The 56,229-nt window shown below is 36.2% G+C and overlaps 4 protein-coding genes and 1 pseudogene across 4 annotated transcripts; 3 read left to right on the top strand and 2 right to left on the bottom strand.

The window, feature by feature from the left end:
* The first annotated feature begins 4,185 nt into the window (after window positions 1-4,185).
* On the top strand, window positions 4,186-6,628 carry LOC117626137 (annotated as a pseudogene).
* A 13,485-nt stretch (window positions 6,629-20,113) lies between these two features.
* Window positions 20,114-22,166, top strand: LOC117625878 (isoeugenol synthase 1-like). The gene is made up of 5 exons (XM_034357467.1): window positions 20,114-20,542; window positions 20,633-20,767; window positions 20,971-21,199; window positions 21,508-21,711; window positions 21,877-22,166. The coding sequence occupies exons 1-5, from the start codon at window positions 20,351-20,353 to the stop codon at window positions 22,065-22,067; spliced, it is 951 nt and encodes a 316-aa protein (XP_034213358.1). The 5' UTR covers window positions 20,114-20,350; the 3' UTR covers window positions 22,068-22,166.
* A 7,237-nt stretch (window positions 22,167-29,403) lies between these two features.
* Window positions 29,404-30,031, bottom strand: LOC117626460. Its single transcript, XM_034358170.1, has 3 exons — window positions 29,953-30,031; window positions 29,648-29,749; window positions 29,404-29,564 (listed from the first exon to the last, which is right to left on the bottom strand). Exons 2-3 carry the CDS (start codon window positions 29,739-29,741, stop codon window positions 29,422-29,424), a joined length of 237 nt encoding a protein of 78 aa, XP_034214061.1. The 5' UTR covers window positions 29,742-29,749; window positions 29,953-30,031; the 3' UTR covers window positions 29,404-29,421.
* Window positions 30,032-31,535: 1,504 nt separating this feature from the next.
* Window positions 31,536-34,769, bottom strand: LOC117625958 (kinectin). The gene is made up of 5 exons (XM_034357563.1): window positions 34,150-34,769; window positions 33,288-33,584; window positions 32,827-33,006; window positions 32,395-32,613; window positions 31,536-32,112 (listed from the first exon to the last, which is right to left on the bottom strand). Exons 1-5 carry the CDS (start codon window positions 34,615-34,617, stop codon window positions 31,732-31,734), a joined length of 1,545 nt encoding a protein of 514 aa, XP_034213454.1. The 5' UTR covers window positions 34,618-34,769; the 3' UTR covers window positions 31,536-31,731.
* A 4,461-nt stretch (window positions 34,770-39,230) lies between these two features.
* On the top strand, window positions 39,231-43,223 carry LOC117625531 (receptor-like serine/threonine-protein kinase SD1-8). The gene is made up of 7 exons (XM_034357075.1): window positions 39,231-40,599; window positions 41,042-41,197; window positions 41,485-41,681; window positions 41,769-41,979; window positions 42,069-42,306; window positions 42,509-42,659; window positions 42,903-43,223. Exons 1-7 carry the CDS (start codon window positions 39,231-39,233, stop codon window positions 43,221-43,223), a joined length of 2,643 nt encoding a protein of 880 aa, XP_034212966.1.
* The last annotated feature ends 13,006 nt before the right edge of the window (window positions 43,224-56,229 follow it).

Here is a 56,229-nt window from a genome sequence, read left to right as displayed (position 1 = left end):
GGCAACATATGATCCACATCAAGACTGCTTATCCAAAATTTAGAAAGAGAACAAAGTGGCTGCAGGATAAGCACAATAGCACTTTCATTCAATGGCTAAGCTTCAAGGTATATGTTGTTGAATAACATATTTCTCTTTTAATTTTCTTCTTATTTCTATGTTAGATTGAATTAAGATTTGATTAATTTGCAGGTTCAAAGTGAACTTGAGGAAGACAATCATGGCATATCAGAAAATTTAAGGTGGCTAGCAGCTGGTCCAAACATGGCAGTGCCATTATATAGGAGCTATCTTATTAAAGGTATTAAATTCAATATCAAGGCACAAGATGATATGCGGACAACTCAAAATAGTGGAGTTTATTTACTTGCACATACCATGCAAGTTGCTAGTTCCAAGGATAAAAACTCAATTCTCTCAAATATGGGTTTCTATGGTGTCATTCAAGAAATTTGGGACCTTGACTACCAAAAGTTTACAATCCAAGTCTTTAGGTGTGATTGGATAGATAGTTCTGGTCTTGTAGTCGACGAACTTGGATTTACCCTTGTAGATTTGAGTAAAATTGGACATAGGAATGACCAATTTGTTTTGGCTTCTCAAGTCAAACAAATATTTTTTTGTTGACGACCCGATGCATCGTGGTTGGTCGGTAGTGTTATCAATGCCTAATAGAGAATATAATGATGTTATTGGTGATGAAGTCTTAGGTGATGTGATAATTGAGTGTGAGCCATTTACTAGAGGGATGCCAAATGTTGACACATTTGATGAACTGGTGGGTGAGTTAGGTGGTCAAAATATTTGAGGTGGGTGTGAAGATATATGGATTGAATGATGCTTATGTAATTGGCAGTGTATGACATTAATTTTGTAATATATTGTAATGTGATTTCTTCACTTTCATTATACAGGTTTTGGCCACAAAACAATCAGTGCAGAAAATACTGGTTCAGATTACATCATTATATTCTGCATAAAAAACGACGTCTGTTCAAATAAAACACGACGTTGTTGTGAACCAGTTATTCAGCATATTTACCGACGTCTTAAAGCAACGTAACAATGAAGAACCACGGCGCTATTGTGAAGCAATTATTCAGGATATCACGTCGGGGAAGGATTAAGAACCGCCATGTAATTCAAAATAACACGACTCCAATCCCATAATACCGACGTCTAAAAAACGAGATAAATAATCTGAACGTTAAAAAATACGGCGTCATCATACATTTTCCACGTCGCAAGTTCTTTTATAAACGAAGAGGAACGAAATGAATTCCGACGGTAATTCATTATAACGGCCGTCTAATATCAATTAAACGACGTTATTTGTAATACGGCTCTCATCATAATCAGCGCCGTCTATATGTTCTGTAATACGGCTCTCATTTATTTGGAACCGACGTTGTTTAGAAGTTCAACGTCGTCTACATTAATAAGTACGGCGTGAGTAATGAATACATATAAATACAACGTCGACTATATAAATGCCACCGACGTTGTTTCGCATTTCAGCGTCAACTATATAAATACATACGTCGTAAATAATGACACTGACAACTATTTCCACGTCATCTTTTTTAGAAAAATCGAAGTGGAAAATTTATTTCACGACGGTTGTTTGTAAATAAGAGGCGTAGTAGATTTCAATAACGTCGTCTTCTCATGTATTTAAAGACGTCATATTTTTTCTTGTCGTGAAAATTATATTTAACGGCGTAGTGTTTTAGTTGTCGCCGTTGTATGTCTATCTTGCGGCCTTGTTCTTTTAATATGTGTCATATTTTTCCTTTTTAACGACGGTTATTTGTTTGAGTTGGTCGTCTATTCTCATCCTCAACTATTTTTTAAAACTTTAGCAGACTAAACACGTCTGTTTTTATTTGTTTTCGACGTTGTTTTATTTAACAGCGTCTAATATTTATCGTCGTTGTTTGTTTCTGAAAATAGGACGTATAAATTTTGTAATACGACTCTCATATATTTGTAACCGACGTTGTTTCGTTGTTCAACGTCTACTCTATAAATACATGCGTCGTAAATAATGACACTGACAACTATTTCCACGTCATCTTTTATAGAAAAATCGAAGTGGAAAATTTATTTTACGACGGCTGTTTTTATATAGGCGACGTACTAGGCATCAATAACGTCGTCTTCTAATGTATTTAAAGACGTCATATTTTTTATTGTCGTGAAAATGATATTTAACGGTGTCTTATTTTAATTTTCGTCGTTGTATATCTATCTTGCGGCCTTGTTCTGTTAATATGTGTCATATTTTTCCTTTTTAACGACGGTTTTTTTAGAGAGTTGGTCATCTATTCTCATCCTCGACTGCTTTTTTAGATCTTTTTGCAGTACAAAGACGTCGTTTTGTATTTGTTGATGGCGTTGTATATTTTAACAACGACGGTGATTTAGCGTCGTGGTTTATGAGGGAAAAGATGACGGTGGATTCCACGACCATTGAAAAACCGAATACACGACGGTGATTTACCGTCGTCTTTTTGCTTTTTTGTAGTAGTGTTGGGTGTCTAAAACCCAGCCCAGCCTATAGGCCCCGCCCGATTAAGCCCAAGAAAGCCTGACCCAACCCTGCCCGTTAGGCCCACATACATATATAATTATGTATAAATAAGGGTTTAGTATTAGGATTATATCACTTGAATCACAAACCCCCCCTTTTTCATTTTTGTGTGTGTGTTACTTGTTTGAAATGTTGTGTTTTACATTTGGTCCGGGTTGTGTTCTTCATTTTTCTGTGATGAATTCAACCATATGAAGAACACAAAATTTGCATAAACGGTTGAAAATTTATAGGTAAAAAACTGGACAGATGTCGAAACTAGAAAACAGAGGAAGTTCATAATTCGTCTCTGCCTAAAACGTGACAAACTGGTGCTACCATGGTGATACAGTGGCGATTCAGTGGTGTTAAAGGGGTTATAGAAATTGTTGTTTGTGTTTATTTTGGGTTTCTTGTTTTGTTTCATTTCATTTACTTTTCTTTACTGAATTTCTAGTTTATAATTGGATGATTAGCACATTAATTTGTGTCAATTATTAATACAACAATTATATAAATCAAGAATAAGACGAACAACATATCATATCACCAAACATAATCATACCGACAAATATAATCATGCTTTTTTTGAACCCATCACCAAGCATTTGCATATTTATTCATACCAATCTTTTTCTAAAATATTTTTTTGATACTTATTATTTTTTAAAATTATTTCTTAAAACGTGTTACATCTAATTGTGATGTAGCTGAGTGCCTCTTTTTGAATGGCACATTGTCTCTTTCTCCTCTTCTTCTTCTTCTTCTTTTCGAATGAAGTAGGCCCATTTCGGCCCAGCCTGACCAAATGGGCTTTCTCAAGCCCAACCCATGAGTTGTTCCTAGGCTTTGATTTTTCTAAAAAAACCCAGCCCGGCCCGCACCATTATTTTCTCTCCCCTCTTTAAAGCCCGGCCAGGCCCTGCCCAAACGCACTAAATTTGGCCCGAGCTAGCCCGGCCGGCCCATTGACAAGCCTTACTACTAAGTGGTTGACGCGTTTAAAAAAGCATCAAAGTTTCATAAAATAATTGATGATTTTGGAAAAAAGTGTCAACTAAGGCCTATTTTCTTGTAGTCATTTTGAGTTTCTATATTTAGCATCAGTTCATTTATACACATTTAGAAAAGGCATGACAATAGTCAATATAGCAATTTTCTCTGAATTTCGAAAAGTGCGTTCTTGATAAGTTGAGAAAACGAATGTAGTCTTGAGTTGTAAATATCAATTAAGATATTTGTTACCTACAAGGTACTTGTAGATCAAATGGTAAAAAGCATTTAGTCCCGCACCTAAAGTCTTAGGTTTGATTCTCTATACCTCCAATATCACTTGTATTAAAATATATATATATATATATATATATATAGAAAAATATATATGTTGTACAAAGAGGGGCAAAGATTCTAAGGACTCCTAACCTTTGGGTAATTTTGGCCAAATTTTGAAAAGTAGGGACTAATACGTGATTGACCCCAAACTCCTGGGGTTCAAACTGTAATTAACTTACCAATTATATTATACCTTTGGGTTCAGCATGTGCACTCGTTTTCCTATTTAAGGATGTGAGAATTAGCTTGTCATCACAATCAGTATTCATCAATATCTCAGAAGTAGTCGTCTGGGATATGATGGCTTGTGAAAAGAGCAAGATACTCATAATCGGAGCTACAGGTTACCTTGGCAAATACATGTTGAAGGCAAGCGTCTCTTTGGGACATCCAACCTATGCCTATGTGCGACCAATCAAACCCAAAACCGATTCTTCCAAGCTTCTTCTGCACAAAGAATTTGAAGCCATGGGAGCCACCATCTTCCAAGTAAATTAAAATTCCTTCATTTCTTAGCCAAACTGCAGTCAATTTTTGTTCATATTTAATGTATGACTATACAAATATACATATGTATGTATTTATACTGCAAATTCCTCATAGTTCATCAAGATATGAAAACTTCATGATGTAACAGGGTGAACTGGACGATCATGAAAAGCTAGTCAAAGCAGTCGAGCAAGTTGACGTTGTAATATCCACGGTGGCTGTCCCTCAACATCTTGAACAGCAGAAACTAATCAAGGCCATTAAAGATGCTGGAAATATAAAGGTCAATCTTCCCTTCTTGGTTTTTACCGAGAACTTCACGAACACCCTTATGGGGTCCATCCAAAATCACTGAAATTCGAAATCATTTAACCACTTAATTAAATGGTTGTCATTTTGGCGTTTTTTTTAATGCTGTGTTCTTCGACTTATTCATCACAACTACTACTTTGTCTAATGTTTCACGATCTTTGAATGAAGACTTAAAACATTGATGATTTTGATCATTCAAGTAGAATTTGCAGTAGATCTCACGAGGTATCCCTAAATAGTTGGGACCTTTCTACAGCTATATATGTATACATACATGTCTATCTAACCGATGTAATTGTAAAATCAGAGATTTATTCCGTCAGAATTTGGAAATGAAGTTGACAGAGTAAGTGGGCTGCCGCCTTTCGAGGCTGTACTTGATAACAAAAGGAAGATCAGAAGGGCGATCGAAGCAGCAGGAAATCCATATACTTATGTGTCTGCAAACTCATTTGGTGCATATTTTGTTGATTATTTGCTTCATCCTGGTGAAAAAACAAACCACCAAGTCACTTTTATGGCACCGGTGAAGCCAAAGGTGAGTTGAGTTTGCTCATAATTTTGTTATTTTTTTAATATTTAAGACAGTAGACATATTCGTTTCGATTCTCGTATAGTTAAAATTAAATAAATAAATGTGTTGACAAATAAATAAATAAATGCACCAACAAACCCTTAACAATGGAATCGAAACTTGGTAGCTAAAAGTCGGCTAAATTTATTAGGAAATCTCAACTTGTTATTAGAAAAATTGTTCTGAAAAATTGCACTCAACTTGTTTTTTTGTTTTTTTTTTTTTGGTTTTGTTGTTGATGAAAATGTAATTTATATTCATATAACTAAAATATTAAAAAAAACATGTTTATTAGTTTTTATTTTATTCAAAGTGAGATGGAATGTAACTGAATACAGCAAAAGGCAGAAAATGGTGAAACTTCAAAATACTGAAAAATGTCCTTGGTTAATTCGAATATTAGAATTGAAATTATTAATTAAATGAGGATAATATGTTACATTTACATTTTTTCATATTAAAAAATTAAAATTAAAAACAGAATTAGATAATAGGTCATACTTTTATAGAATATAATTACTCATATTATCTTTTCTTAATTCTAAAAATAAAATAAAAAATAAAGAAGAAAATCAATTGCCACATGCGTGAGCATGTGCCAAGTGGCTAGTTTACTAATTATGTTTGAACTAATTCTGGTGTCTAGCCGTGTTGAACTATGAGGAAGATGTTGCTACCTACACAATAAAAGCAGCAACAGATCCAAGGGTTGCCAACCGTGTCATCGTTTACAGGCCACAAGGAAACATTGTGTCCCAGTTGGATTTGATTTCTTCTTGGGAGAAGAAGACAGGATGCACTCTTACAAGGAGCTATGTCCCAGAAGAAGAAATACTCAAGCTCTCTGAGAGTAAGCAATTAATCTTTTCTTTTCTTTTTCGTGTTCAGAAGTTATATCCAACGAAAGTATTTGATACCAAACAATTCTCTCTCATTGTCTCTTTGGACATGGAAATGGAAGCAAGCAATATGATAATGTGGTAGTGATATTTTTTTTTGTGTGCCCTTCTTTCTTGCAGCCCTCCCGTCTCCGGACAACATAGCGATGTCAATTCTGCACAACATATTCATTAAAGGGGATCAAATGAGTTTTGAACTAACAGAAAATGACCTAGAGGCCTCCGAGTTATATCCTGATTACAAGTACACTTCAATTGATAGCTTCCTCGACATTTGCCTGGTGGATCCTCCCAAGCCAAAATTAGCAGCATTTGAATGACCGGTTTATTTTTGGATAAAATGGAAAACTACTATCCTTATTACTATTTTATGCTTTCTTGTTTGTATTTGTGAATGTTGGCCACTATCTCCGTTCAATATGATAATGTGGTAGATGATGTTGGTCATTAGATAATGTTGCTTCAGAATTCATATGTTACTATCCGCAATGCAATCACAATATAAATTTTTTAAAAAAAACTATAAAAATAAAAAAATAAAAACTACAAATGGAAGGGGGTTTCATACACAAACAATATAAAGGTGTCATTGTGGTTTGAACCTAAGATCATTGGTCTGCAAGTTAAGGCCTTATTTCAGTGGAATAGATGGTAGACCGACCCCATTGGGTATGATGAAGTCTCTAACCAAAGTAAATATTTATAATTTATTTAAAACTCAAGAAATTCAAAAAGTAGTTTACCTTGTTTAATGAATTGTTTTTCTCCATAAAAACAATTAAATAATAAAATCTGCTAAGTAATGACAGGACCCGACCCAATTTCCACTTTGGAATTCGAGCCAAGTCCTGTGCGTGTCCGACACCTGGCAATGTCGGGCACAAATGACCTTTTTACCCTTCTTGTCTCAAATTCTTTTTAACTTCCCTTAGACTTCTGCCGAAATTTCGGCAGAGTCTCCCCTGTATTTTGACTAATCCCAAAAATTTCCACCTGTTAAACAACCCATAAATTCACACCAACTGCCAGAATATTCCAAATAACAGATCTCCACTCCAGTTTCCCAACTTCAACTATATATATCAGAGCATTTTCTAAGTTTCAGGGTTCCAACTACAAAACTTTACCTTACGTGGTGAGGCGGAAGCTTTGAATGGCCCGGTGGTGGATCCCGCGTATTTCTATGGCCTGGGGGCGAAAAAAACAGGTTGAAAATGTGAGTGGACCAAACATAAGATTTATGAAAACAGTTAAAAATCATAATAACCCCCATAGTAAAAATAACTTGATAAGTAAGGCTAAAGTTCACCTGTGTTTAATGTAAGGTATTCATCCGAATATATATATAATCGTATGTATGTAGCTTCGTAAAACTGAACAATTATATGAAGATATAAAATGCGTAAATATCAAAGAAACTGGTTTGAAATAGCTGAAAACCATAAGCAGGTAAAAGCTACTGAAGAATATACTCGTATAACCGAACAAATATATAGAATATAATGCACGAATATCAAAGAAACCGATATAAAATAACTGAAAGTTGGACTTGAATAAAAGAAATTCAAAATCCTTTGAAAATACCACCTATTTGTACCCCTGTCATATCCGTCAATTCCCCTGGCAGGTCTCGGGTGCCACACAGTCTACCCGAGCCGCAAACTGGCGGAATCAGGGGACTATGATCAGCCTGTCCCGCCGGCAGATTCCTCGATGACACCAAGTCAGCTCGAGTCGCTCTGGCAGGATGAAGGGGACCGTAGTCAGCCTGATCCGCAATCCTGGCAGGTCTCGGGGACACCAAGTCAGCCGAGCCGCAATCCTGGCAGGTCTCGGGACACCAAGTCTGCCGAGCCGCAAATCCTGGCACTCACGGTCCGAGCGTCCCCGAAATTCGTGAGGCAAAGTCAAGTGCACTGACTGAACTATAATCAGACTGGATGTCCGTAGACATCGGTCCGACTCTGGGTAATCACCATAAAGAAACGGGTACATGGTGGTCTAATAAAAAAAATCTGATAAGTCTGAACTAACTTCTACCTTTGTATTAAAATCTTCAAGTCTGCTGCTCAACCAATATTATAAAATAAAGATGTTTCACAATGCTAATCACGCTTCGAAAATATGCAATATCACTTATTCAAGATCAAATACTGAAATTATTCAAATAAACTTATTTATGAAAACTTATTTATATAAATCAATATAAATCACTTATGAAATCTTATTTATAGAAATTATCTATACAACTGATTTAAATAAAGCCTTTATGAAAGAAAGTCCACTCACAGATGGTCCGAGCTAATTTGACCCTTCGAAGGTTCCTCCTGCAGGTCGACTGGACTTCTGATGCCTGATTATCCATGAATAATAAATCAATAAACTGCTGAATAAAAGAATTAAATTAAACACCCTGCCCCGGCTCCTAGAAATACGTGCACTCAAAACCAAGTTACTCCTGAGCCCACATTAGCTTTTTAGATAGTTAGAACGGTCTTAAGAGACCCGAAGCCTTACTAAGCGATAACTGCCAGATCGGGCGATCCGGGACCTCGTGGGTCCACGATCTCCGATGGCCAATCTAGGCTCCCCTGAAGGTTCCTTACAGAGGAGGAACCATGTTCTACGAGTTTGGTCCGAAACGGACGGTCGGATTAGCCAAAATTGCGTTATGGCTTAAAATCCAAACCCTAGCCCCAGGGTTATCGATTTCGGAGTATCCGGGACTCCGATTCGCGATCCGTCGAATCCTGCGTGATCCTGAAATCACGTAGACCGACATATCCAAAATTCAGCGCGATCCAACGATTAAATGACACTGCACCCACGGATCGCGCGATATGGAAAATCCGTTCGGGGCCCAAACAGACTCCGAATTGAGATCCGCGAAATTCTAAGTACTCATGACGACACGAGGGTCACAAAACTGCACAGAATTTCATCACTACCGTCTCCCATGCGCTCCAGCTCGCGCGGGCAGCTTTGGGTGTCCAAAGCGATTTCGGGTGGTCGAAAAATCTCGGAACCAAGACTCCAAACTCCTACCCTAGGTAAAACACCCCATTTGGAGTCACTTTTATTCTTGAACCAACCCCAAAAAGTGACCAGAAATAGTAGTTTCGAAGGGCCGAAGTTTCGGCCAAATTTCAAGTCGAAAATCGAACCCCTTAACGCTAAAATCGATCGAAGCCCATATATCCATCAGCTAGAACACGAAAAATAGTTGAGAAACCATACCTTACTCGATCGATTTGGTGGAGAAACGAAGGAGAATTTCGAGCTGGAAGTTCGGGTGGCTTCGAAGGAACCTCCGCCGGAAAACATGGTTTTCCGGCCAGCTCAGGGCGGCCCCGGGGTTGAGGTCGGTCAGGTTGTGACGGCGACACGGAGGCGGACCCGTAGGTACCCACGGCGGAGATCGGCTCGGCCTGTGGTGGCCGGGCCGTCGCTTGGAAGGCGAACGGTCGCAAGGCAGGGGTGCGACGCGAGGAGAGAGAGAGAGGAGAGAGAAAGTGACGGGGAGAAGAGAGAGAGGGGGTATAAAATCTGACTTTTTGGCCAAATTACCATTTTGCCCTTTGCGGTTTTTAGACCATAACTTCTTCGTTACGGCTCCGATTCGGATCTACTCCGCGTCTACGAACTCCTTTCGTCGCGCTCTACGCAATGGCGTAAGCGAAATTCCCTAATTGTTTCTTGATCAAAAAGTCAAAATTTCCCCCATTAAATAATGCGAGGGCAAAATTGTCTTTTTGCAAGAAGATATTTTCCTTACTTTTTAGATATTTTGTTCTTTTTTTTAGATATTTTGTTTTGGGTTCTTACAATCTACTCCCCTTATAAAAATTTCGTCCTCGAAATTTGCATCTCTGTCCTTCCAGGAGGGGAGAAGAACTGCTCCTGCATTGGCTACTCGGGTTACTACACTGCGCATATCACTGAAAGCTAATTATTTTCTCTTTAAAAATCCGAACTGCTTGTTTTCTACACATTTTGTAATCTCATTGGGTGCAATCCGGCTAGGATTTGGCTCCCTGGCTTCCTTAAATCTCATTTCACCTTCCTCAGGCGATAACTATCGAGAATACTTATCTGAAGATTCTTCTTCTAGTATCTGCATAACTTCTTGCCAATCCTGGATTACTTAGAGTCTTTTTCTGCTTAATTCAATCAGATTCTTTATTTCCTACAATACTTCCAGATTTCATAAACCTTGCTTAACATTCTTTCTTCGTACTTGGGTGATCCATACTATATCTCGAGTAAGGCATCTATTGAAAACATCTAATCCAAAGAAATCCAACAACTGTCACTTAAGGCATACTCTCAAACTAGCATCTTTTTACTCAAATCATTCTGAAACTGTAGTATATTATGTCCCAATAACTTTCCTACAATTTGCATAATTTTCTTAAACTGGTCGTCTGTCTAGAGTGGATTGCGGTACTAAGCTGAAATCAAGACCCAAAAGCTTCTTTTACCTAAGTCCAGCTGAAACCTAACCTGGATTTCTTAATTCTAAATTGTAGAGGCTGGTATTCCGCTAGCAGGGTCCAGAAGGGTACCTACCACATCTGGCATACTAGGGCAACTTCTCCTGTTAGAGCCTATCAACACCTGTCCTCTCCATACTTCTGGCTACACCAGCATTAAAACAATTTGCAATATTACCATCCTAGCTGGTTCCTCTACTGACACTAGCTCCAGTTCGATGGCCTCCAAGCCTGCGGCTGTCCGATGATGGGAAACTGTAATCACCACTGTAGTATCTCTCTTAAACTCTTCCTGATTATTGTTACCTATCTCCAAATACTGTGCACAAAGTGCACCCCATAGTCGGCCCCTTATCTGACTGGGACAGACATCACCACAGCATCCACATTGGCCAACTACTAACTAATCACAATACCTTGGATGGAGGCTTTTTAACCTTAATGCAACCAGGCGCTATTTCTTACTTTCCGATCTCTATTAGTAAAACACAGTACGTGAAACCTTTTTCTCGTATTCGGTTTCAACCATGATCCTCTATCCTGCTGCAAAAACTCCTGCATTCACATCACCTCCCACCAATACTCTACTCTTCTGTAAAACAACCATGACATTCATAATCTACTCTATTCCTTTCAATCTAATCGTCCTTTACTACTAAGGACAACGATTACCAGAATTTATAGCTCTCAATCCTTTTTACTGTATCCACCTATCTCACGGATGGATCTCTGGCTGACGAAAGCCTGGGCTAACACCTCCAGGGTCTACTGAATGTTTGGATCTCCCTGTTTACTAAGTACGGTAGGTACGGCTCCTGACGAGCCTCTAACAACCGATTACTCTACCGGTTCAGACATCCGTGCCGTTCCTGTCCAACTTGAGAATCTCATCCCCCTTACGTCGGGATAGCTGTCTAATTTTCCTATGGATACCACCACCCTTTGGGCCCAATTTGAAAGAACACGAGGATGCACCGAGTGCAAAGTCTATAGGAAGTAAAACCTATGCTCTGATACCAAATTGACAAGACCCGACCCAATTTCCACTTTGGAATTCGAGCCAAGTCCTGTGCGTGTCCGACACCTGGCAATGTCGGGCACAAATGACCTTTTTACCCTTCTTGTCTCAAATTCTTTTTAACTTCCCTTAGACTTCTGCCGAAATTTCGGCAGAGTCTCCCCTGCATTTTGACTAATCCCAAAAATTTCCACCTGTTAAACAACCCATAAATTCACACCAACTGCCAAAATATTCCAAATAACAGATCTCCGCTCCAGTTTTCCAACTGCAACTATATATATCAGGGCATTTTCTAAGTTTCAGGGTTCCAACTACAAAACTTTACCTTACGTGGTGATGCAGAAGCTTTGAATGGCCCGGTGGTGGAACCTCCGCCGGAAACCATGGGTTTCCGGCCAGCTCAGGGCTGCCCCGGGGTTGAGGTCGGTCAGGTTGTGACGGCGACACGGAGGCGGACCCGTAGGTACCCACGGTGGAGATCGGCTCGGCCTGTGGTGGCCGGGCTGTCGCTTGGAAGCTGAACGAGGGAGAGAGAGAAGGAGGAGAGAGAAAGTGACGGGGAGAAGAGAGAGAGGGTATAAAATCTGACTTTTGGCCAAATTACCATTTTGCCCTTCGCGGTTTTTAGACCATAACTTCTTCGTTACGGCTCCGATTCAGATCTACTCCGCGTCTACGAACTCCTTTCGTCGCGCTCTACGCAATGGCGTAAGCGAAATTCCCAAATTGTTTCTCAATCAAAAAGTCAAAATTTCCCCCATTAAATAATGCGAGGGCAAAATTGTCTTTTTGCAAGAAGATATTTTCCTTACTTTTTAGATATTTTCTTCTTTTTTTTAGATATTTTGTTTTGGGTTCTTACAAGTAATATGCCAAATTGTTTTTTTTTCCTCTGCATAAAAACATTAAATAATAAGATTTAACTATGGCTATTTTCTTTAATATAGAAATGTGTGGTGAAAATTGAACAATTGTAACCTAAATCTTAGTACCTAATTAAAGAAAATATTCCAAATAAATATAAATATATACCTAATCGAATACATTATACTTGGTCAAATTAATGGTATGTGAGATGCATGATAAAAATGTACGATATTTGGGCCTACAAAGTTTAGTCCTATGTGTTTTTTTTAGGTGAGAAAGATTCCTCGAACATGAATTTGGAACTGTACGTCCTTTGGTTTTAACTATTGAGAAGTTGAGTCCAAAGTCTTGTGTTTGTATACGTAAGCTTCCTTCCAAACCCAGTTTTATCTCCTATGTCTCGTGGATCTCGTTTCCATGAACTCAAAGATTCCTTTCAAACCCAAACCCAACCTCTACCTCACAAAACCCTAATAAAATTCAAACATTAAAATATGTCACATTTGAGACAGTTATCCAATTACAGTTTGAAAATGATGGCTCTAGTTGCTTGGTTCACAACTTTCATCTGGCTTCCTTTTTCCTTCTTCTTTTTTCCTTTATGGTAATAGACCACTCTCAAAAGAGGATGTTTGATGTTTTGGCAGACTGGACTGAAATGGACCACTCTCTGAGGTAATTATAGACACACACACATATATATTGATTCAGTTAATTTGAATGTGAATCTAGCTAGCACAATCATAATCTGCGTTAAAAACCCTATATGAAATTGACTTTAGAAACATACCCAAAACTCATTTACAACATAACAAAAAGGCTTTTAACTTATTTTAAATTACAAAACTGTCATTGATTTCTTAAAACAAACCCAACCCCAAAACCTCATAAAAAAATTCCAAAACACTCAATAGGGCATCAAAGTAATTTAATAATCAAATTAAATTCAATAAAGCCAGCTGTCATTTTTTGGGTGTTTTTTTTAAAAAAATTTATAAAAATTAAATGGTGTAGGGTTTATTTATAATTTTTGCATGGCCATGGCCTTTTGAAGGCCCACTCAGCCACTTGCACGTATGAACTGCTGCTTAATCAGCCACTATGTCGGTGCATTTGCGTGCATTTACATTAGTTGGCCCATAGTGGTTGTTCAACATATTAGCAGAGGAAAAAACCATGTCATTGTGAATCACGTTCGTAGAGAGGCCAATAGAGTTGCAGATAGGCTAGCTCATTTTTCTCTGAGCACAAATAATGCATGTGACATGAATGGTACGGGAATCCACCTACCATCATTCATCATACTCTTTCCTAAGTTTTGTCTAACGGGATTTTCTTCTAGAATGTTTTAGCTAGGCCACTCTTTTACATGTACATCTTTCTTTACTGAAAGTTGCCCTTTTGGTCTGTTTTGAAGTTGCCTACCAAGTGTTTAATTAAATGACTAAGCGACCTGTTCTTTTTTGTTCTTTGCTGCATGCAGCTCACATCTCACTAGTTATAAAAAAAACCCTTGCACGACCAAATTTTGCGCGACGAAAATAACAACTTGGTTGCTCAAAGTCTTATGCAACTAAATTTTGCGCAACGAAAATCACATCGTCGCACAAAGTCACTTTGCTCGATAAAGTTTACGCGACAACAAAACATCGTCGCTCAAAGTGACTTTGAGCGACAAAACACTAAACTTTGTTGCACAAAGTCTTGAGCGACGAAGTGTGTTTCGTCGTGCAAAGTCTAAATAAAATAAAATATTTATTTTTTAAAATTTTGTATGTATGACTTTGGCACTACGAAACACTACACTTCGTCGCACAAAATTTTGAGCGACGAAGTGTGTTTCGTCACCCAAAGTCTTTACAAAAATAAATATTTTAAATATTTTAAATTGAAAATCAAATTCAATCATTGTATTCATATAGGGTCAAGAAGTGTAACTGTAAAAAACCATCAAAATTGGAGTTAAAATAACTGTTACATCGTGATTTTTCATTTATAACCGTCAAAAAGTTTTGGCATATATGATCTCGAAGTATAAACAAACAAGTTTGACGGTTGGATCGTTGAAACTAGTTTTGTAGAATGTGTATGCCATCAAAACAATATATTCACTAACAATTAAGAGTTTATTTATACTTTCGTTAAATGTAACATAACATTTTGTGGTATCCACTAGTGTAAATATTTTAAATTGAAGATCAAATTCAGTCATTGTATTCATATAGGGTCAAGGAGTGTAGCTGTAAAAAAATCATCAAAATCGGAGTTAAAATAACCATTAAATCGTGATTTTTCATTTATAACCGTCAAAAAGTTTTGTCCAATAACTTGATCTCTGAATGTTTGTTTTTTGCTATTTTTGGGGTATTCGATCTCAAAATATAAACAAACAAATTTGACGGTTGGATCATTGAAACTAGTTTCGTTGAATACGTATGCATCAAAACAATATATTCACTAACAATTAAGAGTTTATTTATACTTTCGTTAAATATGACATAAGATTTTGTGGTATCCACTAGTGTAAATATTTTAAATTGAAGATCATACTCAGTCATTGTATTCATATAGGGTCAAGGAGTGTAGCTGTAAAAAAAAAAAATCAAAATCAAAATCGGAGTTAAAATAACCGTTAAATTGTGATTTTTCATTTATAACCGTCGAAAAGTTTTGTCCCATTACTAGATCTCTGAATGTTTATTTTTTGCGATTTTTGGGATATACGATCTTGAAGTATATACAAACAAGTTTGAAGGTTCGATCGTTAAATTGTGTGTGTATATATATATATATTTATTAAGTAGCTTTAAATTTATTTATTTTGTACGTATAACACTAAAGAAATTGAATAGTATATATATTTATTAGTAGTTTTAAATTTATTATTGTAGTTAGGATTAGGTTTTTGTTAGAAAAAAAAAAAATTTTGAATTTGAAGGCAGTAAACTTTATAATAACATTTTTTTTTTTTTAAATATAACAATGGGGTCATTGTGCAAAAACCAATAGCATGAGGTCATAATGTAAACATGCATCGGGCAAACCAATTAATTTTTTTTATTTAATTATACATTATAAATTTTAAGATATAGTTGTTTTCATAAGTTTTTATTATTTTTTGAAAACTTTGCTCAACGAATATCAATATTTCGTCGCCTAACCCTTTACTTATTTTTATATTTTATATTGTTAACTAAATTATGTCTTTATTTTTTATTATTTTCTTTGCATGACGAAAACGCATTTTGTCACCTTAACCTTATTTATATTTTAAATCGTAAAATAAAATTATTTTATTTTTAATTATTTATAACAATTATTTTTATAAATATTGCGCTACGAACCAATTTTTCATCGCACAAAACTTTGTGCGACCAACAGTTTGTCGCGCAAAACTTTGAGCGACCAACCAATAGTTCGTCGCGCAAAACTCTAAAAATTTGGGCGGGCACCAAAAATTGGACGCGGTAATTTTTTTTAAATTGTTTTTTTATGAATTTGCGCGACCAATATTGTTCATCGCTCAAAATGATACGGTTTTTAAAACCAAAATAACTCCTCCACCATTTTCTCAATGTCTTTCTCTACTCTGACCTCTCCTCTCTCTCTCTCTCTCTCTCTCTCTCTCTCTCTCTCTCCCCAAATCCGACCCTTTCTCTCACACTCACTCCTCATCTCACTTAATCTCTCACATCTCTCTTCACTATCTCTCACTTTCACTCACTCTCTAGTCTCTCTTTGCACTATCTCTCACTCTCACTCTCACTCAGTCTCTCATCTCTCTCTCACTATTTTCTCTAATTCTCTCACACTCACTTCTCCCTCTCATTCTCACTCACTCTCAATCTTGCCAAAAGGTATATTCTCTCCAAATTTTAAATTTTTTTCATTAATATATATTTTTGGAGTTTGTTTTGAGTTTGTGTGGGGTTTGGGGTTGAGTATAGGGTGAGGATTGGAGTTTGGGGAGATTATGCCAATTTTTTGTTATTTGACCATATTTGTTTTTTTGTAGGGAATCGTCGAGACTTTGATTGCTAAACTTGAGGATTAGGACGGTATCGAAACATATCATCTGCCACTACCACCACAATAGGCTTGTATTAGGATTTTATTATTGTACTTTGTTAATTTATGTGTAAATTTTGAATATTATATATTTATTTATTGGATAATTTGATCACTATTATTCATATGTAATTTTATTTTGAATATGTCAATTTAAATTAAAGTAATTTAAAAAATCATACAATTAAATTAAATTTAAAAAGTAAAAATTTGAAAATATTAATATAATAAAATAAAATGTCAAAAATCTTGCGCAACAAAATATTTCGTCGAGCAAACTATTAAATTAGTTTATTTTAATTAAAAAATTTTAAAATACAAAATATTTCGTCACACAAATATTTGCGTTACGGTAGTATTCATCGCGCAAGGTAGATTTATATTTCGTCGTGCAAATGTTTGTGCGATGGTAGTATTCGTCTCGCGAGGTAAATTTACATTTCGTCGCGCAAATATTTGCGCCATGGTAGTATTCGTCGCACAAGGTAGATTTGCACGACGTTATGTTTCGTCGTGCAAACCCTATCTTCACGAGATTTGGGGGACGAAATTTTCGTCGCACAAGTTTTGCACGACGAAATTATACTTTGACCAACAAACTTATTTCGTCGCGCAAAGTGTTTTTTGTAGTAGTGTCTGTAGGGAAAAAAAAGATGAAAAAGAAGAACAAGGGCTGTGGTTTTCTGTGAGGCCGTGGGCGGCCTATTTTACTTGGGGACCACTGGGCCTATGGAGTTCGTCAACCTGGTCACTTTCATGTCACTTCACCACCATACGCCACTGGCAATCTCTACAAACCACAAAAATTCCTTCTTTAAAGATAATAACTCACCACAATTCTTTAATTTGTGGATAAACTGTCGAATACCTCCATGAACTATCACACTAGTTGAAATGTCCACTCTGAATTATTTTTTCAATCAATTTAGTACTCGTACTAAATTTTATTGCCAATTTACTCCCCACCACTAGTTTTTAGCAATTTCCATCCAAGTCTCTATTAAAAAAGTCACATGTCAGGCACATGATTCATTATTGAATTAAAAATTAATTTTTTATCCTCTCTCTTATTCTCTCTCTCAAGTCTCGAACCCATATGGGTTTTTGGCTTTGAACACAATTCTAAGAGACCAGCCAAAAAATAAAAAATTTCTTCTGCTTTGCCAATGAGCTCGAATGAGAGAACAATCTGGGGGGGAGGGGATTTTGAATTACAAACCCAAATCACCAAGATCTTGTGACCATGGCCTAAATTACAACAGAGGAATGGCGAAGAAACTAACACAACAGAGGATGTGAAATCGAGCGAGAACGAAGGGAGAAGCCAAACTTCGAGATTGGGATGTTGAAAGAGAGATTTCGGAGCTGAATTTGGGTTCGATGATGGAGATATAGACGGTGAATCTGACACTGCTGGTTATTGACTGGAGCATGCAAAGCCATTTTTGTGCAGCTTGCAGAGTAGGAAGAGAGACAGAGAGCCAAATTAGGTGAATAGAAATCAGACAGTCCACCCACTAGACGATATTTTGACCCCAAAAATCCCACCAGATGATAACATGTTACACACCCAAATCTCAAATTTCTCATTCTAGGTTTCAATCAATTTTCATAATTTTCTTCAATCTTGATTCTTGAAGTGCAAATCTCACTTCAATCTTGATTCCTCAATCCACCTTCGCTGTTGCCCTTTCACTAGAAAAACATCCGCAACTCTTTCACTGAAAATACCTTGCAGATATGGGATTGCAGAGAGAGGGTTTGGGGGATGGGGCGGGGAAGACGTTGATTGCTAGGGTTTTTTGTTTTTGTTTTTTGTTTTTTTGTTGTTTTTTTTGCTTTTTTAGTTTTTAAAGATTTAATTATTTTTAACGGAAAATTGGATGAAACTACATGGAAACTAACGGCAGGGGTTAAATTGGCCATTTAAAATAGTCTAATGGTTAAATTGGCTGAAAAAATAATTCAAAGTGGACATTTCGACAAGCGTTATAATTCAGGGGGGTTTTCGGCAGTTTACCCTTAATTTGTTCCCCCTCTCTATCCATCTATATTTGTTAATAACCTAAAATTTAAAATTTCAATTGGCTCCCGTATGAATTAATCGATAGATGTTTTGAGTGGTGGAGTGCATCCATATGAACTTAAGAAGATTATGCAAAATTTGGATCCCATGGAGAATTGACATGGGAATTTGAATATTAATTTTTCCAGTACATATATAATTGTTTAGCTTTATTTGAGTGAATTATACGTTTTTAAACGTGACTATATACACTGGTCAAAACATTTCACCTTCTTTGAAAAAAGTTCTGAGTCCGTCAGTGAGGGGAAGAACTGTGAAAATATTTAGATTATTGTTTGATTAAGGTACTTATTATTAGAAGTTAACCATGGTCAACTGGTGTGGCACAAGTATTGTGGTGATGCGGCACTTATGATTAAGGTGGTGTTTATCACGTGTTTCCTTAAACAATGTAATACTATTAAGTTATTAACACGAGGATTACAAAAATGGATCAATATAACAAGAAATAAACGAATTCTATTAAAGTCAAAGACTAACTTATAAAAAAATGATTTCATTCTTTAAAGGAGCACGAGGATTAAATGGAGCAATATAAACAATTAAAACGAATTACAGTGATTTCAATCTAGGTTTGAATCTCAAGTCTTCAAGGCAAAAAGTTATTTTTGATCCTTGTAGTTTATCAGTTTTAATCATTTTTGTCTCCATAGTTTAAATTTTGTGAATTTTATCATTGTAATTTATCAATTTTGTCAATTTTATTCTTGTAGTTTTCAGTTCAAAGCAGTTTAAGGGTACATTTCAATTTCTATCAAAATTCCTCTCAATTCCATTAAGTTCTGACCACGTGCCCTTCACTTAGAGGGGTAGAAGGGTGTTTTGATCCAGTCGAGCCAAATTTCTCCTATTCACCCAAATTTTAACCCATATATGCAAAAAAATTCAAAACCCTAAACCCAAAAATCTCACCTAAAGTGAATGGGAAGAGTTCCAGCTTGTGTTTTACCATTAGATACCTCCAGTAAACTGAAATACCTCTCCACGTTGTCAAAACTTAAAGGAATTTGGGGAACTTAACAGAAATTAAAACGTTCCTTGTATTGCTCTAAATTAAAACTATAAGAATAAAATTGACAATATTAAAACTATGAAGACCAAAATGATAAAGCCGACAATCTACAGGACCAAAAGTAAACTTTCTTAATTCAAATCCAAATTATTACATAGCCAAACGGGCCATTCTCTGGGCAGGAATTGTACATACTGGTCCCTAATGATTTAAGTTACTCTGTCTTGTGGTTTCAGAATGACCTGGCTTGGATGCATAGCTACTCTGTCATGTGGTTTACAGAATCACGTGGCTCCATGCCAACCAAGCGGCTTGGAACTAAAACGGGGAAGTGCCTTACACGCAACTCCACCAAGTCAATGCACTAAATCAAAATCTGTCGGTCGGAGTCCATTTACATGGGTTGATTGGAACTTGGGGAGGTGTTCGGGGTTTGCTATTTTAGACTAGGAAAAAAAAAAAAAATTACCTGGGGCATAGCCCAGGTTAGTAGTCATAGGGACGGTCCGTCCTTGGACCAAGCCATGTGATGCCATGCCATAATTTTCTTATATAAGGATGCTTAATCGGTTCCCAGATTTCAAAATAAGCTGCTAATCAGAAAAGTACTACTGAAGAAGAAGCCATGGGCTTGGACGAGAAGAGTAAGATACTGATAATTGGAGCCACAGGGTATCTTGGCAAATTCATGGTGAAAGCAAGCCTTTCCTTGGGCCATCCAACCTATGCCTACGTTCGGCCAATCAAACCCAGCAACGACTCTTCCAGGCTTGAGCTGCTCAAAGAATTTGAAGCCATGGGGCTCACCATCTTCCAAGTAATTAAATTAATGTTAATCCCTCATTTTCCTAATTAAATTGGCCAAACTCTACTAATTATATTCTGCTTTTCACTGCCATTTCAACAGGGTGAACTGGATGAGCATGAAAAGCTAGTCGCGGCTTTAAAACAAGTTGATGTTGTAATATCTACGCTGCCTATCCCTCAACTTCTTGAACAGTTCAAAATTATCAATGCCATCAAAGATGTCGGCAATATAAAGGTGAAAACACGATAAATGCTATATTGCGGTCAGGCTGTGAATATGAACCATTGATTCTTATCTGTGGATTACATTCACAAAATCTTGTAATATAATCATAAGTCTGATAAGAAAATATTACTCGTGCTGGTGAAAATATATGGCCTACTTGAGTATGTGCACTTAAGCCTAACTATTATATTTATTGTAATTGTGAGAAACAGAGATTTATCCCATCAGAGTTTGGAAATGATCCAGCAAGAGAAAGTACACTGGCGCCTTTTGAGGCTATCCATGAGGATAGAAGGACGATTAGAAGGGCTACAGAAGCAGCAGAAATTCCCCACACTTATGTGTGTGGAAACACATTTGGATCCTATTTTGTTAGTTATTTGCTTAATCCTCACGAGGAAAGGGACGAAGTCGTTGTTTATGGCACTGGTGAAGCCAAAGGTATAAGCTTGACGGTCATATATATATATATATATATATATAATCTTTTTATTTTATTTTATTAATTCTGATGCACAATGAAATAATGTTCTATTTTCTAGGTGGTTTTATTTAATTACGTAAAAATAAATAAAAAGAAAGCAACCTCACCTCAACGATTAAATGGAAAGTTTTGCCCCTCAAGTCACCTTGGCTGCACAAAAATTTTATTCTTGAATAAAACTGTACATTGAAATGAATAATCAGAAGTATATGCTTGCGAGAAAATATGATTTTTGTTTTATTTTGTTTTTTATGTACATGTTTAGTCGTGATGAATTACGAGCAAGACATAGCAACCTACACAATAAAAGCAGCAACAGATCCAAGGGCAGCCAACAATACCATCACTTGCAGACCAAAAGGAAACATTATATCTCAGTTGGATTTAATTTCTCTTTGGGAGAAGAAGACAGGACGCACTCTTAAAAGGGTTTATGTCTCCGCACAACAACTGATTGAATACTCAAAGAGTGAGAATTCTCATTTAAAACTTATCAAACTCCGTATTTAACTTACTAACCGGTTAGCGCTTGAGTGCTAATCTGCTTGGTTATCTAAATATGGAAGGAAGAAATATTATGTATTTGTGGTAATGATGTTTTTTTTTCCTCTTTTGCTTTCTTTCTTCCTTGCAGCACTCCCTCACGCTGACAATGTACGTGCGTCCATTGCCCACGATATATTCGTCGTAGGTCAAGTTTATGAATTCACAGAAAACAACCTAGAGGCCTCCAAGTTATATCCGGAATACAAGTACACTTCCATTGATAGCTTCCTTGACATTTGCTTGGTTGATCCTCCCAAGCCAAAATTAGCAGCATTGTGAGCTTTATGCTGTTTAAATGACAAATCATTATTGAGTATTGTTAGTCATGTAATTTCTTTTCTTTGAATAAAATATTTGATATATTCTCCGGTATCGTAATATAATTTTATATTATATATAAAATAAAAGCCCCTAATAGTGATCATTTGTCCTTTATTTTGTGTAATTTGTGGTATTGAAGTGTTTTTCTGATCGTACAGTACTAAAATATCTGATTTTAGCCACCAATATTGTTTGTGCTCTTTAGCCCAAAAAGGCATAATTATTCGTGCTCTATGGTAATTGCAACAGTGCAATCACAATAAATTAGTCAGTTTCCTTATAGGAGTTTCCATTGCTCAAAAGGCACGATTTTTCTTTATAGTGTCCTAAAATTCAACAATTTTAGGCAACGTATGTGGCATTATGTGGCTTTGTTCACCTAATTTGACTTTTGCACATGCACAAAAATTACTCATTCGTGTCCAATGTATTTATTTATAATAAGAAGATACAAAAAAACCTATCTCTCCACCACAGCCGCCTATATTCTCCCTCTCTCTGTTTCTCAACCACCAACAACCTCCTCTCTCTCTTCCAACAACTCAAAGGCATCAACCTCTTGAAAGTAAGCCTTCTCCTCTTCAAATTTGTACTTCTCCTAAAATTTCCGAACATTAAAAACAGCATATCATTCAATTTAAACTTTAATAGAGTATATGCAATTGAGGCATTGCAATGCTAATAACATGATGCAAAACAGAACACAATTTTGCTTTAAAAGACAACTCACTTTGGGAAGAGAAGCTTTTCCGTTTCTCTTTCCTTCTCTTTTAGGCTCCTTTTGTTGTGGATGATAATCAAAGCAAGCACCGACAGCAACACTTGTCCTCCACTATCACGAACACGAAAAAAAAAAAAACAATCAAAAGCTAGAATGAGATAGTAGCAACATTACTTAAGCAAAAGTTACAACAGTGACTAAGTGCCCGTGTAGCATTGTTTATTTGGGATGATAAATGATTTTAAAAAAAATTAGGAAGCCTAGCCTGTTTGGTAAACTATGAGAAAATCACTTATTGTTAAAAATTGTTGTGAGAGAAAGTTATAAGGAAAAACAGCTAATGAGGTGTTTTCATTTTCTGATTATGCGAAAATCAGTTTCGAAGAAGCACTAGATTTAATGATTATGGACGAATTATTTTCTGATTACGCGGGAATTAGTACTAACAACACTTTTAATAAAAAGTTTACCAAACGCCAAACTGCTTTCTCCCACAGCTGATTTCTCTCATAGCAAATCTGACAATGATTATTTTCACAGCATAACAATATCAAACTAGCCCCAACTATATTAAGCTCAATCTATAGAATCAAAAAAGAAATTTAGTAAATGGGTGCAGCAGAGACACAGAGAGAAGGGGGAGGAGTAGAGAAAAAAAGGGCTTCAAAAAAGTAGGGTGATGGATGAGATATTTTATAGGGTCAAAAGTTTTAAACTTAACTTTAGGTGGAGGGTTGCCCAAAAGAACACAAAACAAAAGAAACAGAAGAAACCTTGACGGAAGCCGTGAAATATTAAACAGAGTTTGAAAAGAAAAAATAAATTACTTCGCTATGTAAATTATTACAACTTATTGGGCACAAAATGATTTTTGTAAAACAGAGTTTGAAAATAAAAAATTACTTCACATCTAAATTATAATAAAGTATTGGGCATAAAATAGTTTTTGTGTTTAGAACATGTCACATCTGTCAGAGATCAAGACCCAAATGTTTTGTCTCTCCAAATAATTCACTTACATTTTCTGAAGAACGGGTCATGGATGTGGGTATTTTTTCATGAGCCATAAAGGACCCACATCCATCAAACATGATAGACCTTGATCACAAAGACTGAAACGGGCAACGCGATGGGCAACCCGATTTGCATGACGAGGGATATGCCTAACAGCAGATGACTCATGATTGCCAAGAAGACGACGTTCCCCTTCCACAAAAGCACCCTCAGCAGCAAGACACTCCTCATAACTTTTAACCATATGAACCACCGACAGAGAATCAGACTCAATCTCAAGAGGCACAATGCATAGGGCATGAATTCTTGTGCCTAATTTAAAATTGTGCCCCATATGCTTGAATTTATCACAAATATTTGTGTTTTATACCCCCAAAAAAAAAAAATTAGCATAAATATAACTTATTTGTGTCTAATGTTAGAAAGGAGGGCACAATATTGTATGTGTGCCCTTATATGTCTGTGGCCTTTGATTATTTTTGTAGTAGTGGTACAGATGGACATTGTGATTCACTAACTCAATATTCATGTGAATAGTGGTAGCCCTTGTAATTTTGTTTCCACCTCTATAGGCTACGGCAATGGCAATTACTATTCACATGAGATATAAAGAGATGAATTTGTATAAAGTTTTTGGTGTTGGAAGTAAAGAATATGACTAGGTATTTATAAAAAAATTAAAAAAATCTATTTTTTTTTTTTTGGCTGTCATTTTGCCTAGATAGCAGCTCGGGCTAAACTTGCCCGTGGACTTGCCCAGGTTGCTAGGGCCACTGGTTACCAGGGGTTGGAACTCTTGCGCTATAGCTACCTTTAGTTGCTTGGGCCCCCTCTTGCCAGGACTCCCTTCCATGGGTGGAACTAGCAACAAGGCTACCATGGGCTCTAGCCCAGGTAGCCTTTAAAAAATATTAAATGTATTTTTATGTGATTTCACTCTATAAAAGATTAGTAGTCCACCTAAATGTAGCCTAATAACTCCTTGTCCACTCAACCTATAGGCCTATAATCATCTTATATTTAATTTGTTTGCTCAGCTAAAAGCACCTCCAATGGAGATATCAAATAATATGTATCAAAATTGGATTTGATGGCTGATAACTTTAGTAAATGGAGTTATGACTAGCGAATCAAACCCGAGTGCACTTGGGGGGGAGGGGGAGAGTTGGCCCACTTTTTTATTGTGGTGTCACCCTACGTGCGTGGTTTATATGATGTATACTTTTATTTCTAGAAAAATATAGAAATTGTAAGTATAAAAATAGAATAAAAAGAGCATTATATTTTAGGCTTATTTATGTACATGCCCTCTGTACTTTCAAACTTGTCTCAGATTACCACCTGAGCTTTGAAATGTCTCAAAATATCCCTCACACTTTTAAAAAAGGTCTCACGTTACCTATTCCATCAGTATTATAGACGTTCCGTTACGTGCTTTGGGCCCCAATTCGTTTCAATCATTAACATTGGAGAATAATGGTTTTTCAGCTTTAGAAAAGGAGAAGGGGGTATTTGGGTGAGAAAGGGAAATTTGGAGAAAAAGGCTAGGGCTTATCATGTAAGGTGGTGTTATACCAATACCATTGAAGAATAAATAACTATAATCTACCATGTAAGGTGGTGTTATAAAAATGGAGGAATTTTAGACTCACATTGATGAACCCATGAAGGAAAATATCAGGGACCCTCTTAGAAGGGCCAGGTTTGTGCATTGTCAGATTCACCAAGAGCCTCAGATCATGAGCACTTTCAGGTACAAGGAGATTCAATGCATTGCTTCCAACCTTATTGATCTGCTCTCTTTTCTGCGCCTCTGTCATCCCAACCCCACAACTCACAACCACAACTTTCTCCACCAACTCTGGATACATCTCAGCCATCCAATATGCCACATACCCTCCATAACTTATAGAGTAAACAGCAAATCTCTCCACCCCTAATCTCTTCAACCCTTCTGCCACACATTTTGCTTAGAAAACCTCTGTCCTTTCTGGCCTGTTGGTGTAGGATTTGCCAAAGAACAATAGATCAGATATGTACATATTGAAACTTTGAGAAAGTGAACCCACTTGATGGATGAATTGCCACCATACCCATGAAGCATTACAAGAGCAGGCTTTTGATAAGCCCTAGCCTTCTTCAAATTTCCCCTTCTCACCCAAATACCCCCTTTCTCCTTTTCTGAAGCTGAAAAATCCTTATTCTCCAATGTTAAGGATTGAAACGAAGTGGGGCCCAAAGCACGTAACGGAACATCTATAATACTGACGGAATTGGTAACGTGAGACTGTTTTTAAAAGTCTGGGGGGTATTTTGAGACGTTTCAAAGCCCAGATGGTAATCTGAGACAAGTTTGAAAGCACATGGGGCATATACATAAATAAGCCTAGATTTTAAGCTAATAACTTTAGCTAGCGCACCCGTTGAAAAATTTCTAGTTCCACCCTTGCTCCCTTCAGTGGTGGAAGTGCTCTAAAAGGTCTAAAGTTGAACACCCTCTTTTATTGATACAAACAAAAAGCAAAACATTGTGATGACTCCATACAATTTTTCGGTTATGCTTCTAGGGACTGATCAGTGCCAACTCCAACTACAAACTCTTAAACATGAGAAAGGTATGCATAATAGCAGTAGCGGAGCCAGAAAATTTTCACTGAGGGGGCACCCTATATATTGAAATATATTTTTCTTTAGGGTGACAATGAAACTAATTTTTTACTTGATACAAAATTCCTAATTTTTGTACTATATTATTTTACATATTATATTAAAACTATCTACTGAACAATGATCCATGGAAAAAATTAAATGAAATGTAATTTATTAAAAATACACACTAAGAAATTTTGAACGGTAATTTATCACCACAAATCGAAGTACGACAATAAGAGATGTGAAATGGTAGCAATGATAGTAAGAAAAGGAAAATTACAAACATACAAAGAAAGAAATACATGGGCACTTCACAATTTGGTTAGAAAAGTATGATTATATATATTAATAATACAATAGCCTAAACTAAAATTTGAGAGGGGACACATGCCCACCCTGGGCCTTAGCTCCCTCCGCCAGTGCATAATAGAGATGGCAATTCCTATTAATATATTGCGTTTGTTGTCGTATACTGGTTGACTTGTGTGTATCGTGAACGAAGTATTTAAACTATAATGCTTTGTTTTGTAAATATAATTTTTAAATATTTTCATTCTTTAAATCTGTTTCATTTTAAACGATTAAAGCTGTAAAAATGACATGCAATATCAATTAATTAGATCCCGAGGCTCTACATTTAGACACCGTACATTTACCCTCATTTCAGAAATTTAGACCATTCTAATAATCTAATAGTCTAAAATACGACTCTTCAATTTTTAACTTTTGACACCTATCTATTTAATTAATCTAACCGTAACAATGTTAACTCTAATTTAAAATAAACATATTAAACTGAACAATAGAGAAAAAATTATAAACCTAGCAGCCATCCCACCTACCCAACTCCGACTGCCACCCCGACCCCTCTCCACCAATCACCGTTGACAACTCTCTCTCTCTTCCATGAATAGAAAGACATCGCCAGTTAGCAAGAATACAAAGACATCAACCAAATTATTTGGTTAGCAACTGGTCCTCTTACCGGTATGCATATGGACTAGGACATTCAAATTTTGTAGGTCAAGAAGATTGAAGGTCCCGTCATAGTTGCTCAGTCATGCATCAATTTAGACAAATGCGTAGCATAGTTACAAATTCCTCAAACCCAAGCACAATAAGTAAAATATAGACGATTGTGCAAATGATGCTTCACTAAAATGAGAGAAAGAAGAGGTTAAAGAGGAGGGGATATTGGCTTGGCTATGAGGAGGGAAGGGATTGCCATGAGTGGGGGTGGTCATGGGTGGCTGATGATTGGTTTGTGGTTTTTCCTCTATTAATTTTTATAAATAAATAAATAAAATTATGGATTATTGATTTCAATGGTTCCTCAACTATTGCTCCAATATCATTTTGGTCCACGAATTAAAATTTCATTTCAATGGTCCTTCAATTCTCTATTTAATATCAAAATGGTCCTACCATCAAAGTCTGTCAATTATTCCGTGAAATCGAGGGGCAAAACAGTCAAGGTCTGTTCATCCCTGCAACTCACCCGATTCCTCTCTCTGTCAATTATTCTGTTGAACACTATTACTTGTCCGCCATAGAATATGGTCATCTGCTACAACAATGCCTTTAAATTTACAGAAATTGGACTCTTCTATGGGAACAGAGGAGCCAAAACTAGCTTGTTGAGGGAACAATTCCATGGATTTAAAGTCTCTAAGAGTTGTTGGCACATTCCTTGAATTTTCCAGAAATGGAAAGAAATTCATTGGTGGGGCATTCTGACGAAACATCACAGGTGTCCCTGTCCATGTAGCAGCACATCAGCTCAATGAATCAAATACTATCTTAGGAACTAAATAAGAAAAATTCTAAAATCCTTTGGTGGACAGCTACTAGAAACATAAATTTTAAGGGCAGATCAGAGATGGGTATTCTGAGTTCGATTTTGGGTTTTTGCAATTTTGGAGTTGGAACTTCAATTGGGCTTGTGATCGGGTATTACCTCTTCATCTACTTCCAGCCAACTGATGTCATGGTCGACTCTATCTTCCTTTCTTGTTCACCAATTTCCTTCCTATTCATTGCTAATTCTGCTTTTGTGATGGGATCTATCTAGCTGGGAGAGGAGGTAATGGGTGTCTTGAGAAGTTTGTGAGAGAGAGAGAGAGAGAGAGAGAGAGAGAGAGAGTGGTGGTGGTGGTGGTGAATCACATCTCTTCCTTGTTCCAATAGGACTGTTTGGATACCAAATGAAGAGTTGAAGGACCATTGAAATGAAAATTTTAGTTAGTGGACCAAAAGTATACTGGAGCAATAGTTGGGGGACCATTGAAATCGATAACCCATAAAATTATTTAGCCTTTTAAAAACAAAATAATAATTAGAGTTAACAATGTTAGGGTTAAAGTTAATTAAATAGATAGGTGTCAAAAGTTAAAAATTGAAGTGTCGTATCTTGGACCATTAGATTATTAGAATGATCTAAATGTCACAAAATGCGGGTAAATGCACAACGTCTGGATGATTCATGATTGCCAATTGACGATGCATAGGAAGCAAACCAATCCAAAATTCTTGGCAAGCAAATGTCAGTTTATCTTTTGAAGAGATGCTATTCAAATCAACAACAGAACTCTGCCCACCAGTCCCAACAATCATTTGCAAAATGAATCTTAGAGCATCTCCAACCCCAACCCATATATAATATATTCAAATGTCAAGTAAAGTTCCAACGTTTAAAATCATGTTTATCTGAGGAAAATATAGACCTTTAAATCTAAACAAAAAGCTAACAGGTAATTCACATTCTAAAGAACAAAATAGCCAAAAAAATAATTCCGTTGACGGAAATATTTTCCTGTCGCCGTTTTATATCAGTAACATTGAGATATTTATTAGCATGACTTATAAGGCCAAAGAATGAAAAGAAAGAAAAAAAAAAATTCAACTGAACTGAGCTTATTATGAGGCCTATTTAGAGGTGGATTTGACAATGAAATTCTGGCGAGAGATAGGGTTCATGACAACAGGAGATGCTGCAGTGCGAGGCCAAGCCTGGAGCTTCTTCTCAGTTTCTTCTTGCCATTCCTTCGAAATGGTCAACGGAGTACTGCCTGGTTATTTATCATCTAGGTTAAATTATTTTGTTTTCACATAAACACAGTTTCATCAAGCAACTTTATCATCAAAACTCTACCTCCAAATAACTTTTTGTCAGAAACAACCTTGTCAAAAGCATATGTAAACCCAAAGGTTCCCAAGAGAGCTCCGACGATGTAAATTCCTGACATTTTTCCGACTGCAATAACAATTATGAACATATATACCAAACGGAAAATAATATTTTTAATCTCCTAATAAATAAATGGCAATGACAGAATCTTGTAATACGAAATACATTGAGGAATAAATACAGAAAATCCACAAAAACTAAAGGAAAAGAATTCATAGAGCAAATCATAAATTTAAATGAAAAACTCAGCGAGAAATGTAGAGCCTTACGCTGATCGATTGAGAATGAAAAACTCAGATGAATTTGGAGAACTCACAGCTAAATGAAAATGTTGTGTGTGTTGTGAGAGAAAGAGAGAGAGAGAGTCTTGAGAAGACGCTTCAACGTTGAGAGCGATGATTATGGTGTGTTAGTTGAGTAACTGTGGAGGCACATTTTATGCTGGAACATAGAAAACAATTGTGGGTCGTAGCCCATGAAGAACGGGCTAGACTGATGCAAAGCTTTTTCAGCCCAGCTCAATCTTCAGGCCCATTTATTTTTAAAGTTTTATATTCATTTTAGTGCTAGCAACCTTCTCTTTTGGACATTCTCTCTTCTTCTCATGGCAAGTGTCACTTTCCTTACACTTAAAATAATGTCATTAATGCATCGCACAAACTAATTTTTGTTTTCCAAGTTTACCCTTTTTAAATGTATTAATTTATTTTAATAACAAGCTAATTTTTTTACAACTTTCTTATCACCTAGTTAAAAAATTAAATAAAATTTTTTTTTTTCCAAAGAGAACGTGTGTTTTGTTAAAAACAAAATAAAGATGATAAAAATGTCATGTAACAAATTTTTTTAATTTAAAATTCTAAAAAATGACGTTTTTCTTATTTAATTTTTAATAATGTGCTAAAGAAGTTGTAACAAAATTTGAATAAATTGAAGGAAATATAAAAGCCAATACATTTTAAAAGGGTAAACTTGGAAAACAAGAACTAACTTGTGCGATGCATTAATAACATTGTTTTAAGTGTAAGATAAATGACACTTGTTATAAGGAGAAGGGAGAAGGTCCAAAAGAGAAGGTTAGACAGAAGGTTGCTAGCATGTCAAATATCAAACATTAAATTTGAATTTGATGGCTTATATTGTAATTGGACATATTCGACTCAATATGTCAAATTAAAATTTTATTTTATTATATAGTGATCATTGGTTTATTACTTTTTAGGCACATAAATTAAAATAAATAATTAAATAATTAAATAACATCACAAAGTCAAATAGCCAAAAATAACAACAAGAGAAAGAAATTTATTCCACGTAGGATTGAACATTTCGGTTGGAGGGAGTTTCATCCATTTTTTCTACATGCTGTAAGTGTCACGTTGAATTTAACATATTCCTTGGAGATGCTCTTAAAATATATACCTTATTCTCCCAACCAACAGAACATAAATGATCCTAAAAAAACAGAACGTAAATGATTATTTTTTTTTGGCAAGTGTGTTTTTATAGAGTAACGTTTGTGTTACATCTTATATAATAATCTCATCCTTTTGTGATCAAGGAGTATGTTTTGTCGTTATGATTTTAAGTGGATGCGGGAGTATGTGTGCCTCGAGAGCGTGACATGCATAACTCACTCTCGTTACACTAAAAAATTAGAGCATCTAATTAATAATAATTGACAAGAGACCTAATATCTTATGCAAAATGTTAGAGATACCATATTTATAAATTTTCTTATAAATGTGATCTCCGTAGCATTATCCACATCTTATATACTAGGATTAAGGACAGCTCAATTCGGCTAAACACTAACTGAAGACTTTGCCTACATAGGCTTTACTATGGATTTGGCTTTGACCTGGGCTTCTAGCTCATTAGCTGTGATAGAAATTGGAGGCATATCATTGATGCAATAAGTGAAAAACCACAAACTATGCCGTACAATTCATATGGTTAGCAAAGAGGGAGAGCCCCTGCAGTTAATATGGTTAGAAAAGAGCAAGATTCCGAAGTTGAATCCAATGTAACGAATCTCAAAAGCTTTTCTATGTCTTGGAAGGTAGAGAGCAATGCAAAGGGAAGACTGCTTTGCTGTTCTGCCTCTCCGGCAATGAGGAGTTTCCGATGTCTCGAAAGGGTGATCTTTTTGGAGCAACAAGCACTCTGTTGGTACATGTGGCTAGTTTTCTTTGCTTGCTGCCACCTTCTTTGGGACAATGATTTTCCTTCAAGTGACAAATCAGGACGTGTTTTTCCATTTCGTTCTGTGGATCCCGGGGTATAAGTGGTGAACCATTGGCCTTCATTGCTCTTATGCTTGCTTCCTTCCTCAACCTATCAAGCTCTCCATGGAGCATAGACACTTGTGCCTGCAACTCCTTTGCTTTGCTTTCAGATGAGACAGCTTTCTGTTTCCATTCTTGCACCTAAACAAGAAATATGACTTAGAATATATTTCAAAGGAATTATATAAACTAAGTTTCAGGCCTTCAAGCATCACGAAAAACCCTTTCAATCATTTTGCCTCATGAATGCCTCTCTTCCAAGACTCAATCTCACATCCATTGAAGCAAACAGAAAATAGAAACTAAAAAGAAAGACATCACAATAGAATTACTTTCCAGGTCAATGTGTTCATATAGTGCCTGCGTAAAATTTGTAAGAGTACACTCCTTTTAAACATAGGGTAATCTGGTATGGAAACTTACAACGGATTGTAAGGATTGGATGTGATAATCAGAATCTAGCGCTCGATCTTTCCACAAGTCTCGAGAGGCATGCAATTCTTCCATCTCCTCCTTCACCTGCCCCAGCATCTCCTGCATCTGAGACCATTGCTCTGTCTCAACTCGAACTTGCTCTACAATTCTTCGAACTATCGCCTTGCAACGTCCTGAGCACACATTCTCTTCACGACACTCTTTCTCCTGCATAGAAAATTGTCTAAACTTTAAAAGGAATCCTTCTATGCTATAGATGTTAGTGTGAGCCGAGCGTTTGAATATCCAACATAAATTGAGAGCATTTCACCTCAAACATGTATAAGTCAAATTCTTTTCCTTTATGCTTTTTTAAATAAGTATAATTCGTTCTTTTAGACTGGGAACTAAAAACAATAAACAGCCGAAGCAAGGACTTGCCTTGTAAAATTGTTGTATCAAATAAGAAGACAAATTGGTGGCTTCAATTCTCTGGGAAGAAGAGGCAGAACTGGCAACAGAACTGTCGGCGGTAGACAGCATTGAACCATACTCTTCCTTCATCCTCTCTAATAGCATCCCATTTGACAATCCCTCCATTTTCCTTCTGAGAATGTCTACCTGCATAGTTTTTTAACAGAACCAGATTAGGCAAAAATAAAAATAAAAAATTATGCAAATAAAAACAATGCCTCACTTGGGTTTTGAGAATTTCTATCATTTGACAAATCTAAGACTTTAAGTCTGCAATCACTTTGTGAATTTGAAGCACAAACATTTCTCTTTGCTATTCTCATGTTGTCTTGGCAACTAAATATGGGAGTTGAGGAATCGCAGAACAGAATTGTATAACAAAGCAAGATCAACCACACTAGTTTGAAGGAAGGACAGATAATCCTTACATTACTTTTGCCACTCGAAAGCAAGTTCTCATTTACTCTATGGCTTGTTTTGATCGAAAAGCTTGCTTCTGCCATCTCTTGGATCTCCTTGACACATATCTCATCCGATGTTCGTCTGAACTTCTGTAGCTTTCTTTGAAGAAGATACGCATGTTTATCAAAATTACTAGTGTTTCGAACCTCCGAATCCTTAACTCCTAAATTCCTTTGCAACTTCTCTAGCTTTTCTGCCAAGTGTTGAAGTTCTTCCTCCAATACCATACTTGCATTCTTTCCTTCGCAAATCTTCTTTCTCCCCTGAAAACCAATCACAGCATTAAACATGTCACAGACGAACCATATAATGTAATACATTTGTGAAAAGAATTCAAAAACAGAATGCAAAATTATGTTAAGCACATAGTAACAGAAAAAACTAAAAATACCAAAGCAAGATGACTTCAATGTGTTCATTGCTTTTCTTTCCCTGTAATTTCTTGTTAAGAAATGGATACAAAATCACCAAGTAATCCAAGAAATTGAAAAGAAGAACAACCAAAAGCATACTGATACTGTTGAAACGAAGAAGCTGTAATATTCAAACCGGATAAACTGTTTGTTTTCCACTCCTTTTTCACTTGATCAAACATAAGAAAGGATAAAATAGTCCTGCTTTTGAAACCTAATGCATCTATCAATCCAGAAACTTGTGCCAGGCACAACTATTTGAATTTGAGGTTACTGGAGTTTCCAAATGAGTATTTAAACTTCAATGAAACAAACAGACCACTAAAAAAACGAAAGAAAACAAATAATCCAAGAGAGAGAGAGAGAGAGAGAGAGAGAGAGAGAGAGAGAGGAGAAGAAGAAGAAGAAGACTAACAGAAACAAGAGTGTGAACAGCTGATTTAAGAGTCCTCTCCACCTTGACCTTGACCCTCTCCATCTTCTTAACTGCAATCTCATTCTCCATCCTCAATAAATTGCACTCTGCCCTCAACATCTCAGCCTGAAATCTCCACTTCTCCTCTTCCACCACTTCATCACCACCATCCTCACCCTCTTTAACCCTCTCTCTCCTGCACTCACTTTCCCCATCACCATGCTCAAAAAGCACAATGGGCAAACTGACCCTGGAAAAAACTCGTTCTTGGTCAAACAGAGCTTCCAGCTTGCCCTTGTTGTCCTTCTTGGCCTCCCCTGAATTGGGTCTTCCACCATGAACGCTCCTGGATGCTCTCCGTCGAGGCCTACGCGGAAAGTGGAGAATTTTTGGGGTTGGTGGTGCTGGTGGGTACTGCCATTTTGGTCTTCTTGTTGCTCCTCCTGTTACTGTTGTTGCAGATGACATTTGAGTCAATTGAACTGATGAGTTAAAATGAGTTGAAAAAGACACAAACTTTGCGTTTCTTTTTGGGGTTTGAAAATGAAAGCAAGCTAGACGGCTACTTGTTTGTATAACTCAGCATCTGGGGGAGAACACTTTGAGAGAGAGAGAGAGAGAGAGAGAGAGAGAGCGTGCAACCTCGTGAAGTGCAAGAAACAGGGATTTCAAATGAAAGCTGCTGTTGCAGTTCAGTTTGTTTGGACAAATTAATTTCCTCTTCGTTGTACTTGTGTTCAAATTTTTTTTTCTTCTTTTTCTTTATAGGAATTTGAAATGAACTTCATAGTCATTGTTCTTTATGTTATGTTATGACCACTTCGTCCTTGCTTTGTCCTTGTTTGTTATCTTCAATTTTTATACATAGAAGTTGTAAGTAAACACTTAATAAAGCATCACCATGTTTTAATCCACTAAATAAAAATTCAAATTGGTAAGTACGCATATCACGACTTTATAAAAATTCAAACTATTATAAGTGTTAAACAAGAAAGGAGAAAGATGTCTCATCTTTTCTTTGTGAGGGTTCACCTACATAGTCTGACATATATATGAAATAGAGTTATTTCTTTTGATCGAGCTTATTGGAACATATCATTTGCTATTTTACTCTAGCCATTTGAGCTAAAAATCATAGGTTTTAGCATTAATTTATTAAACAACACACTAAGTTAATTTTAAATAGTATAACGGTCTTCAACTATACGTATCTAAAGGTGCAAATCATGCTTAAAATTTGAAAATGGCCAAACCCACTATTATATTCATATTCATATATGTTAGATGGTAGTGGAGAATCTGGCCCCATCCTCCTCGAGGTAAATGAGTTTAACATAAGTTTGGAATAATTAAGTAAGGAATGCCTAGCAGGCAAAAGGGTAAGTAGATTAGGCATTTAGTTATAAATATAAATTTGAGGACAATATATTTGCGTTTTTCTCATCCTTTCCACCAACAATATTGTTACACGTGTCATTATTTCTAAAATTTAATTGAATGTTTAGTGTTTAGGCTAATACATGAAGGAAAAAAAAAATAGCGGGTGCTTGGTTGCGTGTTCAATAAATTTGGTCAAAATAAATTGCACATGTGTAATAATGTTATTAAGCCACATAAAGTTGTACGGATGAAAATGCTGTTATTATTCAGGACCCAAACATTGCGCTGCACTTCGTGTTACTAAACAAACACTACCTAGAAAATCACATATCGTTTCAAATGCATCACTTACCAAACATGAACAAGGATCTCATGCTCATTTGTCTAAGTGCTAAAAATGCAAAACAAACACTGCTTAGCTCCACTCTCTGTGTGCTCATCTGAATGAAAAAAGATGTGTAAATGAAATGACATATGGCAAGAACCTGCGTTTTGAATTGAAAAATAAATAAATAAATAAATAATTTCAATTTTAAGCCTAATTTTGGATTGGAGCCGCACATAACAGGGTTGGTGGTGGTTCTTGTCAAACAATCACTGTCTGTTTTGTACTTTGAGATTGAAAAATAAATTATTAATCAATGAAGTGGTCCGTGCCGTTGAAGAAGTCTGTTTATTTATGGGTTCACAAATGTTTAATAAATTGCAACATTAATAGCAAAATTCAAAAAAAGAGAAAAGATTGCTCTGTGATTTTGGACTGACTTTCTGGTTTTTTTATTTTATTTTCAAAAAAAAAAAGAAAAACAAAAAAGGAGAAAAACACTGAGACACTGACAACCTCATTCCTAAGGCTTCTTTCTCTGCAGTCTCTCTCTCTCTCTGCAGCTGATTCTCTCTCGGTCTTCACGTACCCTTTTTTGTGAGTCTCATTAATTATGTTTTAATGGTTTTCTCTGGCACTAGAGTGAAACATGCACCGTGTTCAAATCAAATCAGACATTAACAATTCCAATTTGCCAGGACCCACTTGCCAAAAATGGAACTGATTGGTTGCACAAGTTTTAACTTGAACCAAATTTGAATTGCACCTGCTGCTATCGTCCCTTTGTTGGAAAGATAACTATGCACACAACCCTCCAATTGTATTCCTCGGAATGGATGGAGACCAATCTCATTATTTATTTGTTGTGATGGACTGATGGTCGAAAGCACAACGCTTTTAAATTTTACCCGCTACAAATACGTGACATACAAATTTTTCTCTTGAAATGTTAAAATATCTCATTATAATACAATATGTTAAGACCTCGTATTAACTAAAATTTCTTAATACATTCTCATGAGTTTGATGGTTCTCATCTCTTGTTCAGTTTGATTAGTGGCTGCAAAGAGGTGTCGGGAAGAGATTGGCAGTGTTGTATTAAGTGTACTTAGAGCAAAATCGTGATGTTGATCACATGGCTAATTTCAGGCATAAGCTCTCTATAGGATTGCATCAATTTGATACCTTTTCTGCTTTTCTTTGTTTTTTGCCAAGGCTTTTATGCTCATGTTGAGGATGATCGTTTTCGTTGAACCTTGGACCATGACAATGTTAGTTAGTTTTTGCATTTTTTTTATTAATTATCGGTTACACCATAACACCAAAAAATTTCTGATTTTAAAAAATGCTAATGACTTCCTAAGTTTTGTTTTGTTTTGTTTTTATTTTATGAGACCCAAAAATTACTACGAAAAGCCTTTAAGGCAACCTAGAACCAAAGTTGCTTTATTATATATTTGATATAATATATATATATATATATATTCGGTGGTGGTTACTTGGAGAAACATTTGTGTGGAACTGAAAAAATTATAGAATACTACGGTAATATTGTTTTACTATATACGAGTGTTATTTTCGACCAATCACATTATATTTAGTGAAAACACACTTAACATACTGTGATTCACTGATAATAGAAAAATAGTATTATCCATATTTCACACAAATTATTCTGGCTTTTTTCTGGTTTATTTATATGGACGGATGCAAGAATCCAAGTCAAGTCAATGACATTAAAGAAACAATTTAACTAGAAGCAAAATAAGTAAGTAAAATAAAAATAATCTTTCAGAAAAGAAACAAAAAAGTGGAAACAATTCAGCTAGGAGCAAAGGACTATTTTGTCGTTTTCAGTAGATTCTCATATTTGTCCTCTTATGATTATATATATTCTTTCACCATGCTAAAGCGGAGAGGATCAGGATTAAGCTTTTATTATATTTTCAATCAAACACCAAATTTTAAATTCAAAACGGTACTTGCCTGAGATTTTTATTTTTTTTCAAACTTGCCTCAGATTGTTCATCTACGAAGAAGATTACACGATAGACCAACACAGCACCATCTACTTAATACCTCCAACACAATACATGCATGTTGCGGCTCTATTTCATGGCATGTTTACTAATTCGTAATTAGATTAAGATGAATTGAATTGAAAAGGAGTTCGATTGAGGAGAATTAGATTCCGGATTTCTATTGAAGTTATTTATTAAACTATATAGATTGAGGAGAGTTAAATTCCGAATTCCTATTGAAGTTGTTTACTAAATTAGATGGAATTGGGGTATGAGTCGTACTAATTACTAAAATGTCATAGTTGTTGGGTTAAAGTACATGGCAAATTTTAAAATTTTAAAATTGTGTGAGGATATAATGGGTAAAAAAGATGAATTCCTAATGGGTTAGTTCTCCAGGAATTAAAATACCACCCCTTACTCAAGAATTGAATTCCTCCAAAATCAGGAATTCAATTCCTAATTTTGTGTGGGCCTCACTTATTTTTTTTAATTCCTTAATGTCAAATAAACGCATGAATCCTCATTAATTGGAATTCAATTCTAGATTCGAATTCCAATTCCTGATTAGTAAACACACTATAAGAGCTTCATGCCAAAATAAAAATGTTTGAAAAAAAAAAAATTGTAAGAGGTGATCGATGGTTTTTTCCACAAACCTATTACACAAAATTTTTGGACCCAAATAATGTGACAGTGTTTCATTTGTTTTCCTTCTTTTATAATAAGAAGCGATATTGGAGGAGAGAGAATCGAACCTAAGACCTCATGCAAAGATAAATACTCTTAACCACTTGAGCTATAAGCTCCTTGCTCATTTGTTTTTCTTTTGATGACTCATTCCGAACTTCATTTATTCACAACCAATAAGAACTTGTCATATCAGTAGTGTCCATGGATATGATTGGTTTTCTTGTATTACTGTAAAATAAAGGATCACGTGCAAGAAGATATGTTCTCAACTACCTCATCATAGCCAAGACATAGAACATAATATATCGCGATTGGATATGAAAATAGAGATAATTAAAATAATAATAAAAAGACGGCAAAGACTGAAGTAATCAAAACTCAATCAAAGTAAATTAGGAAAGAAAGTAAATCGGGAAGGATAGAGCAAAGGAGAGTGAACCATGCAAGTAAGCGAGCGTACAAATATAGGAAAGTGGTTCAAAATCTTAACAAGATAAGAAAAAATTTAGGAAAGAATCCGAAAACTTGCCGCCGTAGATCTCAAGTAACCAATACTACATATCCACCTATATACGTGGTAAAAGTAAAAACCACCAATCATGCAAATCATACGTACAAACTTGCAAAAAGACTCTCTTAGTTTCGTCTTCTCCTCTATATCAATGGATTTCTTCAACACCAAGAAACCCAATCCCTTATATGCTTTCACACAGAGAAGCTCTAATCGTGAAAGAATGGGAGCTCTCAAATATTGTTCCACTGTTCTTCTATGCCTCAGTTTACTTACTTTGTTCCCAGTTGTCACATCCAAAGACACCTTGTCCCAGACTCAATTGCTCCAACATGACCAAACCCTTGTCTCAGCCAGCGATGTCTTTGAGTTGGGCTTGTTCAAGCCAGGCACAACTTCAGATTGGTACTTGGGAATATGGTACAAAAAAATCCAAGAAAAAACAGTGGTTTGGGTTGCCAATAGAGACACCCCGCTTTCGAATTCGTACTCAGCAACTCTCAAAATCGGCGATCATGGAAACCTTGTTCTTGTTGATGAAGAAACAAAACAAATAGCATGGTCATCCAATGAAACCCAAGCTGTGAACCCAATTGCTCAGCTTTTAGATTCAGGCAATTTAGTCCTCAAAGAAGCAAACTCAACCCGAAACGGCACAACAGATGAGTTCCTTTGGCAAAGCTTTGACTACCCAACAAACACTTTGCTGCCAGACATGAAGTTAGGGTGGAACCTAAGCACAGGATTGGACAGGTACATAACCTCATGGAAAAGCATAGAAGACCCATCAACAGGGGACTTTTCTTTCAAGCTAAATCATCAGGGTTTCCCAGAGATTTTCTTGTGGAACAAACAGAACATAACATACCGGAGCGGCCCCTGGAACGGGGAGAGGTTTAGTGGCGTGCCAGAGATGACTGCATCAAACAATATACGATTCAACTTCGTTACAAAACCTGACGAGGTCTACTATTCCTATTCGATCCTGGGTAATTCGGGACCAATATATTCACGGTTGACAGTGAGTCCAACTGGGGACCTCCAGCGCTTTATTTGGATCGAAAGCGCAAAGATATGGAACCAATATTGGTACGCACCAAAAGACCAATGTGACAGATTTAGAGAGTGCGGTCCCTACGGTGTTTGTGACTCGAATGCTTCGCCAGTGTGCAAGTGCTTGGAAGGGTTTGGGCCCAAGAATTTGCAGGCATGGAACTTGAGAGACGGGTCAGATGGGTGCGTGAGAACAACAGAGTTGGGTTGTTTGAAAGACAAGTTTTTGGTTTTGGAAAACATGAAATTGCCCGAGAGTGGCGGTGCTTTTGTGGATATGAACATGAGCCTGGAGGCGTGTAAGAAAACGTGTTTGGAGAATTGTAATTGCACTGCATATTCTGATGCAAGGATTTCAAATGGAGAAGGCTCAGGTTGTGTCATGTGGACTGGGAAGCTCATGGACTTGAGGCAATACGCCGAAGGCGGCCAAAGTTTCTATGTTCGTTTGGCAGCTTCTGAGCTAGGTAAAATTTTTTTTTATTTTTAAATTTTGATTTATTTTATTATTTTATTCTTAAAATTCAAAAAAATACTTTAGAGTTAACCAAGTTGGTTGAAGCATAATTTGGAAGGCAATATCTTTTTTTTTCCTGGTCAAAGAATAGTGTGCCACTCGTGTTGAAACATGTTTTGAACTTATGTTTTCACACAAAACTTTTTTTCTTGGGTTACATCACATTCATAGTACAATTTTGGTAGATATGTCTTTGACTGGATGGTTGAAATTATTTGTCGCTGTGAAAACAGTTTCACATTGACCAGAAAAACAGAAGAGTTTTCACTCTTCCGCAATTGGCTGCATGACCAATTTTAATTTGGACGGTCACGTGACCCCCAAGTATATGTAGATTCTTTTGGTCCCCCCCCTTAAAGAAAAGTTTGATCACTAACTTGTGTTCATTTCAGATGGTGATCATGGGAAAGCAAAACGAGTGATCATGATTGTAGTCATTACAGTTAGTATTTGCTGCATTCTACTGCTATCGGGACTTGTCATCTATTTTCTACGGAAGAGGAATTTGAATTTGCCAATTGTGCACAGAGAATCCTCAAAGCTAAAAGGTACTTGTGTAATTTTTACACGTATATGTAGAGAGTAGTGTTTTCTTGCTAGACTTATGTTGTCACTCAAATAAATACTTATTTATCTTGCCAAAACTATGAATATGGACCGCATAATTTGGCAAAAGTCAATGTGATCAATGTTCCAAATTCAGTCTGGCAACATAAGACAATCGAGCAAGAGAACATTTGCCGAGATGTATATAATCAACAAATTAATGAGGCAAAACCTAGATTTATATTGAACTAAGAAGCTTGTTGATTGTTTTTCGCTTACTTCTGAACAGGTTCTTTTGAAAGAAACTGGGATAGTCTGCTAAGTGAGGTAGTTATCTCAAGTAGGAGGGATTTCTGTTCAAGGGAAAGGAGCAATGATGAGCTAGATCAGTTGCCATTGTTTGATTTTAACACTCTAGCAGTGGCTACGGATAACTTTTCCAATCGAAATAAGTTGGGGGAAGGCGGTTTTGGGTGCGTTTACAAGGTAATTATTAAGTACATTTTGCTAGAAATCAATGACAAGATCATATATAATTTAAGACTTAATTATGTGTGGCTATTCCAAATCCAGGGCACGCTGGTTGACGGTCAAGAAGTTGCTGTCAAGAGGCTTTCGACGAATTCTGGACAAGGAACTGAAGAATTCAAAAACGAAGTAGAGTTAATTGCGAGGCTTCAGCACCGAAATCTGGTTCGACTGATTGGTTTCTGCATTGATGAGGATGAAAAGATGCTCACCTACGAGTACATGGAAAACAAAAGCCTGCATTCCATTTTATTCAGTGAGTGGCTACCTCAAAAACTTAATTTGTCTTACTTTATTTTTAATATTAAATAAAATTGTTATTAAGTTGATAATCATGAATTATAGATAGAGCAAAGGGGTCTATGCTGGATTGGCAAAAGCGTTTCAAAATTATTTGTGGGATTGCTCGAGGGCTTATTTATCTTCACCAGGATTCCAGACTTAGAATTATCCACAGGGATCTCAAGGCAAGCAATATTCTACTTGATGGAGATTTGGCCCCCAAAATATCCGACTTTGGAATGGCTAGATTGTTTTGTAATGATCAGACAGAAGAAAATACCAGAAGAGTGGTGGGAACATTGTGAGTACCAATCCCATGCATATATATATATATATATGTGTGTGTGTGCGTGTTGCGTATGCTTTCAATTTTGCTATGATTATTAGCTGCTTTGTAGCGGGTTTTTTGCCGTCTATTGAATGCAACACTTCAGTTCAAAAAATATTAGTTGCCCACATATATACATAGAATGTACTAATTTCACTATGTTGGTCATCTGCAGCGGCTATATGGCTCCCGAATATGCAATGGACGGGCAGTTTTCGACCAAGTCTGATGTCTTTAGCTTTGGTGTTTTGGTGTTGGAGATCATTAGTGGTAAAAAGAACAAGGGATTTTATTCCTCAAACACTGAACTAAACCTCCTAGGAAATGTAAGTAACAAGGCAATATCTAGAATTTTTTTAATCCATAATACTAGACAATTTTTATAATGCTAGACTAAATATGAATTCTTCATTAGGTTGTCTTTTTGTCCGAATGAAATATTCATATTCATAGTCTAACAAGATAAGTATTTGTCTGGCAACACGAAACATTACTCTTGATATAGTCATTGACATTAACATCAATAGTTTTGTTACTAACATTGACATGATGATTTGGAACTATTGCAGGCATGGAAGCTATGGAATGAAGGAAAGGGGTTGGAAATGATAGATCCTGATGTTGGGGAATCGTATTCCCATTCTGAGGTCTTGAGATGCATGCAAGTCGGCCTCTTATGCGTCCAAGAGCGTGCTGAAGATAGGCCAACAATGGCCTCTGTGGTTTTGATGTTGAGCAGTGGAACTGCAACAACAATGCCTAACCCTAAAAACCCTGGTTTTTGCTTAGAAAGGACTAAGAGTGCAGTTGAAGCAGATTCATCCTCAGACAAGCAGGAAGAAGGCTACAGTGTAAACCAAGTAACAATTTCAACGCTAGTTGGTAGGTAGTGAAAGGAAGGACCTCATCATCCAGCATTTATTTATTTATTAATTTTTGCATACATATATAGCTTTGAGAATCAACTAGTCTTCTTCAAGAACCTTCTTGTTTTGTTGTTGTAATTTTGTCAGCTTTCTTATTGCAATGTGCAATTGAATCAAGATGTAAAGACAAAGCAAAAAGAAAGCTGACAGAAAAATTCTTGTGTGAATACGAGTGGATATATAAGATTAGATACTTCAACACCCAGCATTATTCTAGCAGCTTCTTGAGCGGATTGAGACCTTCAATGTGATAATTCCATTAGACACCCGCTACCTTAATAAATTAAATATGGATAAAAGCTGATTTGATCCAATAATAATCCTCTTTGAGTGACACAATATAATATAGGCTTATTTACTGTAGTGGCCCTTGAAATTATGGTCAAATCTCACTTTACCCCTTGAAAGTTAAAATGACTCACTTTACCCTCTTGACTGATGTTTTACATCTCAATTACCCTACTGTCAAGTCAGTCAATAACTCTATTAAAGAAACCGACGTGACTCAAATAGGACCCTACTTTTTTTAAAATGCATGCCACATAATTACCATCTGTAAAAAAAACAAAAAGAAAGAATTTTCTTTTAGAAACAAAACTCAACTATTAATAATAATAATAATAATAATATATATATATATATTAAAAATCCCCAATTCCCTTCCTTGCTTGCTCTCTTACGCATACCCAATCTCTCCCTCTCCCTATCCCCAAAGATGCCCCTCATCCTTCATCCTCCCTCTGCAACCAATCACCACCCCACATCATCCATAAGCATCCAACCACAAGCCATACCCACTGCCAAAAAAAAATTTTGAAAAATAAGAACACTCACATAATACATTGAAAATCAATAAAAATCAAGTATCTTGTTCAAATCCGATTATTCCAAACCTCAAATCAATAACACAACACAAACAATTGTATAAATTTAATTTATTTTTTCCAAGTAAAAATCATATGCACACACAGATTGAACAATTGAAGAACTTAAACTACAATCTCATTCTTCTTCTTCCTTTATTTGATCTTATGCTCCGGTTTGCGGAGGGGATGGGTTTATTGGTTGCGGGGGGCAAAAAGCTTGACAATAAAGACGGTGGTGTGGCCTTGGGCTTCAAGAGTTGGATCTACCATTGAGGTTGGGTTGAGTTCGCAACAGATCTGGTATGGCGGTTGGCTTAGGGTGGGGGAGGTTTTTTTTTTTTTTTTTTTTTTTTTTTTTTTTGGTGAATGGAGGCCTCCTCCTCTCTTCACTGCCCTGAAAGAGCAGTCAACCCTTTTACACCCTTATCTCTCTCCTTATGCGTCTCTCCCAACCCATGACTCGAGGAATAGCGCGCTAAGCTTAGTCGTGGTGGCGCACAGTGACAGGACTCGTCCTGAATTCCTCGGAACCCGGATCGGATTCTGTGAAAATTCCGGCATCACATCGATGCCGAGCCTACTTCAATTACTATAACATCTTTTCCAAATTAAGGAAAAGAGGCACGAGACTTTCTGCCAAAATTTCGGCATAATCTCTCCTGTAAAACGGACATTACCAAAATTTTCAACACGTTAAACAAACACAATTTATCCACAACTGGCAGCATGCATCAGATAAATCATACCATTTACATATAGGCCTCCAGCCTTCAATCAATTCGAAGTAGAAACACTGGCAATGCTCTTAAATCAAATAAGGGAATGAAACGATGCAATTAGTGAATTCAAACTAATTATGCAGGCTCACTGTAAACCACTTAATATAACTTCCTGATTTCCATCATGTGATATTTAGCAACCAACCACAATCGCAAGTAGATTAAGGACTCGGTCTAAATCGTACAACTATCCAAAACGGATTCCAAAACCGTCTTGACCACAACCACATTTTAACAACACTCACCTAGGCGAACGGGAAAAATGCAAAAACAACTCAATCAAGCCTTGTTCTCAAACAAGCTTAAGGACCATCAACAAAGTCAAAACCAACTCATCCAGAATTATCTTTAGTTTGCGGCTGCACCTGGGTGGGACCCTAGGCTACCTACGTACCCTTTATGAGGGATCAAGCCACACGTAGCTCTTCCATCCAAAATCCCGGTTCCAATAACATGCAATCAATTACAGCAATACAAAATAGTAAATTCTAGAATTTACCCATTTTCCTTTCCTTTAAATCACATCATACCAAACATAATCCTTTTTAAACATTAATCTTTCCCCGATATAGTAACATAATCTCTTTTTTTCTCTCCCTGTTACTTTACCACACGCCGGAGAGTTCAACGCCACACGTAGTAAGGTAACAGTAACCCAACTATACAAATCCTCTATCACACGCCGGATAGTCCAACGCCACGTGTGATGAGCTAATAACATAATCATAATGTCTCACAAGTTGGAATATTCCAACGCCAAGTGCGAGACCAAATAATCACATATTCTTCTCATACGCCGAAAAATTTCCAACGCCACGTATAGGAAGTGTCTCACATGCCGGAATATTCTAACGCCACGTGTGAGACCAGATCATCACATATTCTTCACATATGCCGGAAAATTTCCAACGCCACGTATGGGAAGTGTCTCACACGCCGGAATATTCCAACGCCACGTGTGAGACTAGGTAATCAAATATTCTTCCCATATGCCAGAAAATTTTCAACGCCACGTATAGGAAGTGTCTCACACGCCGGAATATTCCAAAACCACGTGTGAGACCAGATAATCACATTCTTCTCATACGCCGAAAAATTTCCAACGCCACATATGAGAAGGGTCTCACACGTCAGAATATTCCAACGTCACGTGTGAGACCAGATAATCACATATTCTTCCTATACGCCGGAAAATTTTCAACGCCACGTATGGGAAGTGTCTCACACGCCAGAATATTCCAACGCCACGTGTGAGACCCAATAATCACATATTCTTCCCACACGCCGGAAAATTTCCAACGCCACGTGTGGGAAGTCCAATAACCGTGAGGATGGTACTTAACATAGTGTAATTATATAATTCCATATTCATCAACATTATTCATTTGCCCAAGTCACAATAGTTCAATCCAAAGATTTATCATAAGTAAACATTTGCATATCATTAACATAATACCATCACTATAATAAATCAAGGTTTCAAAACTCAATATCAACAAAATTTATATCAAATTCACACTAACATATTATAAATATATTTAAATTTCCCAAATTTTCATTCAAACTATATTTCATGCATATTCATTTAATTACTGAAAATAATGCATGTTTTAAAACAAAATTCAAGAATTTCTAGAAGATACTATAAAACAAACTCCTAATCCCAACATAATTAGAACAACTCAAATAACGGTTGAGACTCTCTTACATGGTCGTTCTAGTACCTCTCGAAGGGTAAAACTACCTCGGAGGACTCACGGTCAATCTAGTGGTCTAACTACCCAAACTTGGTCAACCGGGCCCACGACCTCTGATTTCCGATCCGAAAGTTCCTATGGATTCCACAAGGTTTAGATACACGTCCTGCAAGTTTGGTTTGGATCGGACGGTCTGATCGCTCGCGATCGCACGATCGGACAATTATCATTTGATGCAAACTTTAAGTCATTGAATATGAATATACGGGGCTCTGATTCGCGATCCGAAAATTCCTACACGATCCTAGGAATGCCTAGATTAACATATAATAAAATGGAGTCGATCCAACAGTTCAAATCCATCAAACCCGGATAACGCCTAATATGTGATATCCGATCGACAATCAAACGATATCCAAATTCATATATGGGTATACCTACGCGCTCGTGACAACACGAGGATGACAGTAGAACAAAATGTGGCCTCACCACCTTGCCCACGCGCCGGCAGTGAGTAGGTGTGTAGAGTAATTTCCTGTGACGGAAAAACTTCATTGCACCACTCACCCTTCCTATCCTAGCTACTACTCGAGGCGGGGATCATTTTATTCTACTGTGAGGAGGTCCAATTTGGACTGCAACTAGCCGGAATTTCAAATTGAAATTCGGCCAAAACCTAAATTTCAAAATCGGATTCTTAGATGAAAAATCGATCCAATCCTACGCAACAAACAACTAAAGCTCAAAAAATGGGTGAGGAACCATACTTGATCCACCGTGAATGGGCGGCGATCGGAGCAGTGCAACGATGAAAAAGTTTCTGGTTCAACCAGTCGAGACCGTGGCCGAAATTCGAGGTTTTCGGCCAAAATTTTGGGTGCGGCGCGATCGGGACGTCGAGCCGGTTGGAACGTGAACGGTCTCATGTCCTGCCGTGGCCGGACAGCCGTGAATCGAAGAGAGAGAGAGAGAGAGAGAGAGAGAGAGAGAGAGAGAGAGGCGGTATCCGGGAGGGGGGGAAAAAGAGAGCTGAGCGTGTCCCCGGAGAAAGCGAGGTTTCCTGATATTTTTTTTAAAACCAACTTCGTATTATTTATGATTATGCCACTGAGACATTTTTTTTTTATCATAACTCCTTCATTACGACTCCAATTCGAGCCCACTACGTGTCTATGGACTCTTCTCGACGTGCTCTATGCAACGGTCCAATTAAAAATTTCAAATTCCTTCCCGATCAAAAAGTCAACTTTTATCATAATAAAATATTCTAAGGACAAAATAGTATTTTTCCATAATAAATTTATAATTAAATATTAATTTAGGTTCGGGTTGTTACACATGGGGTAGGTGCAAGATCTGGGTTGGCTAGGTACGAAGGGAGAGGGTAGGGTGGGGGAGATCTGTTAGTGAAGATGATTGTAGGGGGTGGCGGGGTGTGGAAAAGAGAGTGGCTGCTTCATTTTAGTTTTCTCTTTCGTTTTTTGTTTTTATTTTTGTAATTTTTTTATTTTAGGGTGGTGGTGTTGTAGAAAATCTTTTAATAATAATTATTATTTTTGGCACACATGGCACTTATGTGGTATACATTTCAGCAAAATTTCGGGTCCCATTCGTGCCATATTGGCAACTTTAACAGAGTTATTGACTGACTTAACGGTGGGGGTAAATTGAGATGCAAAACATCGGTCAAGGGGGCAAAGTGGGTCATTTTAACTTTCAAGGGGTAAAGTGAGATTTGACCATAATTTCAGAGGGCACTACAGTAAATAAGCCTATAATATATATATATATATATATATTATGTTACAAATGTTATGTGCGTGTGTGTGTGGGATAATTTGGTTTTTTTTTATCCAATGCATTTACACTTAAACTATTTACTTATTATACACTAGTCTAAACTATTTGTACTAACACTGTAACATCCCGACCCAAAAACATTAATAAGTTTGAATTAAATTAAATTTAAATGCGAAATTATGATTTCACCCTCGAAGTAGGGGTAATTTGGTCACTTTTTAATTCGGAAGGATTTTGGGGAGATGGTTGGTACTATTACATAGATCGTACTGAGATGAGTCTGTAGACACGTAGTGGGCTCTAATCAGAGTTGTAACAAAGAAAATGCGATCAAATTAAACTCAGTGGCATAATCGTAAATAAGTTGAAATTGGATTTTAATAAAAAAAACAGAAATCTCTCTCTCTCTCTCTCTCTCTCTCTCTCTCTCTCTCTCTCTCTCTCTCTCTCTCTTTCTCTCTCTCTCTATCTCCTACCCGCGACACGGAACCCCTTCCCCGATCTGCAAAAACGCAGCCACCACCTTCGGCCACTGCATCCCACGGTGCCGGTGCCAAAATGATCGGCCCAGCCTCACTGATGCGTTCCAGCCAATTCCCGACGTCGACCGCCACTCCAGCCGTCGAAAAAAAAGCTGAGAAATGGTCGGTTTTTCGATCGATTTTCGTCAGCTTCATTCGCCATCTTTAGGCCACCAATTCCGGTGAGTGAGGTACGCTGTCTCACCTATTTTTCATGATCTAGCTGATGGTTGGGTAGGATTTTATCAATTTTGAGTCTAGGTAGTACAATTTTCGAATCAGATTTTGGCCGGTTTTGAGATCGCAATTTCGACCACTTACGGTCACTTTTTGGGGTAGGCCCAAGAAAAGTGACTCGAAATAGGGTGTTACACCTAGGATAGGAGTCATGAGCAGTAATTTTGAGATTTTTCGACGACCGTTATCGCTTTGAACACTCACACGTTGCCCGCACATGTGGCGGCTATGGGCACTGTAGAAAAGGGGCATTGTGTCCTGATGCGATCTCCTGGTCCTCACGAGCGCGTAGGTACTTTCGGATTCTAATTTGGTTAACGTTTGAACCCCGAATAGATTTCGCCTATTGTGTGTTATCTGGGTTCGATAGGTTCAAACCGTTGGATAGTCTCAAATTTAATATATTTTAATCTAGACATTTCTAGGATCGTGTAGGAATTCGCGAATTGTGAATCGGAGCCCCAATGTTCCGATTTAATAACTTAAAGTTTGCGTTTTACGATAACCATCTGATCGTGAACGATCTGACTGTCTGATTCGGACCAGATTTATAGGACGTGTGTCCTAAACCTTGTGGAACCCGTAGGAATTTTCGGATCGTAAAACGGAGGTCGTGGGTCCCATGGGCCCAGTTGACCAAGTTTGGGTAGTTTGACCCCTCGGTTGACCGTGAGTCTTCTGAGATAGTTCCACCCTTCGAGAAGTACTAGAACGACTTATTAACGAGTCTCGACAATCATTTGAGTATGTTGACTATGTTGGGATGTTGAGGTTGTTTTATATTATCGTATGAAAATTCTTGGATATTATTTTAATAATTGAAATTATGGAATAGATAAGTATGGTGTTATAATGGAAAAATTATGCATAGTGTTTTAATGGTTGTTTGAATATAGTATATATTCAATTGTTGAACTTGTTGTTTTATAAAGCACTTGTAATATGTATTTTTGGGTTTTGGGCATTTTTGAGTATCTTGAGTACGTATATACGAATTTTGAGAATCTCTATCTATGTGGGCTATTTGTGGGGTACTTGGGTTGTTGTTGTGAGGTTGTGGAAAGAAATGAGCTCAGAATGTCAGTTTTAAAGTTTAGGTACCTTACCGGATATGGGTTTTATGCTTGAGAGCTTATCGTCTATACTATGTATAGAGGTTTGGAACAATTGAATTAAGGAATAAAATGTCACTTTAAAATATTGTTATAATGGTTACGAACTCCACCATCATACGTACCTTCCCTGGTTACTATACACACACGGCCGTGTTTCGAGCGTGTGGGTTTCCTTGGATATGGATTCTGGAATGGAAATGGAAATGGATGTTTGGAATTATAGAAGAAACTTGAGTATGTTGGAATTCGAATGCCCTTGAAAGGGGTTCGTGGACCCTTATGGGGGTAGTCTGCGCCCGTAGGACTTGTCGCATGCATACGGGTCTTGAGGATTCGGCTGTACGTGCTAGCTGAGAGTTCGTCCCCCCCGTTGGGCGACTCGTTCCCTAGCCACATGGTTGTTGAGTACTCTTCCATGTGGTATAGTTAAACGATCCCCAGTTGGATTGTTTTCCCCCAGTACATGATGTGCATCATCATATGTACCTTCTCTTGGATACTGATACTTGGAAACAGTGGATATGGATACGTGGATACGCGGAAATGGATACATGGATGTGGATATGCAGACCCTTGATTTGGGTAGTCTACGTTCGTAGCACTTGTCACTGGCGTACAAGTCTTGAGGATTCGGCTATACGTGCTGGCTGAAAGTTAGTCTCCTGGTTGGACGGCTCGTCCCTGGCCACGTGGTTGGTGAGGATTCCTCCATGTGGTCTAGTCAAACAATCCCCGGATTCGATTGTTTTCCCTGGTACATGATGATGGTGGGAGGTGGGTGTAATTATATTTATACATATTAAATACATATATTTGAGGATTCGTTTTTGGGTTGAGATCCGTGAGGTTGTGCTTTGTGTTTACCCTGCACTGGTATGAATGTCTGAGTCCTGGATTTGGGGAATGTTGTTTGGCAACATACGCCTGGGATAGGGTATGGTTGCACGGAAAGAATTGATAAAACAAAGGAAATCATAAAGTGTTCAGGGGTTGCCTTGTTGAATTTGATATAATAAGGAGTCTAAAGTCATTTGTTGGTTTTATTTAAAAGGAAAAAGATTGTTTATTACCGGAGTTGTGACTGTTGTTGAGGAACTACGTGTGGCTTGATCCCTCAGTAAGGGTACGTAGGTAGCCTGGGGTTTCATCCAGGTGCAGCTGCGAACTAAAGTTATTTTGGTCTTGGAATGATTTCGGTTTCGACCTTGTTGTTGGTCATTAAACTCGTTTGAAAACTAGGCTTGATTGATTGATTTTTTGTTTTCCCATTTGTCTAGGTGGGTGTTGTTGAAATGTGGTTGTGATCAAGACAGTTTTGGAACCCGTTGTGGATCATTGTACATTTTGGGCTGAGGTCTTAAAACTACTTGCATTTGTGTTAGAAGGTTAAACCTCGCATGATTGAAATTTGGAAAGTTAATTTCATATTTATTACAGTAGTATTCGTAAAATGATTTGAGTTCCTTAATTGCATTGCTAGTTATCCTGTCTTGATTTATTTGAAGGCTGGAAGCCTTGTCTGTAAACTGTGTGTTATTACATTGTGTGTGCTGGCTGTTGGCTTTTTAAATTGTAAATTTTTAACAGGTTGAAAATTGGGGAAAGTCCGATTTACGAGAAAGACTTTGTCGAAATTTCGGTAGAAAGCCTCGTGCCCCTATTCCTATTTGGGAAAGGAGGTAATAGTTTTAGTAAGTGGGCCCGGCATCAGTGCAACGTCGGAAATTCTACAGGATTCATTTCGGGTTCCGAGGAATTCGGAGCGGGTCCTGGAAAAAACCACCATAACTACCTCTAGAAAATGATATTCATGAACCGTAAAATTCCCTAGAAAATAGACATCCGTAGCTTTCCAAACATATGTGGCTCAGAGACTAGTTCTTCCTGAGTCAGTACAGTATAATCCGTGAACTTGACTGATCTGCACAAGTCTTTCAAACTCAACTTTCTCTTTTTAGCTCATTTTCCACCATTCGCTTGTGATTACCTAAAAAGGTAAAACAAAAGTATAAACATGGAGAAATATCATAGATAAATGTCGAATTTATGGGCACATCTCAACAGGAAGATAATAATAAAAATATTCAGAGGTTTCCTAATTTAAAAAAACGAAAAAACTTATAGATTTAATAGACAATAAGCCAACACAAATCGAACTCGAGTCTTTAGAAATAATTGAACAATTAAAAATAGAAGTCCATAGAATGAAATTAGTACAAAAGATCTTAACAAAACAAGTAAAAAAAATTACATAGCAAAATCGATAGACTTTTAGTTTGTCAGATTCTATAATTAATAATAAATATATCAAAGTATTAGGGTCAATTGATAATTTAGATAAGGAACCAGTAGCTCTTACAAAATATACAACTTCAATAGCAAGTAGCAATATACCTATAAGACAAAACAATATAATTATTCAATTAATTTTAAACTTAGTAGAAGAAGTATATGAATTAAAAGAGAAAATTATAGAAATTAATCAACTATTACATAATACCACCTCGACACTTCCTCCACCATACATAAATTAGAAAGTTTAACCGTAGTATCAAGTAGTAAGCCTAGAAAAATTAAAATAAATCGCTTTGATAATATGAAATGGACCTACTCGGAAAGAAAGAAAAAGAAATAGTTAGAGCATAAGATATTAAGATATTAAGTCATATACTCATTCTTAGCACTAAAACTATAAATAAACCCTACATCATTTAATTTCTATAAACAAACCCAAAAAATACCCAAAAAATAACAGCTCACCCTATTTAATTTAATTTTGATTATTAAGTTACTTTAATGCCCTATTGAATGTTTTGGGCTGAGGTTTTGGGGTTTGGTTTGTTTTAAGAAATCAATGGCAGTTTTATAATTCAAAAGAAGTTAAAAGCCTTTTTATTGTGTTGTAAATGGGTTGTGGGTGTGTTTTTAAAGTCCATTTCATATAGGGTTTTTTTTTAATAATTTGAGCTCTTATATTGGGTATAATAGTGAATCTCCCTAAGATATACATGATAATGAAGAAGAAGCAACAGAAGTGAATTCCTTAAGGAAGGGAGATTTAAAAAATCACAAAGATAAAGAAGTTAGTTATATTCAAACAGGAATATTCGAAAATAAAAATAGTATTGTAAATAATATGAGTCAACATAATAAAGTTGTATAGATAAAGAAGTTATTACTTTAACTCTACTTAGTGGTACAACAATAGAATAAGAGATATTTAGTGATATACCCATTTCTAGCACTAATATTATAAATAAACCCTACACAATTGAATTCCTATAAACAAACCCAAAAAAAACCCAAAAAATGATAGCTAGCCTTATTGAATTTAATATTGATTATTAAATTATTTTGATGCCCTATTGAGTGCTTTGGGTATTTTTATGAGATTTTGGGGTTGGGCTTGTTTTAAGAAATTGATGGCAGTTTTGTAATTTATAAGAAGTTAAAAACATTAAAAGTTTCTAAAGTCCATTTTATATAGGGTATTTTTATAATTTGGGCCCCCATATTGGGTATAATAGTGAATCTCCCATAGAATAACTTCGAAAATCTAAATACATAGCTAATCCATATATGAATGATAGGCATTACAGGATTAACCAGAGTACAAGTAAGCATTAAGGTATTAGTATACATATATGACGATAGATGAGATGACCATTTACAAGCAACCATAGTGACAACAAAAATAGACCTTAGCACGAACATAGCAGTCATAGGTTCTATCCCTAATTATGTCGTGAATATTAGAGAATTAGTAAATACATTAAAGTAAGTATTAGAACTAAAAATTATAATATGAAAGGAGAATAGTCTCATATATGTAGAAAAAGTTTCAAATAGATTTAAAGAAAAATTAGGTTTTAGACATAATTAACTTTATTAATTAGTTTGTAAGATATTGGATATTTTGGTTTTAGTTTTAATACCTAGGAAAAAACTACTATTTTGGATTAGCCCAAAGAGAGGCCCAGATTCGTTGGACCAGGTAAAAAATAACAACTGATAAGACAATTCTATCCTTCTTCTTAAAAAGCCGGGACAGTTAAGCACAATGACACATGTAGTAATTTTAGGGTTGTTGGATGTCCTTTTGATAAAATTAGGTGGCTTTGGTTTTATATTAATTAAGCAAAATTAATTATCTTTCTTCCAAATTAGTTAAGTTTTTTATGGGTTAAAACTAAAGAGCCCTAGATTTAATCATAAATTTAATATTCAATTTCATAATCTAGTACCGACTTTGGAAGCAAAAATGTTAGCATGATAGGAGCTAAACCTGTAGATAATAGTTTCTTAGAAGGAATTGAATGGACACTACTTAATTTATAAGTAGCAAAAATAGGCAACCAGATAAAGCACAAATATTTGAAAATCATCTAGGAGAAACAACTGTTAGATTTAGTAATTATAAAAACCTAGATAACTTGGAAGATTTAGAAAGTGAACTAGAGGAACATATTCATATGGCATTTGATAATTTAGAAATAAATATAATTGAGCATAATGTTGATAATGTAGTAGATCAGCTAATAGAAGGCATATAGATCATTTAGATGAAGAACAATATTTAGAAAAATATAAAACTTATGAATTCTACATAAATTATCAAAAGAAGAAATGAAGAAGTTAAATGTAGACATAGAAAAAGAAAATAAGCAAAATAGCTTATAATATGATGCATCAATATTTGATCATGAATATCCAACCATAGGAGACTTGGAAGCATTCGAGATAATGCAGTTAGATAGACCTAAGACATTAGAAGAATTATTACAGCTAGCTGAACATACTAGGATTATAGGAGATGACCCCCAATTACACTGGAACAACATTAAAATAGTAGCCAATTTAGATATAATTTATCCAAATTTAATTATAAAACCAGCAGACATGCCTTGTAATTTATTAGACAAACAAGAATTTTGAACCAAAAAAAAAGAAGACAAAAGATTAGACTAAAAAGTAATACGACCTTCAAAATCTAGACATAGATCAACATCCTTCATAGTAAGAAAACATTCATAACTAAAAAGAGGTAAGGCTAGAGTTTTAGATAATTATAGAAGATTAAATGATAACACATATAAAGATAGCTATAAATTATCAAATAAAGACGAGTTTATAAATAAAATTTAGGAGAGTAAATATTTTAGTAAATTTGATTGTAAATCAGGATTTTGGCAGATTAGATTAGCATAAGAGTCAATTGAATGGACATCTTTCACTTGTCTAGATGGACAAATTGAGCCATTTGGGTTTAAAAATGCTCCATCAATATTTCAAAGAAGATGGATCAAATTTTTAAGAAGTATGATAATTTTTGTAATGTTTATGTAGATGATATACTTCTACATAGTAAAAATAAGAATGATCATAGGAAACACTGCAAGAACACATAGCTAAGAAAGTTTTAGAATTTCCAAATAAATTAGAAGACCAAAAAAAAAAAAAAAACAATTACAAGCATTTTTAGGATTATTAAATTATGAAAAAGAAAAAAAAACAGCATCCCTAATTTAGGAAGAAGAATAGCAGTCTTACATAGTATAACCGGCAAGACATGACAAAAAATATTTAAATAGTGAAGATATCAAATTAGTTCAAAATATTAAGCAAGAAATAACTCAACTTAAGCCTTTGGCATTACCCTTAGATAATAGTTATAAAATAGTGGAAACATATACTTCATCAATAGGATGAACATGAATACAATACCAGAAAAAGCATAAAGAATCACCAAAATTAGGGGAACACATTTGTAGATATGTCTCAGGAAAATTTAGTGATATACAATCTAGATTACCAGCAACGAATTAGAAATTTTAGGAATTATCAATTCACTTGATGTATTTTCTTTATTTTTACATAATAAAGTTTTCACTATTAGAACTGACTATCAAAATGTAGTTTCTCATTATAATAAACTTATTATAACAAGCAAGCATC

This window comes from Prunus dulcis, chromosome 4 (genome assembly GCF_902201215.1).
Source record: "Prunus dulcis chromosome 4, ALMONDv2, whole genome shotgun sequence".
Classification (NCBI taxonomy): domain Eukaryota; kingdom Viridiplantae; phylum Streptophyta; class Magnoliopsida; order Rosales; family Rosaceae; genus Prunus; species Prunus dulcis.
This window is presented reverse-complemented; position numbering and strand designations above follow the sequence as displayed.

Coding starts and splice junctions, on each gene's coding strand:
- LOC117625878 (XM_034357467.1), top strand. CDS start 20,351: ATGGGCTTGGACGAGAAGAGTAAGATACTGATAATTGGAGCCACAGGG. Junction 20,768..20,970: donor AAGATGTCGGCAATATAAAG/GTGAAAACACGA, acceptor TGTGAGAAACAG/AGATTTATCCCATCAGAGTT. Junction 21,200..21,507: donor TGGCACTGGTGAAGCCAAAG/GTATAAGCTTGA, acceptor GTACATGTTTAG/TCGTGATGAATTACGAGCAA.
- LOC117626460 (XM_034358170.1), bottom strand. CDS start 29,741: ATGTCAGGAATTTACATCGTCGGAGCTCTCTTGGGAACCTTTGGGTTT. Junction 29,565..29,647: donor TGACAAAAAGTTATTTGGAG/GTAGAGTTTTGA, acceptor ATAAATAACCAG/GCAGTACTCCGTTGACCATT.
- LOC117625531 (XM_034357075.1), top strand. CDS start 39,231: ATGGATTTCTTCAACACCAAGAAACCCAATCCCTTATATGCTTTCACA. Junction 41,980..42,068: donor CCTGCATTCCATTTTATTCA/GTGAGTGGCTAC, acceptor CATGAATTATAG/ATAGAGCAAAGGGGTCTATG. Junction 42,660..42,902: donor AACTAAACCTCCTAGGAAAT/GTAAGTAACAAG, acceptor GAACTATTGCAG/GCATGGAAGCTATGGAATGA.
- LOC117625958 (XM_034357563.1), bottom strand. CDS start 34,617: ATGTCATCTGCAACAACAGTAACAGGAGGAGCAACAAGAAGACCAAAA. Junction 33,585..34,149: donor CTGTTCACACTCTTGTTTCT/GTTAGTCTTCTT, acceptor ATTGGTTTTCAG/GGGAGAAAGAAGATTTGCGA. Junction 32,113..32,394: donor TCCAATCCTTACAATCCGTT/GTAAGTTTCCAT, acceptor TTTCTTGTTTAG/GTGCAAGAATGGAAACAGAA.